The sequence below is a fragment of the Mytilus galloprovincialis genome, chromosome 11 (assembly GCF_965363235.1).
Source record: "Mytilus galloprovincialis chromosome 11, xbMytGall1.hap1.1, whole genome shotgun sequence".
Lineage (NCBI taxonomy): Eukaryota > Metazoa > Mollusca > Bivalvia > Mytilida > Mytilidae > Mytilus > Mytilus galloprovincialis.
The window spans coordinates 67,496,916-67,569,004 of NC_134848.1; the positions used below are offsets into that span (position 1 = coordinate 67,496,916).

General features: G+C 31.7%; 1 protein-coding gene across 2 annotated transcripts; it reads right to left on the reverse strand.

The window, feature by feature from the left end:
* Positions 1-16,795: 16,795 nt before the first annotated feature.
* Positions 16,796-31,910, reverse strand: LOC143052658 (muscle, skeletal receptor tyrosine-protein kinase-like). 2 transcript variants are annotated; one of them, XM_076225728.1, is made up of 14 exons: positions 31,833-31,910; positions 31,179-31,220; positions 27,903-27,944; positions 27,079-27,192; positions 26,013-26,123; positions 24,745-24,855; positions 23,931-24,045; positions 22,965-23,098; positions 21,960-22,101; positions 20,767-20,903; positions 20,390-20,534; positions 19,432-19,550; positions 17,389-17,546; positions 16,796-16,851 (listed from the first exon to the last, which is right to left on the reverse strand). In XM_076225728.1, the coding sequence occupies exons 6-14, from the start codon at positions 24,796-24,798 to the stop codon at positions 16,815-16,817; spliced, it is 1,041 nt and encodes a 346-aa protein (XP_076081843.1). In that variant the 5' UTR covers positions 24,799-24,855; positions 26,013-26,123; positions 27,079-27,192; positions 27,903-27,944; positions 31,179-31,220; positions 31,833-31,910; the 3' UTR covers positions 16,796-16,814. The 2 variants fall into 2 exon arrangements, with proteins under 2 accessions (XP_076081843.1, XP_076081844.1); XM_076225729.1 differs by lacking the exon at positions 26,013-26,123.
* Positions 31,911-72,089: the final 40,179 nt, after the last annotated feature.

Here is a 72,089-nt window from a genome sequence, read left to right on the forward strand (position 1 = left end):
TACGATACTGTTGTCAGGTCATTAAAGATTGCATATTTTGGCGTTAATATTGATTCACTTATAGGGTTTTTGCATCGGAACTAAACACATTTATTCAAAAACCAGTTGTTGGCATGACACGGGTTATGTTCTTCTCATATATGTTATGATGGTATGATACTAAACTATAATTGTCTATTAGACTGACTAAAATTCTGTCCGCAGTTAAAGAGGGTCTTCAGATATACTGTGAAACTGTTTACTCACGTAGTGGTATTAACCATATGTGGATTCTTAAAAACTCTAAAGAACTTCTGGTTAATTCTAAATCTCGGTCTTTTTCTGAAATCAGTTCTATCAAAACTTTTGATTTTTTAACCTTGTATACAACCATTCCCCATGTGAAATTGAAAACCCGTCTAAAAGAAATAATCCACAATGCTTTTCATCATAAAAATGGTAGCATACGCTATGAATTTATCACATTGGGATACCAAAAGGCATATTTTGTTAGTAAGGAACAAAAGGGTAAAACATACTACACAGAGGAACAAGTGATCGGTAAGCTGGAGCTTCTTATTGACAACATATTTGTTGAATTTGGAGGTAGACTTTTTCAACAAATTGTCGGCATTCCTATGGGAACGAACTGTGCGCCTCTCCTTGCCGACCTCTTCTTATTTTCATATGAATCGGAGTTCCTTCAGACACTTCAAAAACAAGAAGATCAAACAAGCCAGATTATTTAATTTCACTTTCAGATATATTGATGATGTTCTTTCCATTAACAATCCGAACTTTTCTGATTGGGTTCCATTAATATACCCACCAGAACTAGAAATTAAAGAGACCACACACACGGCTTCCTCTGCCTCATTTTTAGACTTATACCTCGAATTTGACATACACAGTCATCTCAGTACCAGAATCTATGACACACGAGACGATTTTAATTTTGAAATTATCAATTTCCCCCACCTTAGTAGTAATATACCAACTTCACCTGCATATGGAATATGCATTTCCCAACTTATTAGGTATTCAAGAGCTTGCAGCTCTAATTCAGACTTTGTAAAACGTCACCAGTGTCTGATCAGAAATTTGATGAACCAGGGGTATGTCAAAGAACGTCTCGTCCTTTTTTCAAAACGTTCATCGGAAGATACTCAGAAATTGTTGATAAATATTCCATATCAACTTCACAAATAATACAAGATGGTCTTGAAGTATAGATTTTGCGTACTGACGTTGGTTATCATCTTACAAATGTAATAACGTGTAATAGTATTATTTTATTTGTCTTTATTAATATAATTTGTACTGTTAAGTCAGTTTTTTCAGATATTCTTTTGAAGTTACTCTGGTTATGTAAAACAACATACTTTGAACGACAAAATTATTTCTTTCATTAATAGTACTTTTACTAATGGATCATGACATACTACGAATGACAAAACTATTTTATTCAATAAAACTACTATTATTTAGTCTATTTTTTATGATATACATTTGACGTGAAACTGTACTTATGTATCCCGTCATACCTTGAACCACACAATTATTTCATTAATTATTATTACTTTTACTGTTAAATCTGTTTTCTGTTATATCTACTTAACGTGACTCTGCATTTATGTATGCCGTCATACTTTGAACGACAAAATTATTTTTATGTCTGCGAATTTCAAATGCGCAATTTTACACCAGTACTGAAAACCTTCTATCCTTTATGGGTAGACTTTACATAGATAAATTAATTCGTATAAGAAAAACAAAATGAGTATTTTAAATTTGATGTATGCCTTTTTGTGGTTCTTTGTTACATTTGTTGTTTTTATAGTGATATTAAGATGATAACACAATATTGACTGGTGTACCCCTATTTTTGACATTTTTACTCTTTGAGTATGTTTGTTTTGTTCATGCATCGTTGACAATGTAATGGAATTTGATACGACTGTCATACAAGTGAAAGGTTTGGCTAGCTATAAAACCAGGTTCAATCCACCATTTTCTACATTAGAGAATGCTTGTACCAAGTCAGGAATATGACAGTTGTTATCCATTCGTTTGATGTGTTTGGACTTTTGATTTTTGCATTTTGATTTTGGATTTTTCATTTTGAATTTTCCTCGGAGTTCTGTATTTTTGTGTTTTTACTTTTTCCCCTAACGGGAAGGATTGTGCCTGGTTTTCATATGATGAAATCATAATCTTTCAGTCAGTGTAATTGAAGTCTGGAGCTGGCATGTCAGTTAACTGCTAGCAGTCTGTTGTTATTTATCTATTATTGTCATTTTGTTTATCATGTTTATTTTCTTTCGTTACATCTTCTGACATCAGACGTGTACTTCTCTTGAACTGAATTTTTAATGTGCGTATTGTTATGCGTTTACTTTTCTACATTAGCTAAAGGTATAGGGGGAGGGTTGAGATCTCACAAACATGTTTAACCCCGCCGCATTTTTGCACCTGTCCCAAGTCAGGAGCCTCTGGCCTTTGTTAGTCTTGTATTATTTTAATTTTAGTTTCTTGTGTACAATTTGGAAATTAGAATGGCGTTCATTATCACTGAACTAGTATATATTTGTTTAGTGGCCAGTTGAAGGACGCCTCCGGGTGCGGGAATTGCTCGCTACATTAAAGACCTATTGGTGACCTTCTGCTGTTGTGTTTTTTTCTATGGTCGGGTTGTTGTCTCTTTGACACCTTCCCAATTTCCATTCTCAATTTTATAACTTATTGAAGAAGTTGAATTTTAATACATTGTAACATACACATTTAACTGTGACATTGATATTTATCAATAGAGTTTTTATCATTTGTTTATTCCTTTCATAAAAAAACGATTATGTGATTTGAAACATAGATTATACTAATTGGTATGTTTAACCTACACATGTTCATAATTCAGCAAAACGGTGTTACTCTTCAGGACCAAAACTGCAAAAACATTCAACATTTCAAATATTCATTATCTTGTATCATTATGATCTACAGAATATATTTAATTCAAATGACCATGATAAACTGAGTAAATACTAATAAGACTTATAATACTTTTAGTTTCAATTTGTAATAGTAAGCACTAGACGTTTAACATTATAATGTAAAAATATTTTTTGTTAAAGCAAAGATGAAGAAAGTGTGGTTGTTATTATCTGATATTGTTTACATTATTATTATGATTCTGGAGTATTGTATTTTTTTCAAACACTATATTCAGGTCAACACACTTCGGTGTTGACATGAATGTTAATAATGTGGTAATTTTTATAAATTTCCTGTTTACAAAACTTTGAATTTATCGAAAAACTAAGGATTTTCTTATCCCAGACATACAGTTTTTTTTGTAGATTAACTTAGCCGTATTTGGACTTTTGGATCCTCAATACTCTTCAACTTTGTACTTGTTTGGCTTTATAACTTTTTTGATATGAGCGTCAGTGATGAGTGTTATGAAGACGAAACGTGCATCTGGCTTACTAAATTATAATACTGGTACCTTTGATAACTATTACCGCTTGTAAATTTAAGTGGCAACGTGTCTACACTATTGGTCGGAGGATAAATATTCTTTCAAATTTCTAGTTTTACACACTTATATATTCCTTTGACTCTCTTGAACAAATTCCAATAAAATCTTAAAAGTTCCAGGCTCTAATACGGCTTATGTTTGTGGAAACATCGGATACGATTATCTAGGTCCAGCTGTAGGACGTATGTAGCGGACAGTCGCATTTAGTGTACAAGAAATTCCATCACGGATACTAGGTGTTCTACTGCAGAGTATGACAGGACCAAAATTGTGTGTGCACTTAAGGGTCAATGCATAAATGGAACCCAGTCATCTTTAGTCAAAAACATCAACAAAGACGTATTTTTATTTAATAATAATTGGAGAGTAGCCTCATCTTCAATCTTTTTAAAATTAAGGCGAAAATATTGAAATTGCGGACAGTCAAAACATTACTCAAGACTTTTTTAATTACGGTGTTTTATGACAACATTCCTAAACAAAACAACATATGAAATACACTATATATTTATGTTCATGTAATTACGCAGCGAACATTTCGATAGTGTCTTTTTGTTACCACCCTTTAATATGTACTTTCTCGTTTTTTGGGATACGATTGCTGTCAAGCAATCTGTAGACTTTTACCATTGACCCTATGATACACTCCCTCACGTCATTCGTTTTATTCTAAACATTCAGCAACATCTCAGATTCTTATGATTGTCTTGCTTTAAAAGGTAAAAACAAGCAAAACAATTGAACATAAACAACTTTCCTGTAATGTTTTACTCATAATCTTCATGTGTGATATTTTCCTTGACTTATATGCGTGTTTTTAACAATACGGAAAATCAGAATTAAACAGTATTTATATTTAGTGTTTTTATAAATTTAGAAACACGTCAGAGGGAAGTCCCAAATTTTGATAACTTGCGAGAGTTCTCTGAAAGCCGATCGATAATTCTATTTCTGTCACAAGAACTGAAGTGGAGTATTTCTATATTTTACCGTTATGAAACTGATATTTGATACTGTACTCTCATAAAGAAATGGAGAACCATTCATCATATCATTTAATAAACGTTCTTGTTCCAAATCGCAAGTCGCGGTTTGTTTATGTATTAATGCCCATGCGTGGTCTCACTAATTAGAGACAAAAAGAATTGTAGAGACAAGAAGCGACAAGAAGAATAATATTAGCAACAAGAAACTATTTAGCGACAATAAAACATTTTTATACGACCGCAAAATTTGAAAAAATTTTCGTCGTATATTGCTATCACGTTGGCGTCTGCGTCGTCGTCGTCGTCCTGCGTCCGAATACTTTTAGTTTTCGCACTCTAACTTTAGTAAAAGTGAATAGAAATCTATGAAATTTAAACACAAGGTTTATGACCACAAAAGGAAGGTTAAGATTGATTTTAGGAGTTTTGGTCCCAACATTTTAGGAATTAGGGGCCAAAAAGGGCCCAAATAAGCATTTTCTTGGTTTTCGCACTATAACTTTAGTTGAAGTTAATAGAAATCTATGAAATTTTGACACAAGGTTTATGACCACTAAAGAAAGGTTGGGATTGATTTTGGGAGTTTTGGTTCCAACAGTTTAGGAATTAGGGGCCAAAAAAGGGCCCAAATAAGCATTATAACCTTGGTTTTTGCACAATAACTTTAGTTTCAGTAAATAGAAATCAATGAAATTTAAACACAATGTTTATGACCACAAAAGGAAGGTTGGTATTGATTTTGGGAGTTTTGGTCCCAACAGTTTAAGAATAAAGGGCCCAAAGGGTCCAAAATTAAACTTTGTTTGATTTCATCAAAAATTGAAGAATTGGGGTTCTTTGATATGCCGAATCTAACTGTGTATGTAGATTCTTAATTTTTGGTCCCGTTTTCAAATTGGTCTACATTAAGGTCCAAAGGGTCCAAAATTAAACTTGGTTTGATTTTAACAAAAATTGAATCCTTGGGGTTCTTTGATATGCTGAATCTAAAAATGTACTTAGATTTTTTATTATTGGCCCAGTTTTTAAGTTGGTCCAAATCGGGGTCCAAAATTAAACTTTGTTTGATTTCATCAAAAATTGAATAATTGGGGTTTTTTTGATATGCCAAATCTAACTGTGTATGTAGATTCTTAATTTTTGGTCCCGTTTTAAAATTGGTCTACATTAAAGTCCAAAGGGTCCAAAATTAAACTAATTTTGATTTTAACAAAAATTGAATTCTTGGGACTCTTTGATATGCTGAATCTAAACATGTACTTAGATTTTTGATTATAGGCCCAGTTTTCAAGTTGGTCCAAATCAGGATCCAAAATTATTATATTAAGTATTGTGCAATAGCAAGAAATTTTCAATTGCACAGTATTCAGCAATAGCAAGAAATCTTCAATTGCACAGTATTGTGCAATAGCAAGAAATCTTCAATTGCACAGTATTGTGCAATAGCAAATATTTTCAATTGCACAGTATTGCACAATAGCAAGAAATATATAATTGCAAAATATTGTGCAATAGCAAGAAATTCCAATTGGATTTCAATTGGAGTTATCTTTCTTTGTCCAGAATAGTAGTTGAATCAACTTAAATCATTGTTTTATACAATATACAATGTATATTCACTTTTACTACCAACTGATAGATTAAAACAATCTTTACCATTTAGTAATAACAAGCACTTTTTTTACATTTTAATATTTTATGATGTATTTAAATGAGTAGTTATTGTTGCAAACTTCATTAGAAATTTGAATTGAGATCAGTTTTGAAATAAGGGAAAGGGGGATGTGAAAAAAAAATTTGGGGGTCAATTTTTTTCATTTCAGATTTCATAAATAAAAAGAAAATTTCTTCAAACATTTTTTTGAGAGGATTAATATTCAACAGCATAGTGAATTGTTCAAAGGCAAACATATTTTTTTTAAGTTCATTAGACCACATTCATTCTGTGTCAGAAACCTATGCTTTGTCAACTATTTAATCACAATCCAAATTTAGAGCTGAATCCAGCTTGAATGTTGTGTCCATACTTGCCCCAACCGTTCAGGGTTCAACCTCTGCGGTCGTATAAAGCTGCGCCCTGCGGAGCATCTGGTTTTATTTATATTTATACTTATTCGAAATAAATATTAAAAAGATATGCAAAAGAAAACAATTTCAACGACAGGAAAATTAATTTTGATAGGGAAAAAAATTTAACTTGTAAATCTAATTCAGTTGCTACATTTATTTACATGATATTTTATATAAGGTATCACAGGAAGTATTACCTTTACCCTGTCGTTTTATGGTATTACTTTTACTTGTGTTTTAGAACAATAATATATTTAGGTCTTTCCACTTTTCTGTGGAAAGACCTATTGTTTTTCTTCTGATTATTTTTTTTTTCTTCCGCCTAATTTTGTTCTTGCGATAAACATTTGTTTCGCAATATGTCGCTTAGATATTTTGTTTATGATATCGAACAGTTTATGCGCTTTTGAAATTTACCCTGCGTAAACAAATACTTTTCTTTGTAGGAGTTATCTCCCCAAACACTGTTTTCCTTGTTATCGCATCTCCTTCGCAACCGTAAAAGATTATGACAAATTTATTTTACAAAATTGCTCGTTATATCCTTGGCATGATTTGTCCTATTTTGACCGAAGCGATATGACCGCTCCATATGAGAGTTATTTCCCCTTATGCATCTGATATAAGTGATATGAATTTCTATCTTATAAATCATAAGTGATAGAGACCTAGTATCTTTTGATTTGAGGTCCTTGGTCCCTAAAAATGAAAATTAGGTCAAGGTCAAAGGTCAAGGTCATATTCTAATATTTGAATTTGGCTTATTTTCACTTATATCCAAAGACTGTATAAGATATCAACAAATTATTTTTACTAAATTGTTAGTTACGACATGTCGTAAGATGTAAATTTTGATTGCAAGCGTACGCTGAATGTAAAAGGGAGTTTTCTCCCCTCTTGTATTTAAAAATACGCGTTTGGTGATATAACTCATTAACTAAATATAATTAAGACCTATGGTCTTTTGATTTGAGGTCCTTGGTTTATGACCTTGAAATTGATCTCAAGGTCATAGCTTAATTTGACGTTCTAGATTTTGACCTTTGCTTTTATTCAATATGTGTACATGATAAAGATATACAACTTTTAGAAAAAGGTATCAAACCATTTAACCTTGAAAAAAACAACCGGAAGTGACATTTTGTAAACCGGAAGTAGCTATTTTTTTGTACTTTATTAATATAAAAGTATATAGAACCAGATATTTTTGGAATAAGGGTCAAGTAAATATTCAAATATAATCGGAAGTAACATTTTTCAAACCGGAAGTAACAAATTATCTCCCTTATTTAAAACAAATGTATGGAAACAATATATTTTTGGAATCAGCTTACTAGGAGCTATCATTTGACGATTGAAATGACATTTTAAACTTAGTTTCACAACTTTTCATATCAAAATACATTGTTTTGATGGAAAGACCTTCAATTGTTCTCTGAACAATTGGTTTTTAATTTGATTTTTATTTGTTTTTAAAACTATTTTTGTACAATATATAATTGACTTGCAAAATGCATTATTTGTGCATAATTGTCCAGAAAATACATACACAAATTGTGAAATACAAATTAAGAACTGAAATCAAACAAGAGGAAAACATAACTAAAACGTGAACATTTTTCATCATTTTATTTAGTGTATTGTCTCATTTAACGATATTTATCATGTTTATGCATATAGATTGAAGATTAAAGGAAACTGATGACAATCTTGAGTTTTCAACAGTCAGGTGTTCACTATTCGGTACAATAATTGTATATTCTGGTGCATGTAATAGATGAAGGTGTTAATGGATGTTATTGTAGCAATTAAACAAAGGACACGCACCTAGTTAATCTCATTTGATGCTCTGAATTGTGTATTACCTTAGAGTGAAGCCACAGCTAATGTTGGTCCTATCAGGAAAAATTAATTGTACAGTTAGGAAGGAAATAATATTTCATGTTTTTTTTTTTATTAAATCCTTCAAAAGGAAGGTGACAAGTCTTTGTTTTTATTTTCATTTTATACACATGTTTAATTTCTTCATATAAAAAGTACACAATCTCTTCCTCGAAATTTTTTTATTTCTTCATCTTTCAATATAATCCTAAAAAAATATTTTGATGTATGTGATAACAAAATGTATTCTTGTCGCTAAATAGCTTCTTGTTGCTTTTTGTCACTAATTTTTTTTTCTTCTTGTCGCTTCTTGACGATTTTTGTCGCTAATTAGTGAGACCCCACATGCGTGTAGTTTTCCTGATTTCAAGGGGTATCAGATTGAGTGATTCCCCGCTTCATTGATTAATTTGAAACTCATGGGATTCTTTCTATGTCTGTCTGCATATGGAGGGCTATTGTTGTTGCACAATTTTAAATCATATGCATAATTTAAATTAAAATAAATGTTTCATCGTAAAAATTTCCTATAACACCCCTTCAGCAGAAATGGAATCTTCCATATTATCGTTTCGAGTTGTCTCCCTTTTCGAAGTATTGGTCAAGAAGAATTAACTCGTTAATGCCGATAAACGTCGTATTATATTAAGAACGATCTCAATGTAAACAGAGGAGTGTGTACGGAAAGGAGTCATGCCATCTGACCCAAAGGAACTTCAATAACTAAAGAGTAAGAAATGGGGTTCCTCCTAAACTGGTCCGCCGTTCTATATATAGCTTCGCACCGAAGGTCAGTGTAACGATAAGTGAACACAACAGGGGTCCAGTTTAGGGTTCCTCCTAGAATTACGGTGATAAGATACGGAAGCAAGTTAACTCGTACCGCGGCATTGGAACCAAAAAAGTTAACCTGTACTACTGGGAAGTCGTACCATTCAGAAAAATATATTAAAAAATATGTTTTATGGGTTTCTGTTTGTAAACTTAATAGAAATAAAGTTGAATTACTTGAATTTTACACAGGAGTTAAATGAAAACTTAGACAAAAATAAAGAATGTGTTAAAGCATTAATGTTTTAACTGATCTTTCAAACTAGAACATAGGCGGATCCAGGCCCCCCCCCTTTTTCGTGGAAAAAAATTGGTTGATTATAAAGGGAATCATTGAAGCATGACTGGAGCGAGCCCCCTCTTAGGTCAGTCAGCGGGCTACCCCTTAGGAAAAGTTCTGGATCCGCCACTGTAGAACTTAATCCAGAGGAAAGTTAAAACATTGCTTTAACTGTACTTTATTAAAATTGAACATGTTGAATATATATATATCCAATTTAAGTTAATTAAAGCTGTAATACATGATCACAAATTGAATGCTATGTTTACAATTGTTGTAAGCCATGTGCCGTTTTTGCGGGGAAAATGCGGACCCCCTTAACAGGAATCAGTTACATTTCATTGTTATTTATAGACAGTAAAAATAATTTTGGCAATCATTTTGACTAACTGCTAAGATTTAATTATTCATGAAAAATTTTCTTCGGGTGAAACTGTTGATACTTTAATTATCTACATCTGCCACAGTATTTTCTATCCAATATACAAGGAACATTAGCTACAAATTGGTCATTGTACTTTCAAATTATATACATTTTACAGACTTAAGAGGTATTGGGTGAAAGTAACGTATATTATGTATATTCATCATCTAACACAATTTGAATGCATTTAAATAAGTTGGTACGAGTTAGCAATGGTACGAGTTTGCATTGGTACAAGTTTTTTTTAGTGGTACGAGTTTACAATGGTACAGGATAACTATAATTCGATAAAACACAATAAGTACATGGCTCATACACTTGTAACGGGGATTGGCTATTCTTTAAGTTGAGTGACTATTCAGATTGTTACATTTTGCATGTGCAGTTGAATTAGTTTAGAGATTAATACTATCCAGCTGTACCAGGGTTACTGGCCAAAAATGCTTGAGACTCCCGCATGTTCATATTATTTTGCGGCAGTATTCTTGGATCTATTTTTTTCCTCTTTGATCTTTTCAATTTTGGCCAAATCTCATGCATTTGTTTAATGAAAATTTGGCAGAACTGCTATACATGTGTCAATGAAAACTATGGCAATCGTATCCCTAAGAGCATTCTGCTCTTTGATTAAATAGATTAGACCGTTGTTTTTCCCGTTTGAATGGTTTTACACTAGTAATGTTGGGCCCTTTATAGCTTGTTGTTCGATGTGAGCCAATGCTCCGTGTTGGAGGCCGTACATTGACCTATAATGGTTTACATTTCAGTAGTTTTCATACCTCATATTAACCAGTATAACAAAATCGAATTATGGTAGAAAGAAACGTATTTGTTACTCTTTATTAAAATGAAAAAAAACTTTTAATTGTCAAACAGTTATGAAAGGTACCAGGATTATAATGTAATAAGCCAAACCCGCGTTTCTTCTACATAAGACTTATCAGTAACGATCAGATCAAAATAATTATAACTTATAAAGCCAAACAAGTACAAAATTACAGAGCAAATATGTGTCAAATACGGCTACGGTAATCTATTCCTGTGATAAATAAAGGCAACAGTAGTATACAACTAAATTATTAATCGATTGAGACAAAAACAAATCCGGGTTTCAAACTAAACTTGAGGGGTAAGGTAATCTATGTTAAGGTTACAAAAATTATTACTTTTGAAACTATGGTTCCCGTGTGTCAGCTTCAGCATTTGTATTGGTTTAAGGGGTAACATAAATGATGGATAGAGACAGATAAGGTTTGTATTTCGAAGATACAGGTTGATAGTCACTTTCTGTTTGTCTTTTTCATTTTTAGCCATGGCGTTATCAGTTTGTTTTAGATTTATGAGTTTGACTGTCCCTTTGGTATCTTTCGTCCCACTTTTGAGGCTGCTAAAAGATACAGATGTTATGGAAATTCTACTTTGATTTGATTTTATGGTACCTGAGTTGTGGTGTGGTGGAGGTGTTTATGTGATTTTAAGATGTTGATGTATTATTTAACGGTGATTAACGTCATTTGAAGCACTCTTGGTAATACTTAGACAATATACGTATAGTGTCTTGAAATATGAAATTTATTTGTATGAGGCTTAGAAACGGGAAAATGCGAGGTTCTACCGAGCAGTTTCCCTTTTCGTGCCGAATACAAATAAATTTCATATTTCAAGACACTATACGTATATTGTTTTTATACTGAAATCGATAAAAAAAAATAAGAAAATTAAAAAAATATGTAACAAATATTGTTAAAAAAGTGTTTTGAATTTCCCTCTTGGGGTACCATTTTGGGGTATTTCCCTATGAGCGTAGTCCAGGCGGTAAGACATTGACATATTAAGGGATTAGAAAGGGAAAATGAACTTAATTAATAACATTTGATAAATATGGTATATAAATAACCAATTTGAAGACATAAAAGTTTAAATTCATAAAAGTTTGACCATTGTTACTTTACGTTGTCATGGTCGTGACGTGACGTTGTTGATGAAATACAGTAGTTCCGGTAAGGAGGCGGGGCTTATAGGTTAGTTGAGGTCATTGACGTATAAAGCTAACGTTTATACGTATAGCTTTATCTGTATAGTAAAATAGCTGATTGCAGTATAATTGTATTGTTGGAGTTAGCAAAACAAAACAAAAAACATCGACCAGCAACAGGAATACTGCACATTTATGTCATTTAAGATAGGAGTCGAATGTTCTAACGTAAAGAAAGGGATCGAAACGTACTACAACTAACTGAACCATATAGATACAGAGGTCCCTAGATAATAATTATACAAATGGCTGAAGGTTGAGAAAATAAATCATTGAAACACATTGAAACAGTTGAAACATAAGCACTAGTGTTATATTTCGTTTGTATTCTATCAAGCACACCTTACATACCTTGAAGTCCCTTATTTATTTGTATTACTTCTGTATGGCGGTCAGTTGGTTGTATGAATACATGTGAACTTAGTTTTTGATTTAAGTCTGAGATGCATGATTTCTTTTATCAGCTTTCAACTAGCTGTCAGTAACTGCAATTACTCAGATCTGTACTTTTCTGTATATTTTGTTGTTGGCATATAGAAGTACATGGCTTTTTTGTTAGATGTATTTATATTTGTATCCATCTCATGAGTTAAGCCTTTTTCACCTGATTTCTATGTTTCGTTATTATGTTGTACTGTTGCACCACTGTCCAAGGTTCGGAGAAGGGTTTGTGTCCAGCCAACATGTCTAACTCCGCCAAATTGTATACGTATTTGCCTGTTCCAAGTCAGGAGCTTATTAAACAGTGGTTGTCGTTTGGTGATTTGTCACGGAGTTTTATTTCGTCAATTTGTTTTGTACATATACTACATATACTACATGAATTAGTTAGCTAGTTTTCTCGTTTGAATAGTTTTACATTGTTCATTTCGGGGCTTTTTTTTAACCTGCAGTATGGGCTTTGCTCATTGTAGAGGCCGTATGGTGACCTCGTGCCCTATAGTTGTAAGTATCTGTGTCATTTGGTCTCTTGTGAAGAGTTGTCTCATTGACAATTAAACCACATCTCCATATAATAGGATCCAAGCTACAGTTCTTCTTTTTTCAAATAATAAAGTGTTAAATATTTAACAACCAGTAGTAACTTCAACGTTTTAAACAAGTTTTACTAAAGCTGATTGTTTTATCTCTTTTTTCAAAACAATGACTTTAAAAAATACTGAACTCCGGGGAAAATTCAAACCAGAAAGTATCTAATCAAATTGCAAAATCAACAGCTGAAATACACCAACGAATGGCTAGCAACTAATAGTTTCCATATTTGGTACAGGCATCTTCTTATGTAGAACCTGCATTATCGAACCTGTTGTTAGGGCTAAATGAATCCCTCACTTGTATGACAGTTGCATCAACAATCCATTATATTGACAGCGATGCGTAAACAAAACAAACCAAAAACAGACATACTAGTAACAGGTAAACATGTAAAAGAAGTTGTGGTACAGCAGTCAATATTGTGTAATAATCCTAACCACTATAAAAACAAAAAAATATGTAATAATAAAGCACAACAAAATATATCAAATTGCACAACCTCTTCCATTGCCTTTTTTTATAATATGATTTATCTATGCTTAATCCACCCATGAAGAATTGAAAGATTTTAAGTACTGGGACCAAATCATTACCCTGACGGGCACCAGGTTAGATTAACACAGTGTTCGAACCAAACATTCAATTTCACACAACGTATTATTAGATGGAGACAAAAAAAAACACTTAATATTATGCATTTCCCTTTATAAACCTTCACCGGGAACGCTCAAATATAAAATATTGGAAGCAAGTGCATTTTTAGCTTCTTCGTACAAACAAAATGAACAAAACGGGAAATAACAAAGAAGACATACCTTGTCATAGTGTATAGAACATACTACTGATAAAGGTAAATGAAAATATAAATGATTTTCTCGATGGACGAAAATCATAGCAATATTATGTACCTAAAACAATTCACAGACAAACAGATCTTAAGAAAAAGCTATTATTGAGAACTAAACTCGTGTTTGTGTTTTACTTAATACTGTGGATTGGATATTTCACCTTGGAAACCAATTGCCGTGTGTTTCTTAGGTACAGGTTAACCGCAAATTTAAATTTTCAACAAATTACAAATGTTCTATTGGTTTTGTACATGTTGCATTCAGAGATCGTCTAAATCACGAAATCAAACATGAAATACGAAGTTGTTTTCTCTTCACAAAACTGGATAAATTCACAAATATATGAACAATTGCATGTCTTGATGCCTATAAAACATACAAAAATAATATTAACAAATACATTTTAACTTTAGACAAAAACATTGAAATATCAATTACACTCATCCCTACATGTTCAGAGAACATACTATTAAAGTCACTGGCGTAGCATTTAAAATCAATTTCCATAGAATTTTGTATTTATCTTCTTTATATGTATCCCATGAAGATCCGTCAGGAGAAAATACTAGAAGGCGTTTGGGAAGTTTATTATATTTAATTCGATTTCCTCTAGTTGACAAACAATACTTTACAAATGAAATAGCAAGTGTTGGTCTTCTGAATAATGCAGAGATTATAAGTGTTTATCAATCATTCTTTGGAAAAGAAAATAATTTTTTTTTCAACCAAGGAAAGATTGAAAATAAAGAATGTTGAACATGAAGGCTTTTCTTCAAAATCTAGCGTTTTACCTCGTTTTTCTTCAATTCGTGATCGTAAATCCAGATCCAGATCCAGATCCAGATCCGTAACCAGATCCAGATATTATATATAGAGCCTTATACAGTCTAGGAATGGTTGAAAATGTTGTTGTTCTCCATGTAGATAAGCTTTTTCATGTATTGGAAGTTGTTCTTACATGTTATTATGCCTTAAATATTTGCATGTGTGCTATATTCCATTTGGGCCTCATTTAGTTGTGCTTCAGTTTTGTCTTGTTTAGATGTGTATTTTAGTAGTGCATTGCATGTATTTCATTATATGCCTCTGTGATATATGTCTTGTCTGCATGTGATGTGTTCTAATGTTAATGTTGTTTTATATTCGGTAAAAAGCTCTTGAGAGCTTATGTTTGCATCGTTATACATGTTATATGTGAACCGAATCAAAATGAATATGTCGTATTTTTATTCGTATATACACTGCTATAGGTTAAGAAAATAGTAAATACAATAGGTAAGTTCTTTCTTAAAGGACACCACAGATAAATTGAGACTGTCTTGTGATAATAAGGGTATATTGGATAGGTACAGAAAGTAAGCCTTGAAACATGCTACCTACGGACCCAGGAAGAAGTGTTCATAATGTGCAACAAACGTATTACTATCTTTTCACGAGGCAAAGTTATCATTTAATAAGAAAATTTAGTCCAATGAAATGAATACCGATGGTCCTAAGGTTAATAACAAATTAAAATCAATTCTACTGCAATTAAGCATTTAATTATTCGAAGAGACATCAAAACAATAACACAATCAGACATTAAGAAGAATAATATTCGGTCTTCTATGATACATTATGTGAAGCTAAATATTGTGAATCAAACCGGTTGATAAGAAGACACACTTCATTGGAATTCAGAATACTGTTTAAAACGATCGTCAATCTTCGTCGCTATTTTCCAAATCCGTGCATCTACTTATTGATAATAACTTTTGAGGGATAAATACATCCATACTAGTATAAAGTAGGATCACCAAAATTATGAACTCTGAGGAAAATTCAAAACGGATAGTAACTTATCAAATGGCAAAATCAAAAGCTCACGTATACGTATTGTTATAACACGTCATTTCGCCATCCTTGTAAGACTTTTCAAAGATGATACATTTAAGTTTTATGTACCGATGATAATATGAAATATGATAACAATTGAGGCAACTATCCATAGTAGTATAAAAAGGGCGACATTTCTAATCAGTTAATAACATGAAATAAGAAATATTTTGATTGCATCTCTTTTCACAACAGTGCATTTATATATATAGATTTTGGTCTCGACCAAAGTTGTAGATACGTGTATTGTCAAGAAGTAGGAAAAAAATAAACAAAACCGTTGAAAATTCACAGAAAGTCCACAGGCAAATAAAAAAAATCGAAAAGTTCAAACACATCAAACGAATAGATAACAGCCATCATATTCCTTATTTGTTACAGACATTTTCCTATGTAAAGTTCGTATCTTGTGGAGTAAAATTGGTACCGTTAATGGAATTATGCTTACATGATGAAATTAGAATAAATCTGACATACAACGGCAAACAATTACGTGTAGTTCCATGACTGCATACAGTCGAAATATAAATACAGCGGGGTATCACATCGTGTTAATGTAATCCTTTACCAGCGACAGTGGAATCAATATACAATAGAAGAACAAAATAAACAACACAGTGATTGCGGGTTTTCTAAAATATTAGCGATTAAAATTATTCGCGGAAATAAATATAACGTTTCGTCCATATTTGACACTGCATTTTCTAAAATGCAGTGTTTACCAGTATGCTGTTTTATACCTTTATATAGAGATATGTAATCAATGCTCGCTATGTTCCCTACTTCTACAGGTTTCTGTGACTATTTTTGGTTGATAACACAACATATTTGTGCGTGGTTGCAGTCACACTGGACGTGTTGACGTATTTCCTATTTTTCCTGACGATAGAATATATAACATTGTTAAATCGTATAAAGAAACAAATATTTCAACCCCCCCCCCCAAAAAAAAAAAAAACACCAAACAATTACATGTTAATACAATGTACAAAAGATAACAAACAACCTAAAAATATATGTTTTGATTTTATTTTATTTAGAGTACGACATCATCCTACTATTGACGAACCTGTAATATAATAATAAGTCGTATTAATTAAACTGCCAAAAAACAGTAACTTATTTAGAACTCAACATTTGCCTTTGAGTGTAACTAGCATATAACAAATTATGTTTTACTTGATGCGGAGGTCCTCGTACATTTAGAAATAAACAAACTCATCTTAAACGTACATATGTCTTACTGTTGTTAGATTTTATTCTATGAATCATGTTATTTAATTAACATATATTGCACTATCCTCAGTGAGCTACAATGACTTAACAATCGCATTTTTGTATAATATGAGTGTTTTGGACTATTAAATAGATCTAAAATCGAAATGTTTCGTTGGTTTCAAATAACAAAAACACATACAAATAATGTGTTTTCATTTCTGTTATCTTAAATTAATAGCAACAACTAGTTAATATATTTGGTATATTCAGAAAAAATTGAGTCAAAGGTCTTCTGCAAATATAATTCAGTCTCTTGAAAGTTTATAACAACGTTACCGTTAACAATTTAAAAAAACGAGATTGAGTCATGTTTTGGAAAGATACTTACTGTGGTGGACAATTACTTGAGCTTTGGCGGTTGGCTATTCCAAATGCATTAGTTGCTTTACAAGTGAGGATGCCAGAATCTTCCATATTGACCAACTCTATCATATCGCCATTCCTGTGTATCTTATGTTGTGGTAATTTGTTTATATGATTGGTAAACTAGAAAGGAAAAAATGCGCCATAAGTGCATAAAAGCCCGTCACATTTCAAGATCAATATCTTCTCAATGTCATATAAAAACATAGTATTGTTTTCTGTTATACTGACGATTAACGGTTATACGAACAGACGGACTGGCGGACGGATTAAAAGATAGGCATATAGGCGTGCGGACAACTGTACATCATTATTGTTCTGTCAACAGACGTATACAAATTATAAAATTATAATTATATATTAGACTATTTTAACGTAATGTCACCTGTAACTGTAGCGTATTGTATTTACATTCTTTTGAATAAATATGAGAAGTTGTGATATGAGTGCTAATGAGACAACTCTCCATTTTCTTCATAGTAAACGAAAATTTCTGAAGGTTATTTGATAACAGGGTGTTTCGTAACAGGTTGAGATTGCAAGTTTGTAATTAAACTCTTATTATAAGTAGACAGATGTTGAGAGAGATAAGATAACACATCGCACAACGCACACAGATAGGAAATGCCGTAAATCTATGTATCGTATATGTGGCTCTGTTTTCGCAATGGTCTATGTAAATGGTTCGAAAAGGACACTTATAATATCACAAACTAGGAGATCTCTCCCGTAGTGTAAATTTAAAAACATATGTCTGGTAGTGTATTTGGTCGATGCCACTACTTGTTGAGTTTTTATTCCGAAGGGTATTACCAGTCCAGTAGTTAGCCCTTCTGTGTTGACTTGATTTATCATTGATGTGTTCATAAATATTAAGATTTCTATCCTAGTATCTGAGTACACAGTTATTTCGTAGTGCATATCTTTTTAGACAAATGAAAACAAAAGAATGTTCACCTGCGATTTCTATTTCAAGGGTTCTTGAAATATTTTGACAGCTTCCGAAGTGCTAATTTCTAACCTTTTTCAGCTATTACTACTTTACTTTGAAAATTCATGACCCAATTTTTTTTAACAGTGTCATTTTATCCTCCGTTTTTGCTATTTGAGGCATAAAACATGAAGAAATACATTTGGAAGAGGTTAAAAAAAATGGCCAAGTAACTCACTGTCCACAATAGGGACTCTCCTCTATAAAAGGTCCCGCAATGAAAATGTAAAACAATTCAAACGAGTAAACTAATGGCCCAAGCTATGTACAAAAAAATGAACGTGCACACACATACACACACGACAACCACGAAATACAGGCCCCATACTTGGGACAGACACATGCATATAACATGTGGCGGGTATAACATTTTAGCGGGATCCCATATCTTCAAATAACCTGGGACAGTGGTGGAACAGTACAACATACGAAAGAACTAAATCAGTTGAAAAAGGCTTCACTCATCAGATGGGTAAAAATACAAATACTACACATTCAAGTGGACGTGGCCGGTTACTTGTCGGTATTCAAGAGTATGCAGACTTTGTAAGATTTAGCTATAGCTATAAACAGGTGTATTCCATTGTTTTTCTCCAGAAGAAATGCATGTTCCAAGTCAGGATTATGACAGTTGTTGCTTCATTTGATATGGTTGAGGTTTTATTTTGCCATTAAATTAGGGGCTTTCCGTTTTTAATTTTTATGCGGAGTTCAGACTTTTATGATTTTTATTGTTTTCCATTTGATTTTAAAAACCTGCAGTGATACAGACTATGAACTTAGGTGTTCCGTACCCATCTAAAGACCGAACATATTACGTTACTTTCAGTCTTTCAATATATTTTAGATTTATCAAATAGAATAAAATCCGCGCAAATTAGACTATTTGAAAACATTCAATTAAGATCAGTTAAGTCTTTTTTAATAGAATATTGAATAGTATATAAAAAACTACTGATGTAAACAAATATCGTTTTTTATATCAAATTGTAATTACAATTTCATAATTAAACTTACGGAGGAAAACATCCATGTAATTTTAGGTACTGGGTGACCTGTTGCAGTACAGGTAAAATTATGAGGTGCTCCTGTGTTTCCAGAATAAGATTGTGGTGAAGATACGAATTTTGGGGAATCTGAGAAATAAAAGAAAAAATGTACATAGATAAACATTCGAGGTATAACATTTGGAACATTTGATCTCTTATGACGATTGTAAAGGCTAAAAAATGTATGTGCGGCCATATATAAGACATATATAAGACATCAACAACAGTGCAAGCGAAATTATTTACCAGTATTTTAACAAGCCTGATCATTCAATTCATTCTAGGGAAGTTCGTTTCGAATCAAAATATACCATAAGACCAACGATTCTCATCTACCATCTACTTTCCGTAGAAAAAATGAAGACTACTTGATTAGAAAATGTGCAACTGTGACATCAAAAGGTTACAATGACAAAATTGTAGGTATATCTGTATTCTATCTAGTCTATCTGCTTTCTGCTCTATGGTCGGGTTGTTGTCTCTTTGACACATTTTCATTCTCAATTTTACTTTCTGTAGCGAGGTGAATGCCTTACACATTTTCAACTCTTCACCTCAACATAGACGCATTGTCATTGTAATGAAACATCCGTGATATCTCCATTAATGACCTCCTGTCATGTATACAAAAACATTTGGTTGTGTACATAAGGTGTCGTGATGCAATAATGTCTAGTTTTGGTGGCGTTCGTTTTTCCTTAGTTTTCTCTGTTGTGTTTTGTGTACTATTGTTAGTATGCTATAATTTTATTTTATTTTTTGGTATTGTCAATGTCAGTTTATTTTCGACTTATGAATTAGAGTGTCACTCTGGTATATTTCTTCACTCTTTTATATCTATTAAAACACAAACTGTGTTACTTCATAATGTTGAAGAAATACACCTTTGAATAATACATAACGTAAAAACAGAATATTTCACATACCATAAGTTGCTTCTAATATTATGTTGGCTCGACTTGACCCAATATCATTTGAAGCAATACATGTATAAAGACCAGTTGCTTCACTTGTGATATTCGGAATTACTAGAATGCCACCTGAGATTTTCGCACCAGGAATAGTTTTATTCTACAAAAGATATTTAAATTTAAATATTGTGGTCAATTTTTAAAACCATTTTAACAATGGACTTCAATGCCACATTAATTTACTGTGTATGTGACTGTAAATGAGTATCGTATCGTACCTTCTGCTAAATATTTATACCGGTTAAAAAAATGTATGATGATATTTACTTATTGTTTCTAAATAATTGCGATTTGAGGACGTGACACAGTGAGTCTACGGAAACTGGTATTACCTTACTATATTCCCATTTTACAGTTGGCTCCGGATATCCAGTAATAGTACACACAAGTCGAGCATCAGTGTAATATCTAACCTTCACTGTCGATGGTGCAGAAATAACTGGTGCAGCATATGGTCGTGATGTCTTTGCTGAAAAGTGTGACATTGTTCTTTTTGATAGACAAATGTATTGCAGTTGAATGCAAATGTTATCATTATGTTAATATATTCTTACCTATCGTCTGAAAAACTATTATGAAAAAAACCTTTAAACTGTAAGTAAGACAAGATCAACACATAAGTATATTTCCAAAAGTATCGATAGACTTTTTTATATGCATTGTGTTGTTATTTATCATAGAATTATCTTATTGATGTCACAGAAATTGTCAGATGACCCTTTTTATGAGTTATTGTCTTTCCATTTCGTGTTTTTTTATGTTTCAGTGTTGGTCTAGCGCTTAAAGTGTAGTGTGAAATTATGAACAACTAAAATATATCAGCACTTCACGTTCAACCAAGCAAATTTGTCACTCTCACAGAAGTCACTTCTCTTTAAGGCCGGATAATGAAAATAAATAGCAGACAAACAATTAGATAGGGGGGATTTCAAACTTTTAAGAAATTACGTTTTTCATAGAGTGATTTACAACACAAAAAAAAAATTATCACACAACCTAGAAATAAACTTTATAGATGCAAGAGAAACACTAATAATTATCAAATTTATTCTTTTATCTTGCCAAACAATTATCAGGCAGAGGTAATTTTTATATGAAATATGCATTTTAGCTTGATCGTTTGAAACATTGTTTTAGTTTATACAGCATGTACATCATGATCAAATAGACAGTTTAAAACTTACACAACATACTAAAAAGGGAAAAATGTCAAAAGAGGTATATCACATCGTCTTATAATCTTATTCCCTATAATAGCAAACAACTATGTCAACAAAGAAAAAAGGCAGATGGACAAAGCACGTTATTAATAACGAAAAACAAAACCACAAAATTAAATAGATTTATAACATGTATAATGCTTTATACAACATTTATTTTAGAAATATTTCAAATTATTTTCTTAAAAGAATTTTGATGTTGTTTTCCAAAATCAATATGAATCCAATACCCTCGTATTACCTATCTATTGCTGTACAAATTGTCAAAATAAAACTTACGGTCACAAAGTTATCCTTATACTTACTGGTAACAATTAATCGTACAGCTTTGATTTCGGTTCCGACACGGTTTTTAGCAGTACATATGTAATAGCCTTTATCAGCCATCGTTACATTTTCAATAACCAGGAAGTGTCCTATTTGTCTAACGTTTGGTTGTAATTTGGCCTGAAATGGAGTATTATAAAATTGGGAAGTATAATATTAGTTACATGGTGTGATAGTGACCTAATATATAGGGCCAGTCAATTCCATATCTCGAATTAGGTCACTAGCACACCGTGTAACAAATTTATCTTACCGACTATCTACACATGTGATATTTGGACAAACGGCCTATCAACGTGATCAAGTCTTCATTATTTAGTATTAAGCTCCTATACTTCCATTTGTCTATACAGAAAACAAATGCCACAAATAACAATTTTTTAGCTTTAAATTTGTTGTATGAATTTATTTCAATCGTTTATTACATGTATTTATTTCTTCGTCTGTTGAATCCTTTCAGATTTCTTTTTGTTTTGAAATGGAAGTAGATCTGTTATGCTAACAGTAACAACTTATTAGCTTTAATTATGTTTTATGAACTTATTTCAAGCTTTCATCGTCAATTTCTTCGTCTGTTGAATCCTTTCAGATTTTTCCTCAACACCGTGTTTTTTTTTTATAAAGGGTTGTGGCATCTTTTTTGTTTCGAAAGGGAAGTAACTCCTTACTCACCCCATATGGTTGCCAACCCTATATGGTAACTAACCATGTATTTTTAGGACACCTTATATCAAATATACATAGTCTCCACGTGTAGTCCATTAACCAATCGCATCCCAATAAATCTATTGGAGGTAAGATAAGTTTTATTACATATTTGATGTAGGCAGGTAAATAGCATATTTACAATTGTTCATCAAATTTTCATTATTTGATGAAAACTGTATCGTATGCCCTTAATGACATGGTAGTGTCAGTGTTCTTAGATTTATGAGATATATGATTTATTTTTCTATCTGCTAATATGCAATCATAAATCTTACATCAATTTCCTCCCAGGTAACTACTGGTGCAGGAATACCTTCAGCGTTACAAGCAATTGTAACAACAGCTGTGCCTTCAACAACAGTCTTGTTTGATATCAATGTAATTATTGGAGTTTTGGTTACAGTTGTCCCTAAAACATTTAAAATAAGTTAAGGGCCGATTTTTTTTTTAATTGTAAAATGTAATATGCAAACACATAATAACTGCATATAATTGAAAATATATCCATTGAATACAAATATTGAACATGTAGGACTTTCCACTTGTTTTGAATGCAAAAACAAAATGCATGCAATTATGATAGGGATCATGCAATATTTATCAGGCAAGTGGGACCGGTGCAAACCATAGTAGGACAAACACATTTTTCATCCACTTCAGGCATACTGTCACCACTTTATCCCTTTTATTCACACTATTGTTAACAACCAAAAACATTTATTGACTAAATATCCAATTTGTATGCAATACCCTATTAATTCTAAATAAAGGGATTTAAAAAAAACACAATAAGCAAAAAAAGAAAAATGGATAGATAAATATATTTAGAAACACAATTTTTTTTTAAATGAGATTGTATGTGAAATTTAAACTGACGACCTTTGCGTCTTAATTCAAAGTTCTTATTTCAATTAAAAATCATCTGTACAATTGCCAAAACTTTGATAAAGTGGGCATTTCTGATATTGTGGAGAACAAAAACAATGGCCTTCACATGATATTGCATCACATCTTCTGACCAAGTCCAGGTAGCTCGTAATATGTACTTTTACAACCATGCAACATTTCATTGTGTTTATCAAATTTCAGATAATTATATATTTTAAAAAATCAAGATATTATGACACGTTTAAACAGTTTACTTATTTTTTACAGACACATTCTCATATATTCATTAAGTCTTAAAACAAAATCTGTTGATTACTACCATGATAGTACAATATTAAAATTAGTATTCTTACCTATTTCACAGTTTTTTTCCGGAGTCGCCATTAAAACATTGACAAATATATCCATTAAACACGTCGACGCATGTTGCACCATGCTGGCATGGACTAGATGCACATTCGTTAATTTCTAATTATAAATTTTTTTTAAAAGTATTGCATTTGATATTTCATTTTCACGTTTAATTCGTCTTTATGTGTGTTTGATAAATATAAGTCAACTTATAAAATAACCTTAATCTGAGAATATAAGAAATGCAATCAGTGCGAAAAAGAAGTGTATAATTAAGCAATGAAGTGTAACCTGTGAATAGTTATCACCGTCTATATATGTTTTCCATGTGCAAATGATGCGTTTATTGCATTAAAATTTAATTCATTCAAATTGAATTTTAAACCCCTTCTTGCAAACTTACAGTTTTATGAATGTTTACAATTTTACCCTGCCAGGGTTCTGGAAAACATAACGCAACAGCCCTTCCAAAATTAAGATATCTCACCTGATATGATAGTGCGTATCTTGCGCTTCCTGTCATTATAATATTGTTTTATTTTACATGAACACATATGGACAAGTAACTACGCTGTATAGTATGATACGTGATGTCCCGGTTAGACGTATCTACATTATTCAAGATCTGTCTTAGCTAAAAGAAGGGAATGTATTTCCTGTTTGAACACATAACTTCAATTCTTTTGTGGTTTTTATTTATATTTGGTGTGTGCTAACTCTGACATTTTTCATTTGTGGATATTTTGTTTCATTTCCTGTATTCTTGTCCCCTTTTTTTCCTATCAATATCATGTAAAGACGTCAGTTACAAATAACCTGATCCGCAATTAACACCATAGAATCCAGCCTTACACGAACACGTGTAACCATCTAGACCATCCGTACATGTTCCATACTGACACGGGTTACTTGCACATTCGTTAATATCTATTAAAAATATTTGTCATTGCAATTAATATCTAAACTTTTGTAGTCCTTTGCGGTTATATTTCAATCTAAAAATCAAAATAGCACAAAATCTATTCTGTTTTTGATATTTTGAGCTATCTCATTTATATATCTTTGTCTGTCTATGTCTTAAAAATTAACAGCTATAAAATAAAAAGACAAATTTTATATAAGAATAGGGACTGATACAAGACTACTTTTTTAATGTAATACAATGCGTTTCCAACAGCTTCATAATAGTCCCTTTGCTAGATTCTCACTCTTTTTCAGGGAGCACAGGTGAGATAAATGTCTATTTTACTAATAATGTTTAAATTGTAGTTTTCATATACAAGTTTTGTATTTTTAAATTGATACAAATGCAAAATACACCGGACATAAAACATTGATATGATTACAAAACATTTATGAAGAGTGATGCCTGTCTACAATAAGGTATGTTATCAATTGGTTTATGTGTATTTTTCATAAACAATCTACATGTAAATGAAATGATATACTATTACTTGCACTTTGACCTTTTCTGATTTAATAGCCGTGTTGACAGTGTTGTTTCCTTGAAGGGCATACTAGACACACATGTTTACAGTAGATTTTTTAAGAACGAGCTAATAAGAGTAGACTGAAGTTCAAATGGCTGTTTTCCTATTTAGAAATGATATCGAGTGTGTTTTTCCTCAAAAAGTTGTTCTATTCGATTTTGTTGTTTAATGTAAAATTGCAAAAGACTTTATAAAGTATCACTAAAATATGTTGTTGTAAAGAGCTCAATTATGAACAGAAGTCATAATTGTCAGAGATACACCAAAGGATAAAATTTATCAATCTCACAACAACTAAAACTAAACAAGAACCAACTATTGTGTGTTACCAGGGAGGTACCTCTAATACATAAACAAAAGTCAGTTAATCACGCTACATGCGCTTTTCGACATCTTCATGACACAAACTAAACAGTTTTTTGAAAGCGTAAACATAGGACACGGACTACAACACAAATAAGTTTCATCCAGTAGATATACATATATAAAATAAACAGCAATATATTTAAATACACAATTTATAGTTGTGATCGAAAGTTCAGAAATAAGACAAAGAAGTCCACCAATTTAGAAATTGAAAAGTATTCTAAATACTTGTTTCACAGCGAGATCCAGTGTAACCATTTATACAGCTGCATGTAAAGTTATCAATACCATCTAAGCAAACTCCATGTGGACATGGCATACTGGTACATTCATCTATATCTGAAAATCATCATTCGAAAAAAGAAAAAAAAGATAGATCTAAAAAAGAATTGTTTGCTTAATCATAATATGCATCTGGTTCGTTATCATTGAACCGTTTATTTTGTTTAAATCGCCGATATGTCCGGGACAAGGTTATTCATGCCGGGGCAACGCAATAGACGTCGCAAAGCCGTGATATGCATTTTTATGAAGTGCTGAGCAGAGAGATGTGGACAGTGGAACGACCAATTTATACTGTGGATACATAGTACAATGCGATCAGTTTATTACAGATGTACATAACAACAACAGAGGTTGTTGTTGTAGTTTGTTTTATGAAATAGTGTGTCCCGTTTATTATTTTTGGTTGAAAGGTTTATGATTTTAACAGATTCACAATTGTTTTTTTGCCAAATGTTTTGAAGCTAACCATGGCATTTTGGGGGTGTATAATCGTAAAAAAACAAAACCTAGAATATACTTCAATTTTTGTAGAGACCTTTGTATGAGCTATTAAAGTTTATTTTGAAAAGTAAATGGGTGTTATAGGGCAAAATAGGTTCTCTGTTTCTTATTTTTTTTTTAAACAAGGTTTCCAAACAGTTCAAAATTTCATAAACCTCGCCTCAGTGCATCCTTTATAACGTAAGATTCACACGATAACATTCCTCAGCATCATTTCCAGTTTCAATTTATTATTTTTGTAAGACCATTTACTCTTCAACTTCGTACTTATTTTTAGCCTTTTTAACATTGTTTGGATTCGAGCGTCACTGGTGAGTCTTTTGTAGACGAAACGCGCGTCTGGCGTAAATATAAAATTGTAATCCTGGTATCTATGATGAGTTCATTTACTAGTGAATGTAAACGAATACAATTGAACAAAGACAAACACTATATAACAAAACAGGTTGATTATGTGAACAAGTTAATATATATACATTTACATAATTTAAAAGCTGTTAAAACATACTTGTCTCACAGCAGGATCCAGTGAAACCTTCATTACAAAGGCAGCGTCCCAATGATCCTAGTATGTGTATTAAATTGCCATGTCTTCCACATATTATCGACATCTGACACCAGTCTGTTAAATAAAAGAAATCATTAAACATTTGCAGTACCAATTAAATATTAGGCATGTTCATTGTATCCAAGTAATTAATAAATTGGGCCTTTGATTTTCAATTCAAAATTCTATTATAATTTGTCATGTTATGCATTATGTTGACTTATAGTTGCACGTGTTTTTTATGTTGGGAGGTTGTCTCATTGGCTTTAGGAAAATAACATGTCCTTTTTTTGTATTTTTTATGTTTGTTTTATTTGATTAAGCTGTACTATTTTATCAATCACGTTTTTAAAATACTGTTAATACGTTTTTAGAGGGGGAAAGACCGGTTTACGAGGATATTGTTTTCCACAAAGATGTTTTATTTTGATAATAATAAAAAAAGAAGTAAAAACTGCTACTCCCACTTTTGTACAATACATTTTGCAGTTTCAACGTTTCGTACATAACGTGTTGACCAAACAGAAAATCGTGGAAAACAACCATTTCGAACGAAATAATCTTTTGAATACAAGAGGGATAGCTAACCGTATGTTTTTCAAGGATGATGTTGTTTACCGATCACATAACATAATTACGATCACGTTACATTTATCGATCTTTTGAATAAAATTATTCTTAAAGGTAACAAATCATCCATATATCTTAGATACAACTTTTCTTTTTAATTCAACAGAGTAAACGGTTGTAAAAGTTTACCTCATGAATGCAAACCAAATACTTACCTGTCAAATCAGCTTCCTCGATGAGAGGATGTAAAACGCCGCCTGTGTAATACATTTTAATATCTTTAAAGAAATATTATCATTTATAATATTTTAACAGGACATATGCTTTATGGTCGTAAAATGTTAATTTAAAAATGAATATTGCTATCTATGACACAATGTCATATTGTTTAATTTTTGTTTCTTTTCCGTCCCTGAGCTTTTGCTGAAACTAGACCGCGTCCACTCTGTGTTTTCGTAAGACTTTTTCTCTACTTGTATCCATCTAATGACTTTTTCAACTGATTTTAAGAGTTCGTTCTTATGTGGTATTGTAACACCACTGTCCCAGGTTATGAAAAAGGATGTGTTCCCGCTGATATGTTTAAACCAGCCACATTGTGTATGTATAGCCTGTCAGGAGCCTGCAATTTAGTGGTTGTCTTTTGTTGCTGTTTTGTTTATTTGTTTTTCTTCATTTTTAAACATTTAGATGTAAGTTTTTTCGTTTGATTTGTGTTACATTTTTTTTTCATTTCGGGGCCGTATATACTTGACTATGCGGTATGGGCTTTGCTCATTGTTAAAGGCTGTTCGGTGACCTAAAATTATTAATTTCGTTGTTAATTTGGTATCTTGTAAAGAGTGTCCTCATTGGTAATTATAATCATACCCCATCTTCTATTATATATCTTAAAATTATTTTGAATAAAATCGTAAAGAAGGGATTTAAATAATATTCCTAGTTTAAATAGTCGCACAAGGAATCAAATGATTATTACGGCTGAGTTACGTTATTTATAGATAACCTTTTGATTATTCCTTTTCAAATTACACGAAAACGAGATAGTATCATGGTAGATAAATATAAACTGATCTATTCATTGTTTCATACAGTATCAGGTTTGCTTGTACTCTTGTGTTGTTGCGATGTCAACCAAAATGGCTATACATTGTACAAACGATAACATTCCCTTATACAAAATTTTGTAAATTTTGTAAACATTGTTTCAAGTAGTTTTAGGTTGCATTTCTGTAAATATTGACAATGCAATTTCCGAATGGAACTCCTTTTACCGCTAAAACTGTGCCACTTTTACTATGAAGTTTTGAAAAAAATCTGATCCTAGAATCGAAAGTTCATATGCATCACAATTTGTTTCAAAGGTCAAATTATAGGGCTGTGCGGCACATTTTCAACGTTTATATGCCCTGAACTTCAGAGTTTAAACTAACACTAATTTTCTTAACTACCCCTACCTCGAATGAAAGGTTACCACAGATTTCAATGTAAACAATATGCACATGTTTTTACTGGTAACATTCCCAAGTTATGTCTCTGTGAGACGGAACACAGAGAGCATAACTAGGAACCTGTATGTAAACAAACTTAATTTTCTATGAATATTCAAGATCTCCCCAAAAAGAGGCGTGTTTTGAGAAACAGCTGTATTTACAAAGTGCAACCTATACAGACATGTATTCAAATAGAAAACTCTCTAAAATCAGTTTTTCTCACATTAATACTCCATTATCAGAAATAAAGTCTTAGATAAATCTATGTTTTTCTTTACTTTACATTTTATACCCCCTCCCCTGTTTCAATGTTTTAAATAATTTGAAAACAAGACTTTAATTATTGCCAGCTTACCCTATTTGCATATTTTCTGAAAAAAAAATGCCTAGAACCGGTTTAAAACTATTTTGATAACATATTGAAAAAATATCAGAATACTATAAATGTAATGTTTAGCAGTCAATCATTACAACATTGAAGATTATATAAAGTATCCAATCCAGCCTCTGTCTCCAGTCCACATCTTACTGTATGCCTATTTGTCAATTAAAGAACACATTTTCTGCCGCAAATGGTCAATTTAGAATTCTTGTCACAACAGTATCATCTGTAACCATATATCTGACACAATTTAGCTAATATATATACTAGAAGTGTTCAAACAAAGCCATATTTGCAATAGTTGTATGTATGCAGAAACCAGTCTGAGATATAAAGTCACTTAAAATGTTGTAGAGATGACTGTTTACATCTGATTTTCGCATAACTTCCAACAATATTTATTGTTTTCTATATCAAGAACTTTAAAATAAAAAAATCATAGCATTTACAAGTAAAATTATTGGTTTTATGACCCAGGCGGTAGGCAATTTTTTTATGTTTTTTGCCCCTGGGGCCTCAAATTCCCTAAATCATTCTGCTGTTTCTAGCAATTTGGAATATTTAGTACATATTACGGATAGAACACACTATTGTAAGTTTTCTTGAGATATTTTTGCTTTCTAGCTTGTATTCATTATGCTGTGGTGACAAAAACAGATTTGGGTGTTGCGGCTTACTTTTGGGTTATCGAAAGGACACAAATACCCCATAAATAATATTCAGGAAGGATCTTTGAGTTTCATGACTGCGAATAATATAAGCACTCCTTAACAATATAAATTACAAATATGCAAATATTATGAATCAATTTTGTATCCAGGACTTTAAGAAAACTATTCATACTGTAAACTGTGAATGTATGCTGAGTCATCATATTTAAGGCCCAGGATTCTACCAATCTTCATTAAATATTTATAAAACTTCATATTTGAGTTTATTTCTTTAAAATCTGTGAAATAAAGCGAATTTGGTTAAATTATGAATGTTCCCCTTTTTCACCCTATATAGGTTGCATTTCTATAAATATTGACAATGCAATTTCCTTTTACGGCTAAAACTGTACCACTTTTACTATGAAGTTTTGAAAAAAATCTTATACTAGAATTGAAAGTTATTATGCACCACAATTTTCTTCAATGGTCAAAATATAGGGCTGTGCGGCACATTTTCAACGTTTTCAATGTAAACAAAATGCACATGTTTATTTAGTGGTAACATTCCCAAGTTATGTCTCTGTGAGATTGAACACAGAGAGCATAACTGGAAACCAGTATGTAAACAAACTAAATTTTCTATGAATATTCACGATCTCCCCAAAAGAGGTAAGTTTTGAGAAACAGCTGTATTTACAAAGTGCAACCTTTACGGATTGAAAAAGTTATTTCAAGGTTAACGATGTCGAACAATAACATTACCAAACATATTGCAAAACGGATATAACGCCGTATATTTTTACCATGATTGTTTTATTGATCCTGCTGATTTAATTATTTACGATCATGACTAAGTTGATCGAATACGTAAAGATGTCCTAAAAGGTAACAGATCATCCAATATCAACAACAGAGTAAACTGTTGTAAACGTTTAATATTGTGAATGAAAACGATATACTTACCTGATAGTACCACTTCCTCGATAAGTGCAAGTAAAACGCCGCCTGTAGTAATAAAAATGTATTTGTCTTTTAAAAAATATTATAATTTATAATGTTTTATCAGTAAAGACGCTACATGTTCGCCAACTTAAAATTTTATTTGATTATTGCTCTCTCTATTAACACATATTGTTTGATTTTTTTTCTTTTTCGTCTCTAATGTTTTGCTGAAAATTGTACTACGGTGTTCATCTTTGGTTTTATGGATTTACAATTAAGTGGAACTTTGTCAATAGTTGTCTCAACAAAAAATTGTACGTCCACAATAGATGAGGATATATCGAAAAATTAAAGAATGTCATTTTAAGATTAAATGTTTTAGATTTTCTATTAACAAGTATGTATGATAATTTGTAAAAACTACAACATTGTACAACGCAGTAGAGAAAGATTTATCTAAGTCAGTATTCCAGTTAATCAATTATATACACCGCACCTATACCGAGTACATTATACTTGTATATACGCATTTAATTTTAATATGATATAAATACGATATGTAAACAGCTAATTTTACTGATGTAATGATGAATATTAGAAAAACTGTGTATCCCATGTATCCGTTTATAAAAATATCTTGCAATGTAACTCACTAAAACAAATTACAGCCCTTACCGTAAATTAATAAATTCATTTCAATCAATCTCAATATGCGTAGATTTCTACGAACATGCCATATATCGATAAGAGCTTACTAATGAAGTCATGAAGTGTGATAAGATTGCAAGTACATATATTTGTTCGAGCTATCAATATATGTACATTATTTTAAAACTTGATATAAAAAAGAAGATGTTGTAGTTGACTTCTAATATGTATTTTCACAACCCAATATTCTTTAAAGAAATATGTTCGATGAATGCTTAGAAAACCATGAAAAGAACTCGTCCAATCTTAATTTACCGCAAGGGCTGTAATTTGAAAAATTGGACTGAAAAGGGTTTTAACCTTGACAATTTTATCTTGAAAGAAGTAAATAAAAACAAATCTTGAATGGCCTTATTCTGCAACCGTAGGAACATATTGCTCTTAATCAAGATCATTATGAATTCAGTCCTTCTCTTTGCAAGTCAAACACATACATATACGAACTACATATGAGAGGCAACCTGTCGACCTTTGCTATCAAGTATGAACATGTCGATCTGTCAACTTGTTAACCTTTACACTTATCAACCTGTCGACCTATATGCATTTATCGACTTTTCAACATGTCGACCTGTCAACCTGTCGACCTTAACACTTGTCAATCTTGTAGAAATTTCTTGTGTCAACCTGTCAACCTTTCTAGTGTCAACCTGTCGACCTGTTACTCTGTCAACTTATGTACATATAAATCGATTCACTTTTGAAGTTAAACCGATTTACTCCTCCGTTTTTTTGCGATGGAAGAACAGCGCCGTTTTTCTTACTTTACCCAATCTTATAAGGTATAATCAGGTAGTTGAGCTCCTTCCTGTCAATTCGATTGAACCCGATAACGCAGACCTATTTGTATTCTGGTGTAATGAGGTAGATTTTTTTCCTCAGACCCGAGAAGACGGAAGACGAATAAAATGAACGGAAAACATCGACTTTTAAATACTAAAAAGTCTATAAACGTTTGTAGTAAATTATTGTTTCTGTAATTTTGTATTGTGCTATTTGTTTTACACATTTTCCTTTCGTTCAGCTAAATTAATGTCCCTGTTCTTGATACCAACCCTTTAATTTGTAGGGGAGGGGTGAATGGATAAGCCTGTTTTATTTCTATTTTTTTTGCGAAATTTCAATTAGTCTATTTTGTCCTAGCTTATTTTTTTGATTCTGATCATAAATTCGTGGGTCATGTCTGTTTATTTCAAATTTGATCTAGGCCCCTCCAAAAAAAAGCATAATTGTATAAGGAAGATCCATATGTTTAATTTGCCATGAATACATCGATCTTTTAATTTTGCCCGGGGGAGGGAGATTTTGATATAAAATAAATTGATTTGAAAATTATCAAATTGGATCAATGTAGGCCTTTTTTTTACTCAAGGTGCTGGCCAAGTCTGAAATTAATTTCATTCAGTCAAAATCAGGGCCACAATTATCTTCATTTAAAAATGCATACCGATCTCACCCAACGCCAAAACCACGAAAGTCGAACGGCTGTGCCTAATACATGACTGTTAATTTAAAATTAAAACAATAATATAACTATCTGACTGAAATCTAAATTACTGAAACCGGCGAAGGGAGACAACCACAATTTATATTATGTTTGTATACATGTAAGCCTACGTTACTTGCGTTAACGTATGTAAGTTTCGTTTAAAATTTAATAATGTTTTATATGTAGTGATCAAATATCTCATCTAATTTTTCTTCCTTACAGTGAATGATTTATTTTACATTAATCCGATCTTGACGAATAAACTTAAATAACTCCTCATAATGTAAAACTTTGTAAGCAGTGTTCATCTGTATACTGTTATGATTCATTTTTGGCATTTATTTCACAGAAGTTCAATCCAGTACAAGTATTGAGACGACTCACCTGATTTACTCGTGTTTATCAGATTTAGGAAGGTACAGAAAATTGGGAAATGTGTAACGGTTACCACTGTGTTATCTATCTTTTTATAAAGTAGATATTAACAATTAAACGTACAGCATTCACTTATGAGCCAAACCAATACCGTACAGACGGCTATAAAAGGCCCCGATATGGAAAATATAAAACTATTCGATTAGAAAAGCTAACGGCTTAATCTTAACTAATCAATATTACATACATAAAAAACATCAGGATACTGAATCGGGACAGTCAACGGATTGAATATATTTAAGAGATAACTGTAAACGGGTATGTACGACCATCAAATCCCCAATTGATGCCGTCGGAGCTTAAAATACAATACTGTTATCTCCATTCTAATGAAACTGACAGAAAACAACGTTAAAACATGTGTCTGCCATTTGTCGTCTGTGCTTGCTCGTCCATCCCATAACATTCATTGTCAATTGGTGCTATGTACATAAGTGACGTTATTAAATCAAGATGAACGTTACAAACCTTGTTGCATTAGAATTAGATATATATATATATATATGTTGGGGTTCACCCCCTTTTCCCTCTTAAGCTTGGGCTGGTGTTCCAGCACAACATAATACAAATTACACAAAAATCAGTTGAAAAGGTCTTAACTTACTAGATCGATACCAAGCAAATCTTCTCGTGTATATACAGACCGAACGTGGCATGTCATTTATACATCTATAATACCAATATATACATTGAGATACAAGAGTATCCACAGTTACTGACAGTTGTTTAAAGATATGGTAAGGAAAACCAGCAGCAATAGAAGCATTTACTGTCAACTGTTGAAATTATGCATACCCGTGTTAACAGTTCTCTTTTCTCTAGCTTAACATTTCGACATGAAAACACTTGCCATAAGCACGGAGACATATATAAACAGTCGTATAAATGTAATGTGTTATGGCGCTATCTACCACATCAACTCCTTTAGTGTGTACCAGGGATAGAGTCGATTACCTTACAATGTTATCGAGTAAATTAAAATTACACCTTATTTCAAATGTAATCGATTACACTAGAATACTTCTCTTTCAAGTAATTGTGATTACTTTGGATTACTTTTGATTGTATTGTATATTGCAATATTAAAGAATTTCTTTTGACTTTTTATCCTCATGAAAAAGCTAATTTTAGTGATTTTTATTAAAGCCCTAAAGTATTTAGCTTATTTAAAAGAATTAAGAAACGTACCGTGTTACATGTGTTATCTAAAAAATAATTCATGAAAGCCATATATACTGACCGGCTTTAGAAACGCAACACTTGATTATTCTTTTCAATTTTCATTTTTGATTATGCATTTTTTTGTAAACAAACTTATGAATAGAAAGTTCTGACATTACCTAAATGTTTGAAAAAAAAATGCAGTTCGAAAGTTGAATTGATTACGTCATTTTCGATGTTCAAATATTGTGGTATACACTGAAACCCTGGGTTTCCCCTTACCAATGAACGTGTCACCGTCAAAAGCAATGACTGCCTGTAACAAACGCCAAAATGATTGTCAGAAAGGTCAACCATTTCTGTTCGGCACGTTTTGGTTTCTGTTTTGCACCTTCTGATTTTGCCGTTGTTCCACCCATTACAATGTGTTTTGTCAATTATGCGGTTTAAACTTTAAGGCTGTAAATGTTTTTCTGCAGTCGATTCTTTGCCAGTTCAGTTAATGGGAAACATTTATGGCATAAATCTGTGCAAAATTTCATTCATCAATTTGGTTAGCAGTTGACGTTGCGGCCGTAGATCTGTCTCACAAATGACGTTGTCTAATCAAATTCTATTGACGTTGCATTGTCACTACATGTTGATCTAGTCTTTGATGGTCTTCAACAAATCCAGTCTACCGGTATCATTGTTGGAAGGACAGTAAGACGAGTTTCTGACGTCATTTTTTTGTGTTGCAGCACGTTCACGTTTTCCTGTTTGCAGAATTCTAATGAGTTGATTCAGCTTTTCATTCCTGAGTTTTGGCAATATGGAGATGCAACATTTTTGAAATGATTAAAGTGTGTCCAAGGATTGAACGAACTGTTTCACAAAGAAAAAAAAAACGGAAAAAATATTGTATTGGCTCGAAATTTCTCTTTCTGAAATTTCGTGTGATCTAAAAAATCTGGTATGTTCAATAACCACAGGTAAGTCAGATGTTTATTTTTCGAAAGGGAAAGACATATGATGAGCATGAATAGTAGGTGTATGAGGATCAAACATTATTTGGTGAAAAAAAATCTACAAAATGAGTGTTGCATTTTTAAAGCCAGTCAGTATACTTGTTTGAAATGGACACATGGCCTTGGACGTGATATTCGAAATTTATCCTGAGCGTTAGGGCCATATGTAAATTTACAACAAATCTATGGCTTCCATGAATTATTTCCATTCTAAAAGGATAAATAAGTCCATTCAAATGCTGACGCGAGGGTGGGTATGTTGTGTGTGTATGTCGTGTGTGTAGCTGTTTTTTACTCCTTCTAAGATAAAGCTCAAATACTCTCATAAATATTCAGCTTGCATTATTCATTTCCTTAATAACTGCTACAAACAAATGTGTTTAATTCTCATACTCAATATTTGCGATTTTTGATATACATGTTTTCTCGTAAGCTACCGTCAAATTCTAAATAGACATTTCGTAACTAAGGAGCTGCCATGTTGACTCGCTGAAATAAGTTAACAAGCGAATAATGCAATATAATAGAAAATAAAACGAAACCTACCTCAGAATTCATTTTAATACAATATTGTACGAATTTTAATATTTTTGTGACATTGACTAAATATTGTTTTTATACTGCAACTTAAATTAGTATATTGATAGCTTTCAAAATGAAAACATAAATATCAAGCTTATTTTCAACCCTTAATGAACCTCTGGTTATGGAGAAAGGGTTCCATGATGGAATTGACATTGCACAAAATATACCGGTGTTACTGTATATTAAGAAATAAACTAGTAGCAGTATATTAATTCTTTTTTTTTTCGATGCATCCAAATAAGAAAAACAGTGCTTTTGCCTTTTGTTTTATTAAAATTTCTAAAACAACAAAATCGGCAAAGCGTTGGCAAATAGGTTCAAATACATGTGGATTTACGTGGGAGGTATATTGTAACATCCATTATTATGTCTGCGCTAAGTATAGTCAGAATCGAGAACTTTCACAAGGTGTTGTCAACAAATCGAAAGAGGCACGTCATATTAGATTTGATAACATAGCTATAGACTAGTGTCCTTTCTCTATGTGAAAAATATAACTTTGTTTCTTTCTACAAATTTAACCAACTGTCCAATTTACAAACTAGAGGCTCACCTCGGTCTATATGAATATTTAACAAAGGACTAAGATGGATTCATGACAAAAATGTGTTTTGGTGATGGTGATGTGTTTGTAGATTTTACTTTACTGAACATTCTTGCTGCTTGCAATTATCTCTATCTATAACGAACTTGGCCAAGTAGTTACCTGGTTACAGTGGAAAATGTTAATAAAAATTTACAAATTTTATGAAAATTGTTCAAATTGACTAAAAAGGGCAACAACTCCTTAGAGGGTTAAACATGACCGTTGGCTTATTTTTCGGTCTTTCTTTGCTGTACATTATTGCTGTTTACAGTTTATCTCTATCTATAGTAATATTCAAGATAATAACAAAAGACGGCAAACTTATCTTGACCTGATAAACAATTTTACTTGCTGTCAGATTTTTTCTTATTGCTTTGGTTTTTGAGATATAAGCCAAAAACTGCATTTTTATCCTATGTTCTATTTTTAGCTATGGCGGCCATCTTGGTTGATTGGACGGGTCATCGGGCACATTTTTTAATCTAGATACCCCAATGATGATTGTGGCCAAGTTTGGTTTAATTTGGCTTAGTAGTTTCAGAGAAGAAGATTTTTGTAAAAGATTACTAAGATTAACGAAAGATGGATAAAAAATTACTATAAAGGGCAGAAACTCCTAAATGGGTCAACTGACCATTTTGATCATGTTCAACTTATTTGTAAATCTTACTTCGCTGAACATTATTGCTGTTTACAGTTTATTTCTATCTATAATAATATTCCAGATAATAAACAAAAACAGCAAAATTTCCTTAGAATAACAAATTCAGGGGCAGTAACCTAACAACGGGTTGTCCGATTCATCTAAAAATTTCTGGGCAGAAAGAACAATTTAACCCCTTGTCAAATTTGCTCTTAGTGCTTTGGTTTTTGGGATATAAGCCAAAAACTGCATTTTACCCTTTTGTTCTATTGTTAGCCATGACGGACATCTTGGTTGTTTGGCCAGGTCATCGGACACCTTTTAAAACAAGATACCCGAAAGATGACTGTGACCAAGTTTTGTTTAATTTGGCCAAGTAGTTTCAGAGGAAAATATTTTTGTAAAAGTTAACGACGACCACGACGGATAACAACCACGACGGACGACGACCACGACGGACGACGACCACGACGAACGACGACCACGACGGACGACAAGTGATGAGAAAAGCTCACTTGGCCCTTTGGGCCAGGTAAGCTAAAAACCTGAACAAATTAATAAAAATTAATTAAGCATAGGTTTATTGTCTGTTGGGACATAACTGACACATTAAATTAATGTTTTTACACTTGTTTATCACTACTTCCATTTTTTTTAACAAACAATAGGTGAGCTTGGGTATTAAAATGTTATTATCTTAATTGCATTATCATTAAAGTTAAAAGTGGTTAATTGTCATTATTTGTTTGGAAATTTAAATACTTGATGAAATTAGAAAGCACATACCATACATATGTAGTAATTATGGAAAAACAAAATGTATTCAAATTGTTAAAAGTCTGGTTTTAAATTCCATTTTGTATTAAGTAGGCTCATGTATTCCTGTCGACCATCAAAGTCAAATTGCAACTAATTGTGTTCTGCTTTTTTCATTTTTAATGTAGTTTTATCAAAATATTGGGCAAACTGATATAAAATTGAAGTTAATACCAGAAGTGTTCAATAAAGGCATAAAATGCTTTCAAGGCATATTTTTCTATCTGAAGAGTTCAATCTCAAAATGAAACATTTTGAAAGGCAAATCCCTTTAGTAAACTGTTAACAAAATGAAACACTTGGTTATACGAAACTTGTTAAATAGATGATACAATTTATCACATTAAACAAAAAACCCTCATAGTGAATACTAGTTTCATGATTTTTCATTCATGCTTGACATTTTCTTATTTTCATATTGTCTAACAAAAACTTGTTTCATACATATATAGATTTGTAATCAGCAAGTAATCATATGAATGAAATTTTAAAGTAATCTAAAAGTAATCATGATTAAACCATTATTTTGCAATGTAATCATTTTCATTACGATTTACATTACGATTACGACTTGTGATCAGAAATGGCAAAAGTACTGATTACATATGATTACACTTCAAAATGTTATCGATTACAGCTGATTATGATTGCTGATTACGATTATCCCATGCATGATGTGTACATGGACAGTCGTTACATCACAACGTGTAGTGACATTTGTGAAACTTTTGTAAATATTTAAACTCTGGTTGCTTTAAATTGTTAATTTTCTTGATGTGTTTATTGAATCTCCCTCATTTTTTGTTTGTTGTCACTCATATCACCATTCCAAGTGTGAAGTTAAAAAGTCGTCTTAAAGGTATAATCGACAATACTTTTAAACATTACAATGAGATACTAGACCGCATATTTAGTTGAAATTGAATAAAAAGTTAAAACATACTACATATGTATCATTTGTTTATATATAAGTTATGTTTGTTAATACAGCTCTTTGCAATTGTTGTCTTAAGATTGTTCTTGTGTGGCACTGTAACAGCAGTGTCCGACGTTTGTGTAGACTTGATCACTCATAAAAATGTTTAACTCCGCAATATGTGTATGTTCCTATCCCGAGTCAGGTGCCAGAGGTCAGTGATTTCGTTAGTTCATGTTCATCTATGTCAATTGTTTTTTTCAATAATTATTGTTATAATATATGAAATAAGTATTTTTTTATCTTGGTCTTTTATAACGGACTTTACAGTAATGGTATATTTCCCTATTGAAGGCGTTATGGTTGCATTTATTTGCTTTCATTCACATCATTTAAACTAAGCCGGTAGTTGATGTTATTAGCTAGTATACCACTTATTCTTATCTTAATAATATTTAGAAATAGGTGAAGTTTGTTACTAAACAGACCCAGCAATGTTATTATAGAAATAGAGTGTCCAAAGGTAGGAATCTGATGTCCAGCAGTTGTCGTTTGTTTATGTAATTTATACGTGTTTCTCGTTTCTCGTCTTTTATATAGATTAGACCGTTGGTTTTCCCGTTTAAATAGTTTCATACTAGTAATTTTGGGGCCCTTTAAAGCTTGTTTTTTTCGTTGAAGGCCGTATATTGACCTTTAATGATTCACTTTATGAATTGTTATTTGGATGAAGAGTTGTCTTATTGGCACTCACACCACATCTTCCTTTATCTTTTTGTGTAGATAAATATCAAAACATCTGTTAACCTTTTTTTTTGGGGTTGAAAAAAATATCACCGAAAAGTCTGTACCTGTTCAAAAATTCAATTATATAGTAACAAAACCATACAATAAAGAACAACACTCATCTGCGACTTTTCTTATGTAATTGGTTGTTCTAAATTCAATCAAAGTTGTATGCATATACAGGCATATGAGCACTTGCATAAGGTCGATTTCTATCCGACGCAGGCCAATATAACATTGCTGGGTCTGTCTAGTGCCAAACTTAACCTCTTTCTTAATCAGTTACATTAATTTGATGTTCAATTCGATGCCTCTTTAAGATAGAGTGTCACTCTCTGTGCACGTTAAAAACACTTGTAACAACTTTTTAAGGAGGTCTATATAATGTAATCGAATCTCTGTATATCTTCAATTAACACAATCCTTATTTCGGACTGCATACCTTATATATCTCACCCTTTGTATTAACTGTTGATTGGTCCTCGTCCTTAACATACATGACCTATTTGCCATTAAAGAGGGACTAAAGACACCAAAATCGAAAATAAACTAACAATGCCATCTCTAAAAATAAAAAAGACAAATAGACAAACAATAGTCCACATGATACAACATAGCAAACTAAGGAATAAACAACACGAAGACATTGACCAAAGAACTATCAATTAATAAATCTGAATTATGGACATAATTGCTCTTCCATTGTGTACAATCCTTATTTCAGAATGACTTTCTTACAAATATCCCCTTTAATTGCTCTTTAGTTGCGAACTGTTTGACCTTTTCATTTCGGGCGTTATGATAAGTCTTGTACAGACAAAACGGGTATCTGTTGTACAAAATGATTATCTTGTCATATTGAGGCGTCTTTTGAAAAAAAAGAAGCTACTATTTTCCTTAAACTTTCCATTCTATAGATGATATCTTCTCGACTAAAAATACAAATGTTGTGGACTGTTATACCAACTTCAAATGAAGAATACAACAGATACAGTTGACCCTTATCTTGACTAAAAAATTAAAAGATAATGAAGATCGGTTATGAATTTTTCGCAGCAACGATGATTTCAGCTTCCAATTTCTGAACTTTCCCATTCTATAAAGCCACATTTTAGCAGCGCTAATATGCATCTCCAAGTTGATATGACATTCTAGTGCATGCATCACTTATGCTGATTTTATTGATAAAGGATAACTTCTCAAAATTAGTGACTTTACAATATCATAAAATCTATTCACTGATTTTACAGATTCAATGTACATAATAGAAACAACAAATTCCACGTTGACACGGTTAAAATTTGTATTAAAATAAAAACTGCCGTGACTAAAACTATTAAATTCTAATAATGATTAATCAATAAGCATGTGCATTTTACTGGTATGTACTGTTTCCTCTTTATTATTACTGTATTATATGAATCATTTTTAATGGCCGTTATATTGGTTTTCCGTCTTCACTCTGACTTATCATCACTCAATATACTAACGATTTTTTTATAATTTAACTAGGTATTAACAACTATAGAAAAATTGTCAACTCTTTCCGTAGCAGTAATTCGCATGCGCTATGGCAGGTGAGTAGCTTAAATATAGATAAAAACAAAAATGTCACAAAATTATTCGTCTCTAACACCAATGTATTAGTAACACAAGAAACTATTTAACCAGGTGTTTCAAGTGTGAAATTAAAATCATCAATTTGATCGACTGTTATGCAATATATTTTACAGATGAAGTTTCAATTGTACTAACTACAATTCCATCCCCTTTTCTCCGAATGTGACCTTCCGAACGAGGCTGACCAACGGGATTGTACTTACAATCAAAAAAATTGTTTGCTATTGACGAAATACATGCATATCTAATTATGATAACATATCATTTCAATTATTTTGAAATTACTTCTTACGTTTTGAATTTTTCATCTGAAATGCAACAGATGTCCGTGTTTCCTTTGAAACGCCCACACAGTATTATATTGGCTCTATAATACATCAGTCTTTTTATATACAGCGTTTCAATACGTTGATTATACACACGCACCTAAGTAATTATTTTATTAAAGTGTTAAAGTAAAGGTCACGCAAACTTAAATAAAATGTCTTTATTGTTTCAATCATTCACAAAAATTGGTAAATCGTGAAACAGGTAATCAGTACGTGACCGGTTAACAATTTATTTCGTTGTATCACTTACGAGAAATATTTGTTGAAATGTTAGACTGGGTCAAGGTGTCAAAAGTCATATCTTACTAGTGATTTCCAACGACTTAACTCGACATAACCGACCTAACTCAACGTATTTCGTCCTATTGCATTAAAGCATAACAGAGGGGAGCATACACTGTATGCATGTTTAGCTATTTGAACACGCATTGTTTGCTGGAATATACTTTCAGTAAAAATCAATCCCAACTAGTTTTTTTAATCTTTAAATATTTTGTCATTAAACTTTGAATGATTTTATTGACACACCTATTATAATGGAATAAGTAAGTTAGCAAATCAAACACACCCATCGTTTCTTGTCATTTCAATTGACCCATATTTTAGTTTTTCTAAAATTATAAATTTTAAAAACTACCAAGACAAAATTTACCACGAAAATATATTAAAATGATGAATTCCAAAGCGAGAAGGTTGATTTTTTTGTTTTTATAAGTTTTAACGTGTACAGTAGATTCCAACACACCCGAACGTTAAAGATGTACTCTACTATTTAAAAAAAAATTATAATTTAATTGAGGATAATTTGATGTGGGCAGAAATTCATATCATTGATATATCTATCGAATAGTACTTTTCGTCTTTACCTATACTTATGTATCGGGCGAGGGTTTTGTCCATGTATACCAAAACGTGCATTCAAGGATACAGGGGTAGAGGGCGTACTCCTCCTTTCGATCGCTTAATAATTTTGAAAATCTCATGTTTTCCACTATATCTATACACATTTTTAGCTTATAATCGTCCAAATTGTTTTAATATCGCTCCGCTCGTCAGTATTAATTCAGCTATCGGGAACACCCTATTTCAAATATCTTGGATCCGGCCATAATCACAAGTTGTATCGCACGAAGAAAAAAAAACTTAAATGATTGCCGTTTGACTTTGATAAATACTTTTTAAAAACAACAATGTCTGAATATTAGGCACCTCGCATGATATTTAAAAGTTTAAGACTATATACTGAGTTGTATTTTTTTCCGTTATTTAGTAGCTCACTGAACACAGAAATGTGATACCGAGGTGTATTCTAATGGAAACATGAAAACTACATAGAATATGCTTTACAGTTATGACCACTAATGGTCCTGTGATTTTGAAATGACAAAATGTTTTGCTTTTCTTTGTCTATAAATTTTTTATACTTAATTTGTGTACACAAAAACAGGTGTAGTGTGATTGCCAATGAGACAACTTTTCACAAGAGACCCATATTACAGAGAAATGTTAACAACTACAGGCCACCGTATGGCTTTCAACAATGAGCAAAGCCCATACAGCATAGTTAGCTATAAGAGGCCACAAAATAACAAATGCAACTAAAACTAACATCCAACTTAATGTTAAAAAAATTAACGAAAACACAACAAACTATAAGCACTGAATTACAGGCTCCTGACTTGGGACAGGCACATCCATACTAGGACAATGGTGTAACAGAACGACATAATTGAACAATATTATAAACTGGATAATTATTCTTTGTTTATTAGTTGTAGTTCTTTTTAAGATAGTTTTCAGCAGCTGTAGATACTATCATTTCGGTACATGGAGTTTCTTTTGAAATACTAGAAATTGCTGTTTTTATACTTCTTGTCAGTCTTACGAGTCTATTCCTTCCTTACTGTTTAAATTGCGACATGATTATTTGATAAACATACTTCTATGATCTTTATTGACTTTAACTTGGATATAAATAAAAACTTAGTATCATAGAGATGCATTCGTTAAATAAGTTCTCGAGATAAATTGGCTAAAATATAAAATATGAATTAAGCCCCAAGTTATAATACTTACTAACTAGAAGCATCAAGCTATATATAATACATTTACGTACGACAGAGATTTAGTCTCAAGCTATAGTACTTATAATGAAAATGATACTGATGTGTGCTATATATCCAGCGACAAATATTACATATGTTTTAAGGATGATGAAATGATAATGATAAATACATATACCGTTTTGTACATTCTCAACACTTGTAGTCGTATTTTCATATGCTAGGAAACAAGAGAGCGTAACCACTATAATGACCCACTTGTCTTTCTATGAGTAAACCAATAACTGCTCTTACTGCATCATGCTTTGTGGAGAAGCCGACAAATACAGTCTTAAATTCATTCAAACAGGGGGGGCCAACAAAATAATTGAACCCATAGTCGAGGCTAGCCTACTACCAGTCGATCCCATATACAAGTATATAATTATGAATGTTTACTCAGTGGTGTCACACTTTCACTGGTGATCCTGTCCATAGATCTGTCGCAGAGTTGTCAATTATAAATATACCTCCAAAGCGAGACAAAAATTAAAACTTAATTGTTTTTACTAAGTCAATCACTTAATGTATACTATATGTGATAGCTTTAGAATCTACTTCTAATTGAATAATAAATAAGAGTAAAAGAAAATTCCCGTTAAGATTGAAGTGACAGTATAAATGCCTCAAAATGTAACAACTAGTATGATCTAGTATGTAAATTCTCATCAACTTTTAATACGAGGATACTTTTAGCCAATTACAATGTCCAATAAATAAATAGTTTACTATCGCCAGTGATCAATGGTTATATGCAGATTATTAGTCATCAGTTACTAATCAAGTACACCTTTCAAATTACAATCTATTACACATTTATTTGAATACATTATTATCATTTACAATATTCTTTTTTTTAATGTTTGTTGACTTTCAGTTGAAAAAAAAGTGTATGTCATCTATATTGAAATTTAAAGAAGTACAAGATCTGTATTAATGATTTTTTAAATATACACATCCCGTTGACGTACGTTTTCCCTGTTGTAAAAAAATTTCGGTGATTGTAAATGAAGGAGATTAACTGTAGAAGAAGAAAATTGCCAAAAAAGATCTATCTAATGATAAATACCCACGTAATTAAATATTATAAAACATGAAAAAACGAAAAGAAGAAGAGACATTAATCTGATGACGACAAACAAAAGCAATACAAATACCAAATAATAAAAGGTTCATGAAATTTTGCAAAGTATATCGGAAAAACAAAGTCATGGTCAAAACCATGAAAGACAACTCAAATGAATCGTATGATAGGTAAAGATACGTATATATACGTGGTCTTGTGACAGTGAAGTTTGGGTGGGAATCTCAATTATAACGTGATATATGAAAAATATGATTTCTTTCGTTTTTCATCAATTTAGAAATATTTGATATTGATAACATTTATTTTGAATGGGTTTCATAGTTTAGGAATACTTAGTTAAAACTTGAGTAACGCATTTAACAATATAAATTGGTTAACAATAACCGGTCCCGTTACGTGCATACCTTGAGTTTGGTACGTATGTCATTTTGTTTGAAATCTCTATTACAACTGTTGTCCTGTAAGCTTTACGGGAACACATAAATAAAGAATCATTTCAAGAGCTAAATGAATGTGTTTACCTCGATCGTTTAGGTGTCAATTAAATACAATGGTTAACATACCAAGGGTTGTCATAATAGAGATCGTAGGTTTGTACGGTTCAATTAGACACAAAACAGTAAATGTTCATCTTTATGTATGAGTGTTTTCATCAGGACAATGATAATCCAAATCTTGAAGCTATTTAAGATAGCCCGTAGTTTTGAAAGTTTCACACGATCATCGTTACCTTCAACAAATTGAATGTCAGAAACGAAAGCTGTCATCTATATTGTTAGTCGGTGGTCAAGGTAAAAGATGTACTGTTACTTTCAAAGCAGAGAAGAACGGATATGTGATGTTCTTAAATCTCATTTCCCGTGAATGATAAAGATTCCCAAGTTTTGGTATTTTATTTAAAAGAAAGGGAATCGAAATCTTCATCACAAACCATATTTTTCGCTGTATCTTGATATTTTTGTGATGAAATAAAAGTCTAAAATAAAAAAAATTGTTTTGAATTAACATTCCTATTCGAGGCAAAACAAGTATATTAAGGCAGGGCAAATTAGATTGCGTGGATGGCAAAACGGGATTTAAAAATAAAATTGAAAATAGGATGTTGAAATGGTTTGATTAAAAATGAGATAACCTTATGTCGTAGATAATAGCAACAATGTGTCGGCGCATAGTTCTGAATGATTTTTCTTGGATTTTTTTTTTTGCATTGTTCAATATGTTGAATATTACTGAAAAGTAACTCAAGCTTTTGGTACCACACCATTTAGAATTATATAAAATCTGATGACCTTTACTGTGTCGTCTTGATTAATGGTTTTGACTATATCGTCTTGAAGAATTTGATAAACAATGCAATTTTGTGATTCAATTTGTTTAAGAAATAGTTGTATTAGTTGTATTAGTTGAACAATTGTAATGTTAACGTTATCCGAAATGATTATTTACATTTCAGCATTTTAGGTAATTATTGGCAATGCAATTTCCCATAGGAACATCTTTTATGGCTAAAACTGTACCACTTTTACTATGAAGTATTGAAAAAAATCTTATCCTAGAATTGAAAGTTATATGCACTAAATGTTTTCAAAGGTCAAAATATAGGGCTGTGCGGCATATTTTCAATGTTTATATGTCCTGAACTTTTCAGAGTTCAAACTTACACTTTTTTTCTTATCTACCCCTACCTCGAATGAAGGGCTACCACATATTTCAATGTAAACAATATGCACCTGTATATTTACTGGTAACATTCCCAAGTTATGTCACTATGAGATGGAACACAGAGAGCATAACTAGGAACCAGTATGTAAACAAATTTAATTTTCTCTGCATCAAACTTACACTTTTTTTCTTATCTACCCCTACCTCGAATGAAGGGCTACCACATATTTCAATGTAAACAATATGCACCTGTATATTAACTGGTAACATTCCCAAGTTATGTCTCTATGAGATGGAACACAGATAGCATAACTAGGAACCAGTATGTAAACAAATTTAATTTTCTGTGCATATTCAAGATCTCCCCAAAAAAGGCGTGGTTTGAGAAACAGCTGTACTTACAAAGTACAATCTTTAAAAACATTGTTGACTGCTGTACCTCTTTTTTGACATATTTTACCTATTGTTTTTGTTTGCTTTGGTCACACATTGCTGTCAATTTTATGCAATTGTCATACAATTGAGAGGTTTATCAAGCTATACAACCAGTTTTAATGCATCATATTTTACATAAGGAAATTAATGTACAATGTCTGGAATATGATAATTGCTTTCTTTTCATATGAAGTGTATGAGCTTTTGATTTTGTCATTTGATAAGGAACTTTCTGTTTTGAATGATTTTCCTTGGATATTTTTTTGTAATTTTACTTTTTGTGTGTTCTGTCGTGCATGCTTAGTTGATTAATAATGAAAGTCACTGTACGTAAAAAGATATATCTGTTTAGTGTGAAGAATAACCTTCTCGTCTGCCATATATTGAATTTTACCGGTAGATTGATCAGTATAAAGCTGAAGTAACTACGTTAACTTACAAAGTACTGTGATGTTTTACTAAGTGCGATTCTTTTAAGCGTTATATGCAAAACATGTCATAGCTTCAAAATCAAGTTTCAACGAAAAGGCATTTCCCCTCTATCCACGAACAAGTAAATTAACAGATTATAAGACACATGATCGGGTACAGTAAGCAGGAATCTGGATGGACTTTAAATGAAGCAAAGTATAGTAAAAAAAAACGTACCATACCTATCTTGAAAAATTGATTGAGCATTAACCCTTACTATAGATTCATTGCAAAATATTTAGATATATACAGATGATTGCATACACATCACAATTATTATAACCTGGAAATGATATTACAAACCTACACACAACATGCATTTTTTTGTGAAAACCAAATATAAGCTCTTTGCGAGCTTGGTTCTAACACATCCTTGTTTTTTCATTTTTTTCAAATTTTGGGATGCTTATGTTTCTGGTGAAGCAAAATCCTTTAAGCCACAATGAACGCATTGAATATGCAATAAGCTATCTACTTTAAAGAGGGTTAAAAGAATCATGCAAGATTTTTTTATTACTTACACTAAACAGAACTGAATGTAGTGTAATAATACCGAGTCTGCCTCACATGCAGAAACTAAGATGAAAAAGCATTTTTTTTTATATAAACTATGCCGATGCTACATACATGCACAATCTTAGGTCAAATTCGAAAAACGATTAACCATAGTCGTTGAGGAGGATGAGGTGAGGGTAAAACAGCCATGAAAATAAAATTGAATATATATTTAAATAACAAATATGTAAACAAAAATTAATATATCAAGTCTTAAGGAAGAAAAGAAGTCAAATATGGAACAAAAAGAAGAAAAATTGGCACCGAAGGAGAATTATCCAGAAAAGTGCTAAGGACCAAGAAAATTTATAACATGTTATTTTCATTCAGGTGTCCATTGTGCTCCACTGACAGACGATGAACTTAGAAATCTAACTCAAGTATCATCATTTGTGTTTGATCTCATACCAAAAGCAATGAGAAGATTAGCAACATCTGTCAGAAATTCTTGGACCCCAGAAGCCATTCAACGTCACTACATACGATGTGCGGTTAAAATTGATAACAGAATAAAGCTATCCATTAATGAGAAGGAAATGTTTAGAAACCCAGGGGATGGATTTATCAATTGTGATTCAAGTTGTCTTTATAAAATCATTCGATACTTTGATTTGGTTCCGCGTCCAACATTAGGATGGACTGCAGAAGCGACATACTTTGAGAACTATGGTGACTTTGTCGAGAAACTAAGGGAAATAAGAAATTCCGTTGTGCATAGTCCACACGTTAGGTTTTCAGAAAATGAAATGTATATTATACAAGTAAACATTTGCATAATAATAGAAGCAATGTGTAGATTAGCACCAAACGAAGAACTGAAACTCCACTTACACAGATACTTGCCTGAACCTTATTCAGCTCATTTGTTTGAGAATTGAAACATGATGATATATTCACAATTGTAGTTCTCCACAGTTGTAACCGACATAATGGGTTATAGCATTACATTTTCATATTGAAAATAACAGTATCAAAATAAATCGTTTTGTCAAAAGAACTAGTACAGAATTTATACTGCAACTGCAGTCAGCACAAATTTCGAAAAAAATCGAAACCTGTAGTTTGTTTTTTATAATAAATCTCTATATACATGATACAAATGTCAATTTGTTTCTATTCTACTATATTTTGATTTTTTCCTATCTGTTTCTTTCTAAAATAACCGTGGAACAAGCTTGAAAAAAATATTTCAAGAACTAGTTTGAAGAACTAGTTGACTCAGACGTAATTATAAATATAATTCTTTTCTGTGGCTGTATCTTGCATTAATTTGTAGGATCCTTTACTATAGATAATTGAGCTGATCTGTAACAATAACATCTCCATGCCTTATATCTCATGTACTGTATTTCGACGCTAGATTAAAACTGAAGAGGAAAGGTAACACCCAACCACCAAAAGCTTAATTATAGTGAAGCCAAGGTGGTCGTGTGGTCTAGTGCAGCGGATGCAGAGCAGGCGATTTGGCGTCACGATATCTCAGTAGCATGGGTTCGAATCCTTGCGAGGGAAGAACAAAAAAATTGCGGTCTAGCATTGTTAGGTTGATGTTTAGAAGAGTTATATATATATAATTTACAGATCTAACATTGTTGGGTTGATGTTTAGACGAGTTATATATACATAATGTACACAGCCATTTATCACCATCATTGCTGGTGATCCGATGGATAAATCTTTGATAGAGTTGTCACTGACTCAGACGTACTTATAAATATAATTATTTTCTGTGGCGGTATCTTGCATTAATTTGTAGGATCCTTTACTATAGATAATTGAGCTGATCTGTAACAATAACATATCCATGCCTTATATATCATATACTGCATTACGATGCTAGATTGAAACTGACGAGGAAAGGTATCACCCGACCACCGAAAGCTTTATTATAGGGAAGCCAAGGTGGTCATGTGGTCTAGCGCACCGGATACAGTGGAGGCGATTTGGTGTCACGATATCTCAGTAGCATGGGTTCGAATCCCGGCGAGGGAAGAACAAAAAATTTGCGAAAGCAAATTTACAGGTCTAGCATTGTTAGGTTGATGTTTAGAAGAGTTATATATATATAATTTACAGATCTAACATTGTTGGGTTGATGTTTAGACGAGTTATATATATATATACATATATATATATAATATGAGGAAGGTGCTATCTTAAATGCCAGAAATACCAAGACAATGGCCTATATATATTGATTGGTTGTTGGTTGCTTGACGTCCAGTGGCAAATATTTTATGCATGTTCAGGACGAATGTCCTAGGCTACATTAACATATAGTTTTTGTCTAAAATAAAATAAAAAGTTCAGATGGAAAATGTTTAGGGAATGATAAATGTTTCAATAATTCATTGAACTTCAAAAGGCAGGAGGGGTATGGTATTTTTTTTTTAGCTAGCTTACTTTTCAAGTTTTTATTATATGACAGCAAAATAATATTGAGAATGGAAATGGGAAATACAAGCATGTCAAAAATTTGCTTTCGAGTAACGCTTAATCATGTCATAGCTGTTTTCAACAGACATATATATTAATAAATACCGAATTATACATTTGTATGTCTCTGTTTTCAAGAAGACACATTTGGTTTCCAGAGAAGAACTTTAGTATAATTAAGTGAATGGATCTCTATGAAATTGTGCTAGAAGGTTCAATACTCAAAGGAAGATTAGAATTGATTTTGGGGTTATGGTACAACATTTTTGGGGGTGTTTTTTTACCAAAACTTTGGGTTTTCTTCAAAAATTTACCATATTTACATTGATTATTACTCATCTAGTATATATATAGATGCAACAAATACTGATTTGGTAGGAGATGCAAACAAAATAATGTGTTTTAATTAATTTATCAGTAATTTGTGCATTTATCCTACAATGTGTACTCCTTGATAATGTTGACGTCAGTATAATGATATATTTGGTAAGTATATTCACAATTGACATGCACCAGTGTGCGTCAAGAGAATTTTTTCCACTTTAATTCCAAAAATTGCACTTGATTTTTTTTCTCACAGAAACACGTGAGTTATTTGGTAAATAAAACACTTGACATTGTTTGAAACTTTCAGTAATCAAAATTTAGTTTTAAGCCTTTTTGAATGTTTCACTGATTGTGTGAAAATTTTAACAGAAAATGTACAAAACACTTGATATTAAAATTGCACTATCTGCAGAATTATTGATAACTTTCCTTACCTTTCACAAGGACATGTATTGTCCATGCTATTCTTATCTGAGACTTTATTCATACATATACTGGCATGGCTGGTGCTGTTCCAAGTTTTCTTCTTTTTCTGCTTCTTAAGAAGTATTTGTTTAACCTGTTCAGACACTATGAAGTGTTACAATTCTTATTTAGACGCAACACATAAATAGTAACCAAACAGGTACTGGTTTCACATGAGAGAAGCTAGAAAGAAAAAAATCTACACATTTTCAATATTTTTTGTAGGACTATCATTTTGTCAAATTTGTAGTTAGAGACTGCTGCTGAATAGAAATGTTTGGGTTCAACTGATACAAGTACCTGTTTTCAAATTACTAAGTCCATATTGAAGTTTGAAGGGTCCAACATTAAAATATGCTTGATTTCAACTGACATAAAAAAAAAATGGTGTTTTTTATATGCTAAACATACATCCGTATCAGGCTGTGCATGGCAAAGCATTTTATTGCCTTTAGGTTTGTACTTTTTTTTTGTTTTGGTCCTAAAAATAAATTTGTAGTTGTGAAGTTGCTAACTAACATAAGAGTTCCCAAATTGCACCAATATTCATATGTCAGTTTTTTCACCAACTTTTTTTTATGAACCATTCTGTGCTTATTTTGTAGACTATCCTTGTTTACAATATAGTTACAGTAATACACCAATTTAGTTTTGAGTCCATGTATATAGAGTCATAGAAAAATGGGTTTGAACTGACCTCTAAACAATCCATGATTCTGTTATGAGGTCAGTACCAAAATTCCATACATCATTACATGTTTAATTTCAAATCCTTAAAACTGGAATATAAACAGATGTTTTGTTTTATTTCTTCAAATATTTGAATAATTTGACATTATTCCATGCTTCAAATATTATTTTTTCAAGAAAAGGATGCTGGTAACAAAGTTAATTTTTGTTTTACATTGTCATATCAGGGACTTTTATAGCTGACTATGCGGTATGAACTTTGCTCATTGTTGAAGGCCGTACTGTGACCTATAGTTGCTAATTTCTGTGTTATTTTGGTCTCTTGTGGACAGTTGTCTCATTGGCAATCATACCACATTTCTTTTTTATAATTAATTTGCTCTTTTTAAAAATATGATAATTATATAACTTCACATGGTAAAGAAAGCTTGAAAGATTTCTGCAGCTTTTTTTTTTTTTTTTTTTTTTTTTTTAAATTATACATACTTTATTGAAAACTTTTATATTTGTTAGTTTGATACAGAAAGTACCGGTACCTTATCCCGGCCTCTTTAAACATTAGATTGTATATTTAGAAAAATTGTTAGTAATTGTTAGTACTCAAAATTATAAAATATATATACAGTATATTATTGTGTATCAATTATTTCAATATTGATCAATAAAGTGAGAATTTTATTTAAGAGAGAATGTGAGAAGAGAAGAGAAAATAATAAATAATTAAAACACAAATGCAAAACAAAAACAAAAAAAATAAAAACAAGGGAAAAAAAAGAAAAATAAATAATAGAAAGTCCTTGAAATTTGGAATTTGGCAGCAGTATTTTTGTCTTAAGATACAACATTAAATATATTTGGCAAAGTTGGTTTTCCATTGTAAATAATTCATACAAACACAAAACAGATATTAGAGAATGTATATGCATTCTTGGCACAAAACAAGAACAAAAGACAATAAACAATAAACAACATATAACAGTATATTATATAAAAACATATATGTTGGTGTGAGAAGGCTAAAATAAAATGCACAATAACATTACATAGGGTAATGCTAATTAAGTTGCTTAAGTGTAAATTATTCTAATAATGGAAGCCAGGGGTCCCAGTAGAGGTTGGCAATGTGAAGAGGCTTTGTTTTAAAAAATATATTCTTTTCTAGTATTAGATTTTCTTTTAGATAGTTTTTCAGCCCTGCAAAATTTACTTGATTTTCACACAGTTTTGTTCTATAGATAAAGAATTTTGATAAAAGTATTATTAAGTTTTTTATTTTATTATTTTCTGTTTTTCCTAAATTTCCGAATAAAATTATATCCATGTTAAATGGAATAATTATTTGTGTTTGGTTATAAATCCAGTCCATGAGTCTTATCCACAGATCTGCTATTTTATAGCATGTCCAAAATATGTGTTCAATATCTTCAGTAACTTCACTGCAGAAAGTACATTTATCGCTTTGTTTTATTTTTATCTTAAATAAAAATTTATTTGTGCCCAATATTCTGTGTATTATTCTATATTGGAACCAGTGGAGTTTTGAGCTTTTTGAGGAGTAAAATGACATATTATGCACAGTTTTCCAATAAAAATTTTTGTTGAGTGTTAAGGACCATTTTTCTTCACATCTAAGTTTAGGACTGCTTTTTTCAAATAAAACATTATACATATCTTTCGAGCCTTTTCTTGATAAAAAAAATATTCTTATATTATTTGTCATAATTGGTCCTAGTGTTTTATAACAATTGTTTATGGATATATAGTTTTTTAAAGCCTTTTTATATGATTTTATTGATGAAATGACCCCATTATAAGTAAGAAAGTTTGACTTAATTTTATCAATGTTTTGGAATTGTTGAAAAGTCATTAGTTTTCCCTCAGCGTTTAATAAATCATTTATCAAAAAGATCCCTTTATCTATCCAGTCTTTATAGAAAATGGATGTTGTTCCTATTTTTATATTTTCATTATTCCAGAGCGAATCTGATAAAAACTCCTCTTCATTTTTTGGTATGAATTTATTTTTTAAATCTGTCCAAGCTTTAAAAACTTCTTCCCAAAAAGGGTTTTTACATCTTTTTGTTGGGCCTAAATAAACTAGGTTTTCAATACTAATTTTTTCAGTACTTTCTAATAGCTTATTTAGTTTTGGGTTGTTTTTCAACAACCGTCTTATCCAAGTTAGTTTCAATCCTTTTATATCTTTGTCAATATCTATCATTTTCAGCCCTCCTAATTTGTATTCAGAACATAATATTTCTTTTTTTATCTTGTCAGGTTTGTTTTCCCAAATAAATGAATAAATTTTGTCAGTTAGTTGTTTTAAAGTATTTTTGCATGGTGCTTGTAATGTTAAAAACAGATGGTTCAATTTTGAAATAATTAGTGTCTTAATGATAGTTATTTTTCCAACTGGTGTTAATGTTTGTTTAGACCAAATTTTTATTATATTTTCAATTTCTTTAATTCTTGAACCATAATTCAACAGTTCCATTTCATGCAAATTGACAGAAAAGTTTATTCCTAGTAATGTAAACCTACTGGAACCCCATTCCAATCCCCATTTTACACACATTGTGTCTTGACTATATTTTTTTTTGCCTATCCACACCACCTTTGTTTTGTCCAAGTTCATATGGAGACCAGACATTTCAGCATATTTTTGGAGTAAGCGAAGAGATGCATCTAGAGATTCAGGTGTACCGTCAAGTATTATTGATGTGTCATCTGCGTATTGGGAGATAAGATATTATGTGTCATCAATTTTAATTCCTTTAATTTCTTTGTACTTTCTGATTAAAATTCCTAGAATTTCAGCACATAAAAGAAAAATATAAGGTGATAAAGGATCCCCTTGTCTACAGCCTCTTTGAATCTGAAAGAAATCTGATAAAAAACAGTTTTGGGATACTGATGAGCTTATATTTGTGTAAAAAGTCTTTATCCAAAGTTTTATAGAGGGTCCAAAATTGAAAAAGTCTAATACTTCATTTATGAATTTCCATGATACCGAATCAAAAGCTTTTTCAAAATCTATGAGAAGGAGAAGACCTGGCAAATCATTTACCTCTGTATAGAATAAAATGTCATATATGAGACGAGTGTTTTCTCCAATATATCTTCCAGGAATAAAACCTGTCTGATCATTGCTAATAATAATGGGTAGAACAGATTTGATACGCTCTGCTATACAACTTGATGCTAGTTTATATGTTGTATTCAAAAGACTTATTGATCGCCAATTTTTCATAAACTGTCTAGGTTTATCACCTTTTGGTAAACAAGTAATAATACCCTGTTTTTGAGTTATTGATAATTCCCCCCTTTTGTAACCATAAATTATAGATCTGAAAACAAATTTTCCTACATTTGTCCAAAAGAATTTAAAGAACTCATTTGTAAAGCCATCTGACCCTGGACTTTTCTCATTTTTCATTCTACGCATAGCTGTTGTCAATTCATTATAAGTTATCTCCCCTTCTAAAGATTCTTTTAAAGTATCATTTAATTTTTTAATATCAGAATCAGGTATTTCACTATTAAGATTTACTTCACTCAAGCTTTCTGTTTTAGTATACAGTTTTTTATAGTAATTTTTGGCCTCTTCTAATATTTTATCTTGTTTACAAATTGTCTCCCCTTTTTCATTAACTAGTTTGGGGATGGTTTTATTTATAAAATGTTTAGTTTCCATATTCAAAAAAAAACTAGATGGCTTTTCCCCTTCTTCAATCCATTGCATTTTTGACCTGATATAGTATCCCCTCATTTTTTCTTTCCTTATTATTCTAAGATCAGATTTAAGGTGTTCAATTTCATTTAATATTTCCTCTGTTAAGATGCTTTCCTCTAATTTCTGAATTTTTTCCGATAATATTTTTTCCTCTTTATCTCTTTCCTTCTTTTTATAAGATGCATAGGAAATAGTTTTTCCTCTGATTTCTGTAAGTAAAATTTCTAAAAAAAGTTGGTCATTTATTGTAAAGTGGATGTCTAAATCATTAATTTCTTCTAACGTTTCTCTATTATATATTAATGATGCATATTGGTCTTTTACTTTAAGTATAGTGTCTTTTATAGTTTTGGAGTATTCAATATCATGTAAAAGTGAGTTGTTAAATTTCCATAATCCTTTTCCAAGTATGAAATCATTCATCTTCAGATTTAATATTATTGGGGAGTGGTCTGATCTATATAGCTGTTGTGATTTTGTACATCAACTACATTTTGATTAAGGTCTTGGGATATTAAAAAGAAGTCTAATCTTGCTTGTTTTATGGGATTAGCTTTTCTCCATGTGAACTGTTTTAAATCTGGATTAATTTCCCTAAAGGGGTCTGTTAAATTATAAAGATCTTTTAAGTCTAGAACTTTCTCCTTAGCTTTTGGGTTATTAATATTTTGATAATTATATGTATCAAGACTTTGGTTTTGTACTAAATTATAGTCTCCAGTTATAACAACTGATGGATTGTTTAAAGTTTCTATCACTCCACTCAGTTTTATATAAAAATCTGGTGTATCTTTGTTTGGACCATATACGGTTATTAGTGTCATTCTCTTTCCTTCGATTTCCATATCAATTCCTAACCAATTTCCTTGATCATCTTTTTTTTTGTTGTCAATAAAATTGCTACCCCTCTTTGATTTGTAGCAAATGAATTAAATATGCACTCTCCTCCCCATAGATTTTTTATTGATATTTCATCATTTTCTGAAAAATGTGTATCTTGTAAGCAGTATATATTACAGTTTTTTGATTTAAGATAATCAAAAACATCTCTTCGCTTCTCTATTGAATTAAGACCTTGACAGTTGTATGAGAGATTTTTTATACTATTATTACTCATTTTCAGATGATATTTCTATTTTAAAAAACAAAAATATGTATTTTGTTAAATGCATAAAAGAAAACCAAGAAAAAACCCATACAGCTGTGTACTTAAAGTGTGTGAATGTGAAAATATCTTTCAGATGTCTGATCTCACCTGCCATGTCTGAGAAGAATTTAAATTGTAACCAGAAAACACCAACAATGCTGCATAATATATTATACATTACTGTGCCAATAACATGAAATAGAGAAAAAAGACATACAATTTGTAAAATGTAAAAATAGAAAGAAGAAAACAATGAGATCATATATAATCAAAAAGAGACAAAGCAAAAAAATCAAATAGTTAAAAACAAATTATGTTGTTCAAAAAGTAACATATCCACTATTTTTCTATTTTCTTTTAAATAAGAGAAATGATGTTCTCTATGTGTAATATCTTTATCATTAAAACTAGCTAGAGATGGTTATCTCCCTTGCATCATAAATCAATATAATGATTTGTGAGAGTCATTGATTGATATGATAGTTAACTCAGTCATTTAAATATATAGATATATATATTTCTTATATTAATTTATCCAAATATATATCCAAATGCATTGTAGTAAGGTTTGTTCAAAAAGTTAAAGATAATGAAGAAAAACAATTTATTTCTTTTTTTATATCAAAAATCAGCCATCTATGTATGATTTGTGTGTACATAGATTTCACTCTTTTGCCCAGCTGTATATGTTTTAAAGAGAAAGAAGGCTGGTACTTTATGCATTCAGGTTCATAGTTTGATTACCCGGTACTTAATATTTCTTATCTTAAAACAATATATAGTTTGATTTTGACCAGACTATAAATAGTGCATGTATATATGTAGTCAAGAAACTTGCAAAGTAGTGGCTCTTGTCAAATGCACATGTTAAACCTAAGTACAGCAAAATAGCACTAAATAGTTAAAGTGAAAGCTAAACATACAGCATAAGGAAGCATTAAATTATGTTAGAGCAATGAATAGAATTTCAAAAATCCTGTTAAAACTAATAATTCTAACAGTATATTTTAGTACATTTTTCTGCAGCTTTTTTGTTGAATACATGTAGGTGCAATTTTGGTACTGTGATGTTATATAACCAAAGTGTGTGTTGCTAAATAGGTTGAAATGTGAACCTGATAGTGATATAGTGATAAAGTACTTGGTAGATTGAAAATGTTATGATCAGGTTTAAACTGACGCATAAAATATACAGGCTACTGCTGTGGATTGGATTTTAAAAGATGTAGCCCACATACTTCAAAGTAACATGCCCTGTATATACCTATCAAAGTCATGGTATTCTCATGGGTTATCATAATAACTCCATCTTCCCATAAAATTTAATTTTGGACAATATGGGAGCATACAATATACAGTACCAGAGACATATATACACATATATGTGTATATATGTCTCTGACAGTACTAAATGTACTACTCAGACTCAAGCCTCATTTTTTTTTATTAAACTTAGAGAGAGAAAACAAAACAGTGTCCATCTCCTTGGACTTACAAGGTAGATATCTGCTATGTGACATACTCGATGAAAAGATTTGTTGAGAGTTTAGTTTGCCAAAGGAAGTACAGAATTGATCAGAATTAGAAGATTGTGAATTATTTAAATATTTCTTTTTTGTTTTAAACTTTTGTTAAGTTTTGAATTAGTCTGTGTGCTACCATAGGCGGATCCAGCCCCCCGTCTTTCGTGGGAAAAACTGTTGAATATATAGGGCATGACTGGAGCCCCCCCCTCTTTTCAGGTCAGTCAGTGAGTCAGCGGTGCCCCCTTGAAAAGTTCTGAATTCGCCACTGGCTACATGAATAACCGTGATCACATTCAACAGTATAACCAACGTCATTATCCCTGTTCCTTGGTGTGGGGAATTATGCGGCAGATGAACATAAGCAGCTGATAAGTAGTCATGGTCAACCAGTGCACCGGAGTTTACCCCGCATGCCGCATGGCCATTTTAAAAAAAATCGAAATGTATTGCTTGCGGAGGTTTTTTCTGTGTTCCCATGGCTGGACGGAACTTTTACGCTAAATGTGTTTTTAAATGAAGTACCTGAGATTATTTAGGTAATTTGACCTCACTGATATTATGGAAAGTCAAAGCAGACGAAACATGGCGTCAGATGTTGTTGTCCTAACTTCGGTAATTTCCGTGGTCATGGTGGTACAATAAAATTAAAATCAACTACACAAGTTACGAAAATTTCTGCATTCTTGTTTTTGTAAACAAATAAAAATTCATGTCGTATTTAACATCGAAATTATTCCGATCTGTCCCGTTTTTTCAAGTTCGCGTTGAAACGTTAAATTCGGCCGCCATTAAAAAAAAAATAATCGTACGAGATTTAACGAGAGGGACGAAACTTTTCAGATGGGTCGTGTAGAGAGAGTTATCGTTCTTTATTCCAAAACGATGCTTCTACCATAAGTGCCAGCTAAAGCTGGCATATAAAACTCTTCTAAACCTCAACCAAACAATGTTAGATCTGTTAATTTACTTTCACAAATATTTTGTTCTTCCCTCGCTGGGATATATATATAACTCGTCTAAACATCAACCCAACAATGTTAGATCTGTAAATTTGCTTTAGCAAATGTTTTGTTCTTCCCTCGCCGGGATTTGAACCCATGCAACTGAGATATCGTGTAACCCAACAATGTTAGATCTGTAAATTTGCTAACATTGTTTGGTTGATGTTTGGACAAGTTGTATATACATAATGTACACAGCCATGTATCACCATCACTGCTGGCGATCCGATTAATAAATATGTTGTAGAGTTGTCACTGGGTAAAACGTACGTATATATATAAATATATATTCATTAAATAAAATAATAAAATAAGTAAAAAGTTAATAGTTCCATTCTATCGATTTCATCCTTCCATTGGGACTCTTCAGGATAACTGATGTAGTGTCGCTATAGGCGACGTCGTTAAGGAGGTTTATGACGTTCCGTCATTGTTCGTTATTAAAAGTTCTCGGGATTTAATTTTGATCGGAACGTTGTTATGAAATAACGTTCCATCTCTTTTCTATATGCTTCATCCCGTCTACATTTAAAAATAGGCATTATTTGAAAATGCTTTTTACCACAAATGTCAAGATGGGCACTATTTGGCGACTTTCTGTATTGTGGGTGTTTTATTTGTTCTTTATGAACTCGCACCCGTTCACAGAGGCTATTCCCGGTCTGTCCAATATAATTTTCGTGACAACCAGGACATGTGACGCAGTAAATAAGGTTTGTTGTCTTACATGTCATATTGGCGTTCACATGAAATTTTTTGCCATCTTTAAATGATTTCATTTTACCCGTTTCTAAATATTTCGTATCTTGGCCACAAACACCGCATCTTGAATCTCCGCAAGACTTTATTTCAAAGTCATTAACCTTCGGTTCGAACCGAGCTCTGGTTAAGTGTTTCTTTAAGTTTTTAGGTTGTCTTCGGCTGTAGATTAAGTTTTCTTCCGGTATCAATTTTTTCATAGTTTCACTTTCGTGTGGAATCGGAAGGTTTGATTTAATTGTATTAAAAACGTTTGGTAAATACGGGTCATGTGTACTAACAAACGGTATTTTTTTTAATGTTTCGTCCGTGTCTTTCACTTTCGGGGTTCGTAATTCTTGAAGTGTCAAGAGTTTAGATTTTCGAATTCCACTTTCGATTAAACCCTCTGGGTATAGCTGTTGTGTCAAATAGCCTTTTAATTCCTTCAAACGTACTTCTCGAATGTTATGGTCAGATACTATAGCACAAATCCGACTTGCCATACAGTAAGGTATATTTCGTTTTGTATGGGACGGATGACACGAATGAAAATTTAAGTATTGATGGGTGTCTGTGGATTTATAATAAATATCCGTTGTTATATGTCTGCCTGATTTTAAGATGAGGATATCCAAAAATGGTAGTTGTGTGTCACTGGTTTCCATGGTGAATTTAATCGACGGATGTAAGGAGTTGATAAGATCTTTAAATTTATATAAATCCTTTTCTGATCTGCTCCAAAATATTATACAGTCATCTAAATATCTTTTCCAAAATTTAATGACATAATCACAGAAATTTTGATCGAATTGGACAGATATTTGTCGATACATCTGTTGTTCTAAGTATCCCATCACTAAATTTGCGTATGTGGGGGCAACTTTAGTTCCCATGGCTGTACCTTAAATTTGTCTGTATTTATTTCCGTCGAAATAAAATGTATTTTCTTCCAGAACTATTTTGGTAGCTTCTAGTATGAAGTTTGTTTCAAATCTACTGTCAATTTCATCCCGTTTTTCTTCGATCCAGTATTTTACGGCTGTAAGACCTATATATATATATATATACCTTTACTATGGATAATTAAGCTAGCTGTAGGAATAACAACTTCATGCCTTATATATCATGTACTGTAGTACGACGCTAGTTCCAAACTGACGTAGAAAGGTAACACTGGACCACACGATCATCTTGGCTTCACTATACTAAAGCTTACCCTATTTGCATATTTTCTGATATAAAATGCCAAGAACCTGTTTAAACTATTTTGATAACATATTGAAAGCATGTCAGAATACTATAAATGTAATGTTTAGCAGTGAATCAATACAACATTTAAGAATGTATAAAATATCCAATCCTGCATCTGTCTCCAGTCCATATCTTACTGTATGCCTATTTTTCAATTAAAGTTCACATTTTCTACCTCAAATGGTCAATTTAGAATTCTTATCACAACATTATCATCTGTAACCATATATCTGACACAATATAGCTACTATATATACTAGAAGTGTTCAAACAAAGCCATAGTTGCAATAGTTGTATGTATGCAGATACCAGTCTAAGATATAAATTCACTAAAATATTACAGAAATGACTGCTTACATCTGATTTTTGCATAATTTCCAAGCATAGTTATTGTTTTCTCTATCAAGAACTTACAAATCATCAAATCATAGCATTTACAAGTTAAATGATTTGTTTTATGACCCAGGGGGTAGCCAATTTTCTATGTTTTTTGGCCCTGGGGCTTCAAATTACCTAAATTATTCTGCTGTTTCTAACAATTTGGAATATTTAGTACATATTCAGGATACAACACACTATTATAAGTTTTGTTGAGATATTTTTGTATTTCTAGCGTGTATTTTCTATGCCGTGGTGATAAAAAAGCAGATTTAGGTGTTACGGCTTACTGTTAAGTTATCGACAGGACAACGATACCCCATAGATAATATTCAGGAAGGAGCGATGAGTTTTAATGACTGCGCAGAGTAAATATAAGCACTTCTTAACAATTTAACTTACATATATGCAAATATTATGAATTAATTTTGTATTCAGGACCTTAAGTAAACTATGCATACTGTAAACTGTGAATTTATGCTGAGTCATCATATCTAAGGCCCAGGATTCTATCAATATTCGTGAAATTATTATAAAACTTCATATTTGAGTTAATTTCTTTAAAATCTGTGCGATAAAGCACATTTGATTAGATTCTGAATATTCTCTTTTTTCACCCTATATAGGTTGCATTTATGTAAATATTGACAATGCAATTTCCCCTAGGAACTCCTTTGACGGCTAAAACTGTACCACTTTCACTATGAAGTTTTGAAGGGCTGTGCGGTATATTTTCAACGATTATATGCCCTGAACTTCTCCGAGTTTAAGCTAACACTAACTTTCTAAACGATCCCTACCTCGAATGAAAGGTTACCACAGATTTCAATGTAAACAATATGCACATGTTTATTTACTTGTAACATTCACAAGTTATGTCTTTGTGAGATGGAACACTGAGAGCATAACTTGGAACCAGTATGTAAACAAAATTAATTTTCTATGAATATTCAAGATCCCCTCAAAAGAGGCGTGGTTTGAGAAACAGCTGTATTTACAAAGTGCAACCTATATGCGATTTAAATTTTTGCAATATTGAGAAAAATCCTGTCTAATTGATAATCAAACTTTCAAAATACAAGTTAAAATTATTGCAATTATAACCCTGTCGCATTTTTCGGGTTAATAAAAAAACATAACTTTTGAATTAACAAAGCCAACCATGTATAACAACTAAAGGAGTAGAAGATGACGTTTCCATTAAGAACTGTAAACTCTATATTAAGTTGTAAGTTACTGATCTGGGAGTTCACTAATTAAAGTCTAAAGATTAATTGACTGATTGTTAGTTGCATAACGTCCAAGGAGGAATAATTTTTGCATGCTCAGGACGAGAACAACTTAACATTAAATTCAATAGTAAGGTTCTTTAATAAAGGCTGTCCAGGATTTAGGTCGTGTAGATTTAAACGACCAAGAAAATGCGGGTATATTGGATAGGAACAGAAATTTTGCCTTTCAACAATCCACCTACAGACCGCTCATAGCGTTGTTGCAAGGGTTCTTAACGAGCAAAGAACAGTAAATCTCATTTATCAAGAAATGTATTTGGGGATGTCTACCAGTTTCAATATAAAGATAGAGAAAAGCAGTCATTTTACTTTCCGTATATTCTTTGAACTCACATTCATCCAATTATTTTAGATGTTTGCACTCATTTAAATGCTGTGTATTGAATGACAAACCATTATCGATATATATGCAGTTGAAAGTGAAGATTTTTTCTAGATTTATTTTTGTTTTTGTGTGGACGGTTCTATATAAATTATGTTTCATATGACTGCAAAAAGTCTAGTCGGCAAATACTAGCGCATAATAAGTACCATTTAGTATGTTGTCAATCAATAAGTCTAGCATTTATATGATATCACATATAGTATTTGTTTTGGAAATCAATCGTTTTTTTACAAATAAATATGTGCAAAGAGGTTTTTTTACAAATACATATGTGCAAAGACTTTGATCAAGGAATTTGAATTTCTTTTTTCATACGTCGGTAGAGAAAATTGAATAAATTGGGTTTGACATGTTAGAGTGAAAATGAGAATATGTTTAAGATCTCACTAGTGTAATGTCTTGTAAACGAATTGTTGCATTTTTTAACCTTTGTTTGCAACTTATAGGTATACACTATACATGTAAGCGAAAGATTTAGTATATTATTTGTTTGCATTACAACTTTTTCAAACCTTTGATTGTCAACCCTGTCACCTTCGTATTTTCTTCTCCTAAAACCTATTTTGATTTGAGATAACTGTAAAATTCAAGTAAACAATACGTTTTTCTAGCCTACCATACGCTTGTATCTTTGAAGAGTTTTTACAACCACTCGATTGCGTTAACTGCTTGAGGAAACTAAGTCTTTCGGTTCAAAGATATCCTACATGAAAATCTTAGTGATTGAACATAACATTTACTGGAGTGATGTACAGCGAAATGTATTTCTATATGAAATACCCTTGATACGTCATTTTCTTAAAATTAACTCTGTATAATTTTAAAATCATTCTAAACACAACGATCTGCACTGCCTGCCCTTCTAATACCCTAGAGGTATAGGTGGAGGGTTGAGATCTCACAAACATGTTTAACCCGGCCGAATTATTGCGCCTGTCCCAAGTCAGGAGCCTCTGGCCTTTGTTAGTCTTGTATTATTTTAACTTTTAGTTTCTTGTGTACAACTTGGAGTTAAGTATGGCGTTCATTATCACTGAACTGTTGACTCTTTGACACACGCTTTTTATTAATTTTTATTTCTATAACCAAAATTATGAAGGGACGTAGATAGATGATTCGTTCATAAGTTGTTACGGACTTTGAAGTAGCTTTTAATAACTGCTAGTTCAATTAGATCTGTACTTTGCGTCTTTTATACTTTGTGTCGATTTGTCGAGTTAAACCCCTTTAAAACTGGTTTTTAGAGAGAGGGTTGGCGCCTCCAAACATCTCTAACTCCACCACATGCTGCATGTGCCTGTCACGAATTAGGAGCCTGTAAGTTAGTGGTTGTTGTTGCTAAATGTATAACATGTTTCTGATTCTTTTATTGTTTTTTTCCAAGGCCATGAGGGTCTCGGTCCCCGAGTTCTCTAAGTAGTCAGTTACAAACACTAGCCAGTTAACACTGAGGTTGTACGTTCGAACCCTGCTCGTGCAGGTGCACTCGAATCCAATCCTAATTGACTATCGTAGGTCGGTGGTTTTCTTCGAACACTCCGGCTTCCTTCGCCAATAAAAGCTGGCCGCCACAAAATAGCCTAAATGTGGTGCTGAAAATTCCACTTTTGTTTGTAGTATTTGTATTTGTATCCATCTGATGTGTTAAGCCTTTTTCAGCTGATTTTTATAGTTTATTCTAATGTTGTACTGTTATACCACAGAGTTAGGGGAGGGTTGGGATCCCGCTAACATGTGTTACCCCGCTACATTATGTATGTATGAGCCTGTCCAGAGTCAAGAGCCTATAATTCAGTGTTTGTCGTTTGTTTTATGTGTTACATATTTTTTTCCGTTCATTTTGGGTACATAAATCAGGCCGTAGATTTTCTCGTTTGAATTGTTTTAAATTGTCATTTCGGAGTCTGTTCTAGCTTAATATGCTTTATGGGCTACGTTCATTGTTGAAACCTGTACCATGACCTATAGCTGTTAATTTATGTGTCTGGACGAGGACAAGGGGCGTATCACTCCTTTACACGAACCATCGTATTTAACGTAATCATTCTGACCCGAGGTTGCTGCGAGCTTGTACGTCTGGCACATCCAAACGGACGCACCCTGTTGGCGAGGGTTTTACTATGTGTCGTCCGAAGACCAATGGTGACCAAATTTCTATTCCCCAGTCACCCTTTGGGTCCCAAATTGTTATGACAGAAAATCAGGCAAATCAGGTCATAAAGCCAAAGAATGTCAACTACCGATGGACGATCCAGCAGCATATCAAGATCAGAATGGTGATTCGATTGTTACTGATAGTGTACCTGAAGCTGCTAACATTGATAACGCTCAAGATGAAACTAAAGATAAGCAACCTACAAGTGAAAGTAGTGATGATTCAAATGATGACAGCGAAGATGATGAACAACAATTGGTAGTCCACAAAGAACCTAAACAAATTACTGCAATCAGTGAGCAGACAAACAAAAAAGACAAAAAGACAAATAGAAAAAAATCAAACAAAAATAAATCAAACAAACAAAATCTTCCCAAGTCAGCTTCTGGACCCATGGATCACTATATGAACTTTAAAGATCCGAAAACTCCAAGCCAATCAACGGGGAAAAGGCAAGCAACAACGCCGACCGATGAATTACACAAACCAGTAGTCGAGCCGACAAAACAGAAGACAAATCCCTAACCAGTGTCCTAGTTAACTTTACTGTACAGTAGTGTGATTTTCAATGCACAGTTTTTGTGCTTGTGTATATATGTTAGTAATATTTTTATCTTATCTGAAAAATGTGAAAAAAATAATTCATTGTGTGATACAATAATATTCGATTGTATACACTCTGTAAAGAAAAATATATTAAATGTTGATATGAAATATTTTATTTATTTGAATAGCATGAAAACAAATGAATATGATCAAATAGTTGATTCATTGAAAGTTATTATCATCTTTTTATTAACCATCAATTCAAAACACCTGTAAATCCCAATCTGAATGGTGTCAGTTTGATTGGTAAATTGACTAACTTTAGCTGCGTTCCATATCACTTAGTTGATGAAATCACTTCTTTGAAATATAAAATCCATGTTAATAAATGTGTCAATTCCTCACATACATGTACTAGGAATAACTTTAAAACTGCTCAAGATCTGCCATATACATTATCTCAGTTAGTTCACCAGGATACAGTTAGTATCAATTTCAAAGATTGGCATATTAAAAACACCACTATTGCTTTAGGTATCCAAAAACTGAAAATAAGTTCCTCCTATATAGTTCACGTATTTTTTGTACAAGCTACGTCAACATCCATGGTAATTACCACTCTAAAATACCTGAAAAGAATTGAAACATATGTAAATAAAAGTTATGTGTTTGTTCTTTTACAAAATAGTTTATATCAAACACACACATCAATAAACAACTATTTAAGTAGGTCAATCAATGTAATCATTAATGTAAACATGTATCTGCAACTATTTTTAAATGTTCAAAAATACTTTCTCTTTTTAATTTACATTATCGGTATACATGTGACATACCCAACTAAAAACTACAGTTATATTCATATGCATGCTGACCCGATTCCAAAAACCCTTAAATTTCTTGGTTTTCACCGGATCTAAAAATAGATTACTCGATAAAACAATTCAGAGATCAAAGAGAATCATGATAGAATCTTTCCTGATTTTTGGAAAAGTGAACAGTGATTTGAATGATATATTTGTATATTTAAATACACTTAAGCTTTGTTTTTGGTGTATGATATGTAAACAAACAAAATTTAGCTAGAAAAGGGTTAACATAATTAAACCCGTTATTTATGTTATGTTATACTGTTATAATAGTAATTTCTTGCAAATATATTTCTTTATAATGATATTTTTATTGCTATATTGTGTCTTTAAAAAAAAAAGTTAACAGTGCATTTAGCCTTGTGTATATACAAACAGGTAAATAATGTAATAAGACATGTTGTTCTAATAATATTGAGTGGGTTATTACACTAATTATGAGAACCAGAATTGTACAGCTATATTTAATGTATAAAATTGAATATTCCCTAGGTAAAAACAATCAGTGACAATATACATCCTATATCCTTAAACTGTCAAGGTTTAGGACAGAAAGAGAAAAGAGAGAGATTATATTTGTGGAATAAACATCAAAAATGTAATATATCATTTATACAAGAATCCCATCTAATAGAATTTAGAAAAATGTTACTATGAAAATTTATATAAAAGTATAAATCCTGATGTTAATAATATTAAGCAATATGTTGAAGAAACAAAAATAGATCATAAATTAAGTGATGACAAGAAAAGCTCTCTAGGCGGCAGCATCTCAATAGAAGAATGCACAGAAGCCATTTTTAATATGGAACTAAACAAATCACCAGGTATAGATGGTCTAAGTGTTGAATTCTATCGCACATTCTGGGATAATATAAAAGAACTAGCTGAAGAAGTTTTCAATAGGTGTTACGAGAAAGAAGAATTAACAACATTACAAAAAATAGGAATAGTATCTTTATTGTACAAAAAAAATGACCCGCTATCCCTAGACAATTATAGACCTATTTGACACCAAATTAATAGCCTAATAACAGACTCTATTAAGTCTATACTTTAGCCCAACGGTTAAAACCTGTTTTATCAAAAATAATAAATAGTGATCAGAATGGATTTGTAAAAAATAGGTACATTGGTTTTAATATCCGACAGATTCAAGATATCATAGACTACTCTGAAACTTTTAATATAGATGGTGCTTTGTTATTTAAAGATTTTTCAAAAGCTTTTGACTCGTTAGAATGGTCATTTATGTATGAAGCTCTTTTAAAATTTGGTCTCCCGCAGTCGTTTATTAAATGGGTTAAAACTTTATATAATGGTGTCAAAGGTTGTATGCTAAATAATGGGTGGATTTCTGAAACCTATAGCATTTTTCGTGGTATTAGACAAGGGTGTTCCTTGGGTTCGATAATTTTTGTTATAGCTGTAAAGACTCTGGCATGTAGAATAAGACAAGATATAGGTATTAAAGGATTTTAAATCAAACTTGATTCTAAAACACATAGTCTTAAAATCTCACAACTTGCAGATGATACTACTCTCTTTCTTAAATCAAAACAAGAAATAAGCCTGGCATTAAATTTAGTTGAAGAATTTAGAACTCTTTCTGGTCTAAAACTTAATAAGTCAAAAACTGAAGGAATATGGCTAGGTAAATTAAAACATTCTAAAGATAAATATGAAAACATTAGTTGGAATAAAAGCCCCATTAAAAGTTTAGGTGTATATTTTGGAATGCCATAAATTAAACACAGAAAATATTTTGAGGAAGTCAGAAAAAGCAATTTCATTTTGGAAGAAAAGAAAGCTTACAATGATTGGACGAATAACAGTAATAAAAACATAAATTATACCAAACATAACCTTTTTAGCATCAGTAACTAATTTATCGAGAGACTTTCTAACACAATTTAAAAAATTAATATTTAACTATATAAGGCAAAACAAAAATGAGAAAATCAAGAGATCTACTCTATGTAATGATTATCAGGATGGAGGTTTAAAAATGATTGATATAGATAGTTATATAACATCAATCCATATATCTTGAGTTAAAAGGTTAACAACAGAAGAATTTTCAAATTGGAAGGGTTATACCCTTATATTACTTTAACAAAGGAGTAGGTCCGGTAAGGACCGATTTTGGCCTCAAATTTCAGGTTCATCTGACGAAAGATTTTGACCACTTTTTTAAACACTTAAGTGTCTATTTTATTTGAATTAATTAGTTTATGTGAAAGATTTTAACAGATTTAGTCATTAAAAACGACCCGATTCAAGCTCAAATATGAAAAATCTACCTAATATGCCGATAAATGTCACTTTTCAGATGGTTTTTGGTAAAAATGAAAGTGGCCGCATCCGTGTTCATCCTCAACTTTTATATATGTTATGTATTATTATAAAATACAACTTACATTTCAATAATTAGGATGAACACGAATGCGGCCACTTTCGTTTTACACGAAAACCGTCTAAAATTTAACTAAAATGCTAGAATTATGAGGATTTCAGTAATTTAGCATAACTTAATGGTGCTAGTACCGGATATATGTGCATTGTATTGTCAAAACAGCCCATATTTATGTAGCAGAAGCATTCTACTGTCCAATAAATAACTAAAGGTTTACATTTTAACAATTTTGTAAAACTGCTATATTTTGGGGCCAAAAGGGGGTCTTACTGAACCTACTCCTTTGGAGCAAACTTTGCTCTATTTAACATGAACCCTGAAAATATATATGACATACCAAATTTAAAAAAAATTATGCCAAAATTTTATTTTGAAATTTTAAAAAGTTGGTATAAAGTATTACCAAATTGAATGTTATTTCAACTGATCGGGCGGAGCTTATGTTTTAATTTGCATAAGGACAGTCTATTTGAAGATGTGTGTGATAAGGATGATTGCCGTTATAATTATTGATGATTTCTAATCACCTATCAGTGTCATCAAAAGAATTTACAAAACAATGACTGGACACTTCATTGATGAGTTTATCCTAAAACACCTAACTATAGATGGACTGGTTTATTGTGAGCGAATCCGTTAAACCCGGCCAGTCAAGTGAAATAAATAGAGTAATACATAATAGTTCCAAGATAAGCAAGGAGTTAAATTTCAAATGTATAAGACAGCAATTTATTTGGGGTAATCAATCAATAAAATTAAATGGTAAAAGTCTTGTTTTTCCAAACTGGATAGAAAGTGACATTCTTTTTATTAATGATATCATAGATAAACAAGGAAATATCTCCCAGAAAGTAATCTTAAATAAATTGAAAGAAAAATCAAACTGGATAGCAGAACTTTCTTAACTGAAATCTGCAATCAAAAAGGAATGGAAACTCGTGTTAAAATCAAATCAATCAATTTCAACTAAAGTTCAAACAGACAGAAATCTTTACTTAGAAACAAAAAACAAAGCCAAATCAATTTGCATTAAAAAATTAAAACCTAAAGATACACTGGGGTAAAGCTGATGACCGTAACTGCATTCACGGTCATCCCAAGATGTCAGCTGAAAAATTAGGTCAGTATTTTTATTGTCTGTTAATGTGTTTCTACATCATTTTCTTTACAAAGCATACTTTGATACGATGTAAATTTATAAAAGATTCACACGGAAGTCACAAATCTCTACCGAGGAACGTGTATAGAACGGGAAATTGGATTTGAAAAATTCGCTAGGATGACCGTAAATCGTAATCGAGATGACCGTAACAGGATTAGCGATTCATAACAAGGCTGACCGTAATTGGTTAAAAGATGACCGTAAATTGTTAATGATGACCGTAATTTATAAAGAATGACTAAATTTAAAAGGATGACCGTCAATTGAAAGAAATATCCATATTTGTATGCATTGTTTTTTGTTGAGTTTGTCGCAATAGGGGCTCGGTTAGTTCTTTTTAACTATTTGGCGTATTTTGAGTTTATATGAAAATGATAGTAAATAATATAATCGAGTAGAAGTTTTGATTTAAATGGACACTATAGACAATAGACACCTGCAAACAATAGGTGATTTTAACTGTAACTGAGTGGACCGTATCAAATGAAACTCGTATGTCTGTTTATTTTGCTATCTTCTGCATATTTAAAAAAAAATGCAACTCAAAAACAAGGTAAGTTAGTTTTTTTTTTCCTCAAACATAGACTTTATATAACTTTTACATATCTAAAGGTCCTGCCATGCTTTAAGGTTTATGTACCCTTCTGTAGCCATTTTTGTACGAAATTTTTTTTCAACATCAATTGTATCAAAACTACAGATATAATGAATAATAGATGCAGTCCATTTTAAACATATACTAGGGGAAAACTTGATGCAAAGCATTATTGTTTACTGTTGCATTGCATTTAATAGAAAAAAAGTACTTTGTGGCAAATAAAACCAAAATTTTATAGAAATTCCACAGCCTTTAATAAAGTGATTTTTGTTATACAATTTGAAACACAAATTACTCACTTGCTTTTCTATGATGTGCTAGTGTTTATTTTTTACAAAAAGTTCTAACCAACCTGTAAATTTCAAAATACCTCGTGCAGTAAAGTCGAGCGCACCCTAAAAGGTGTACTTGATTTGATCCA

Excerpts from the sequence above, each read along its gene's own strand:
- LOC143052658 (XM_076225729.1), bottom strand. The coding sequence starts at position 24,798 with ATGGTTACACGTGTTCGTGTAAGGCTGGATTCTATGGTGTTAATTGCG. Across the intron at positions 24,046-24,744 it reads TGGTGTTAATTGCGGATCAG|AAATTAACGAATGTGCATCT; the intron begins GTTATTTGTAAC and ends ATTTATAATTAG. Across the intron at positions 20,535-20,766 it reads TAAAATGGGAATATAGTAAG|AATAAAACTATTCCTGGTGC; the intron begins GTAATACCAGTT and ends TATCTTTTGTAG.